General features: G+C 39.5%; 1 protein-coding gene across 4 annotated transcripts; it reads left to right on the top strand.

Annotated features, from left to right (window-relative positions):
• The first annotated feature begins 4,409 nt into the window (after window positions 1–4,409).
• Window positions 4,410–47,484, top strand: HYCC1 (hyccin PI4KA lipid kinase complex subunit 1). Of its 4 annotated transcripts, XM_063153096.1 has the most exons (12): window positions 4,427–4,490; window positions 23,848–23,927; window positions 24,819–24,920; window positions 28,597–28,776; window positions 31,412–31,492; window positions 32,027–32,142; window positions 32,466–32,561; window positions 34,198–34,314; window positions 35,039–35,126; window positions 35,618–35,777; window positions 41,960–42,174; window positions 43,119–43,271. In XM_063153096.1, the coding sequence occupies exons 2-12, from the start codon at window positions 23,877–23,879 to the stop codon at window positions 43,131–43,133; spliced, it is 1,221 nt and encodes a 406-aa protein (XP_063009166.1). In that variant the 5' UTR covers window positions 4,427–4,490; window positions 23,848–23,876; the 3' UTR covers window positions 43,134–43,271. The 4 variants fall into 4 exon arrangements, with proteins under 4 accessions (XP_063009147.1, XP_063009166.1, XP_063009136.1 ...); XM_063153077.1 differs by lacking the exon at window positions 41,960–42,174 and having other exon boundaries at window positions 4,410–4,447; window positions 43,119–47,484; XM_063153066.1 differs by lacking the exon at window positions 41,960–42,174 and having other exon boundaries at window positions 43,119–47,484.
• The last annotated feature ends 7,670 nt before the right edge of the window (window positions 47,485–55,154 follow it).

Here is a 55,154-nt window from a genome sequence, read left to right as displayed (position 1 = left end):
GTATAGTAAGAAAAAGATTTTTCTGTTATCAAATCCTTTTAGTATTTTCTTCTCAAAATTTAATAAAAATCAGAATCTATTATGTTGCATTTTCAGGTATTGAAAGTATATTCTCTTAGTGCAAAATATTGGTATGGAACATACTGTTTAGATAACTGACCTTCAACAGCAAGACAGATGCAGTTTTAAATTTGAGTTACGTGAATTTAAACTTTTGGAAAGCCTTTGCATAGTACAATAAATTACCTCTTTTGGTTTTGATTCTACTGTAGTGGTTTTGTGATAAATATTTATTTGCAATATTAGCAAATCAAGCCATAGTAGCGTTGTGCCTGTGCGTAAGCTTTGTCACGAAAAGTGAAGTAAGGAGAGCTCCAAGCTAGTAAGAAGTGTCAGATAAAAGCTATCTTTATTTAGAATGCATAAAACTTACCATAAATTATAAGTTCAGGACACTTCCTTATAGTTCTATGCTACTGTGTGATTTTTATTTTTAATTTGAAGTTCTAATAAAAGGACTTTATTCAAAAAATTGACCAACATAAAGGTTATAGAATCCTTCCTTCTCAAACAGTTTCCTTTAAAATGTTTTGTGATAATATGAGAAATCTGCGACTGTGAGATATTCAGTGTTTCAGAATCAAACAGATGTTAGCTAGTGATTTTTCACTTTCTGGAAAGATCTGGTAAAGAGCTTTCTGCTAGAGCAATTTTCTGTCAAAACATGGATTTGATAAAATGTAACATTTTGTAGGAAGATATTGATTTCTTTTATGCTTTCAAGAGAAAGCTATAGAAACATTTTATTTATGGTTGAAACAAGAGTATAAAGAAGAAAACCATAAGTCAAAACTGAACGTCTGACTTTGTGAAAATATCATAGCGAGTGGTTTCAGAGGCCCTAAAATAAAAATTTCAGAATTTGTGGGGATTTTTTACAAAAAGTGCTGCTATCCTATTTCTATTAGAAGGGGAAATTCAGAGTATCTGTTTTTGCTTCCTAGTTCAGCATGATTTTCTGACTTTTTTTCTCCCTGACTTTTTACATGCTTTGGTTACTGAAACTGTTTTCATGAAGAATGCCAGACCAGGAATCTCCAGAGCCTTCTGCATTTGATACAAAGCTCTTGGACCTCTGCTGATGTGAAGAATGACTTGATGCTTCCTTGTAGAACCCAATTAGGGGATTTAATCAAAGGCTCTGTAGGAATGCAGTGTGAGTTCTGGGCATCTTTGAAAATCTTAGCTGAATTTCTAATCAGGAGCGCTGACTGCTCTTAATTCTGCAGCGAGTGTTGCTCCATCCTAACCACAACGGAAGGGCTGCTCCACAGTGGTGCTCCCATCCATGGAGCAGCCTGTGCTGGTACTGTGGTCACAGCCAGCCTGGCCTAGGCTGCCACTGGGACACAGGACCAAGCAATTGTCCCTTCTGGAATTCTGCTTCTCTCCCTAAACATGCCCTTCTTGGTGTCCCATAGGCTACAGATCTGATCTGAGATCAGATGACTGGAAATCACTGATATTTTATTCCCAGGGTCCAGATGCATTATGCTTTAAAAATGGTCTCTGTGTTGAATTGAGCTTTAAGAACATGGTCATATGACAGAGATTAAGGTTGTTAAGTATTTATTTATCAAGGATTTCTATTTTTAAAGAAGCTTACAACTCCATTATATATCTAAATATAAGAACTTGTAATGAATAGGCAGAGATTGAAAATTATGAAGCAGGCAGAAGCTCTAGGTTCCAAATTATATTTCTGAGAAATGAGAATGTTTTATGAAATCTGAAGACATCTTTTTCCTGGAAATACTGTTTGTGAAAGAGCACGGAGCAGTCCTGACTTCTGTGAAAGTGGAACAAAACTTCTGATTCTACGTGGCCTTCCTCTGAGAGGGCAGTTGGAAATGGATTGCTAATGGCAAAAACTCTGCCCTAAACATCAGACCAAACTGCAGTAAGTGACGTGTACATCTCTGCACAAAAATCTAAACACATTAAAACCAAAATTTATTGCATAATTTTTGTGCATCCAGAATATTTAAGGCTAATGTGCTAAGAATGACTGAAACACTAAAATAATTTAGGAGTTAAAAAAAATAAAAACTGTGGAAGCAATATAAGCTGAACTATTTTCTTTTGCTAATGTGACCTAACCTTGAAAGACAGTTATCTAGTTATCTGCTGCATGAAAATAATTTGCCTGCCTTTTGTTTGCAGATGATTCATTAGTTTTGATAATCTTTAGTGGTATAACACATTAATAACAGTAAAATTAATAACTAATGATAGTGTGATCTCAGTTCTTCTGTTTGCAATTATCAGGGTCACTTGGTATGTCACAAGCCACATCAGTAGGCAGTCTCCCTCCTGACACTGGGTCTGGGCATGCAGGCTGATAAACTTCTCCTGCACTGCTGCATCTCTGCTTCCACTGCTTGTTCTTTGGTCCTCTCAGAACTGCAGGACCAGCAGTAAACTGATCAGGAGACAGAATTGTGTTTGAAAATACTTGGATTTTTCTACTTGGTTCTCTTCTCTTGGCCTTTTTTTGTAGCTATTGGGTCCCAAAATCCAGGAGGGTCTCAGGAATAGCTACAGGCAGCAGGTGGGAAAGGCACTGTGATGGAGGCTGTGTATGCCTGCAGTGCTGTTGGCAGAAAGATTGATGGGAGTGCAGAGAAAGTCAGTCAGGTAAAGAGCTTTTAAAAACCAAAACCCCCAAACTGTTAAGTATTCTGACTGTGCCACAGATGTGTATTATTTCAAAGGTAGAAGTTTATTATCTCCCTTTAAAAGTTCTATTTAGGTGTTCCTAAGATCATGGCATTTAACTGTCTCTCTTCATCCTAGTGAAATAATAAAGCTTTTATAAACCTTTGTTGGAATTAATATCTATCTTGTCAGGAAAACAGACCTATTTTATCCAGTGTCATAGAAACTGATGACAGAATGAATTTAGACCATAACACAGTGGGAGTATTCTAAAGACAAATGCCTTAGTAAGACATTTATATTCTAAAAGCAATTTGTATGTATTATGGTTTATATTATTCAAGGTCCTTGAAAATAACACATATTTTATTGTCAAAAAATTAGTGTAGTGTATACCTATGGAAATGAATGGTACAATAGCACAAGTCTACAAACAGCTCAGACAGAATGGTACTGATGTATGTCCCTATGCAGGATGGCCAAGAAAGAAGAAGTGCATTGAATCTGGTATTTTCTCAGGTTCAAGGCTCCAGAGAAGTCAATAAACTTGTGTGTGAACACATTATCTACCTCTACAGAGTAACCGAGGAAATTAACATGTGCCAGGCATAGAGGACCATGGCTTTTAAATGAGTATTCATATGGGACAGCACTTTGTGACAGTGTTGGTGGTATTAATTCAGGCTCTGCCATTATATGATATTTGACACAGATCAAATCACAGCCTCCTTGCCTTGATTTCACCACACAGCAATTAGACTACTGATTAACTTAATCTTTATTAATCCAGTGGTTTACCAGAAGTGCGTGCTTCTGAGGAACAAAACTTACATCCTGAAAGCATACTTAAAAAGAAACTCTGGTGGTAACAAAAAATGTAAAAATAAAAATTAGCTATTTGTGGGACATGCAGTTTTATTTCAAGATTGTTCTTCAGAACAGTCCAAGGGTGTCAGTAGAAAAAAAAAAGGGGGGGGGGGGGGGGAAGTACTTGTATTTGGAAAGGCCTTGGAGTGCTGTGGAATGAGAATTGCCCACAATTGCTTCACTTGGGGAAGGCTGGTAAGAATCCAGTATCTAAATAATGATTAAGACACGCCTGAGGAAAATTAAGAGGCATTCAGTTCCGCGTCATTCCCATGGGGGTGCCTGTAGGCATCTCCGGCCGAGGTACCTTTGTTGGGCTGGGGCACTGCCAGACCTGCCTGCCTCCGGGTCTGTCTTTATTTCCAAGTGACAGGCCGGGGGACGTGTGACTCGGGACAGCGGCAGAGCACTCGCAGCTCCGGTGCTGCTCTCTCGAGCCCGTCCCAAGCGCTGCCGCCCGTCTTGTCCCGAGCCCCGCTGCCACCCACGCTCGCAGGGCAGTTTCGGGAGCGGGCGCTGCCCCGAAGGGCGCATCTCCCCGCGGGGCACGACCCTGCCCGACGCTCCGGACTCCGCCTGAGCTTCCCCCAGGGCCAGACTCCCGCCCCGGCCGCGGCACGGAGCCCGCGACTGGTCCGGTTTCCGTGCCCGCCCCGGGACGCCCTCACGGCGCGCCCCCCGCTCCCGCCCGGCCTCGGAGCGGGCCGGCCCCGCCCCTCGGGGAGCGGGGCGCGCGCACGGCCCGCTCTGCCGCGCCATTGGCTGGCGTGACCGCGCTGCGCGCTCCGGTTGGCTGCGGCCGCCGCCAGGCAGCGGCGGGGCCGGGCGGGGTCCGCCCGCCGCTGCCGCTCCCGGCGGGAGGGTGAGTTTGAGTCGCGGCCGCGGCGGAGCCGCCGGGCGGGAGGGTGAGTCCGCTTCCCGGTCGCTCCCGCGGGGACAACTTTTTTTCCCGCGCGGGGCTGGCGCATCCCGATGGGGCGGCCGCGGCCGTCGGGCAACTCGCGGCCGCCCGAGCGGAGCCCCCCCAGGCTGCGGGTCCCGCGCCCCACCCTGGGGCAGCCGGCGGCGCGCGGCTGGGGCGGCCGTGGCTCGCCGGGGCGGCGGGGGGTGCAGGGCGCGGGGAGGAGGCCGGGAGGGGGCGGCGGAGTTGCCGGGGGCAGGGCCGGTGCCCGGGGCGATGGAGGGGCAGGGCGGCACCCTGCCCCCGGTGCGGGGCTGCGGGGCGGCGCTCCGGGCACCGGCTGCGGCTTCCCCCGGTCCCGCGGGTCCTCCCGGCGCCCCGCCGGCATCCCGGGCGCGCCTGGCCGCCCGCTCGCCGCGCACCGCCCGCACCCGGTCCGGCCGCGGCGGGGCACGGCGGGCATCGCCGGGGCGTCTGGGGGCCGGCGGGGCAGCGGCGCCTTGTGCCGCCGGGAGAAGGCGGCGGGGGCTGCGGGAGAGACAAAGGAGCTGCTCCCGCCGCGTCCCCGGAGCGGGGCGGGCAGCGCGGTGCCTGGTAGCGGGCTCGGTGCCGCCGCGGACCCTCGCGGGGAGGCTGGGGCAGAGTTGGGCGGCGTGCTGAGGAACAGCTCCGTGCTGCGGACCCGTCCCGGGCTGCGTTCGGCGGTGCCGCCGCTTGCGGTGTGCCCGCCGCGGGGATGCGGGAGGCGGCAGCAACAGTTCGAGCCGCGGAGTTGGAACCCGGGCGGGCAGCGCCGCGGCTGCAGGGCTGGTGCCTCCGCGGGCTTCGTGCTTCCATTGGAGCACGTTCGATTGAAGTGGCCTTCCGTGTGCTTGGTGTGTCAGAGGTAGGGGTGGAAGCAGAGATAGTGCCCCTGGATTTGTCTTGTCCCATGTAATCCCGACAGCCATCACGTTTGTTTCCCGTCCAATTGAATTCTAGCTCTCTGCCGAAAAAGCTCCCCAGCCTTAGGTTCGCAGGGAGCGGATTTGTGTACTTGAAGATTATCAAGTCCTGCTAGGATGGACCTTTCAGGAGTTTTAACATACACTGCCAGTGTGTGAGGAAATGACTGTAGATGAGCCAAATATTAAAACTTCTACTACGTGGTTGGTGTTAGGGTCCTTAGCTGCAAATTCGGATTTAGTGGCATTTTTTTAAGGCAAGCTGAGCAAATTGCGCTGCAAGGAGGCAAGAAGCAGTGTTATGAAGCAAAGCATAGAGTGACATTGGTGACTGCATTTTGTGTTATCTGAAAGGCTTTTCTGCAGTTTTCCCCTCCAATGACGGACTTACATGCTACAGTGGTTTTTCAGAAGTTTGTGTTTTCCACAATATCGTTGAAAGGTTGGGGTTAGAAGGGACCTTAAAGATCATATAGTTTCATGCCTCTAATGGCGTCTTGCTTTTGTTCTCTCCACCTTTCAGCATGTTCTTTTATGTTATAAAAACTAAGTAATGTTGTATAATGTGGTCAAATTAATTTGCAATCTATTGTAGTTTCATCACTGAAATAGTTTTGGTAAAAGTAGTATACTTTGAAGTTGAATTTTAGATCCTTCTGGCAGTGTTTTTGGATTTATTTTTTCCTCTAGAGTTGGAAAAATGTATAAACCCACTAATTTTGAAATACAAAACCCGTTCTGCTTCTCTTCTGTGATAATCTCTTTGTGAGGCAAGGCACTTGTAATAGGCCTTTTATCAGAGGGATGATAATTTTGAGGAAGTTTGGTACTACTTGGGATGATTTATTAACTGTAACAATTCACTTCCTTGCAGCAGTGAGCTATTTTAAAGGGACATGTTATGTTTAATCACAAAGCTTCTTCCAAGGAAAAAGGCTGTCAGGGGCAGGATCACGTTGGAATTCTGCTGGGTGGGTTTGCTTTCACTTGAGAGAGGCCATGGGAGACATGTTCCCAGGCATAGCTGGGTAGTTAAGTCACTTGGATTCTAATTTTGTGAGGACTTGTATCACAAGCATGTGTGTGAGATACTGTAGGGCTGGGCACTACGAGTGGTGTGTGTCATCTGTGTTTCACTTAGCACAGTGGGGCTGGCTCTAGGCTGGGAGACAAGCCCATTTCCTGATGCGTGTGACTGGGTCAAACCTAATAGTAAGTCACTGAGTTAAAGTCTCATTCATAGTACACATTCCTCTTAAACTCAGTATCTTGAACCTTCCTCATGTTCATGTCAGGAAATTGATTTTTCATTGAAGCCTACCTTAAGGTACATATTAGGTTGGCGTCTTAACCTGTCACTGACTTTAATGCATGCAATGTGAAAATCACCTTGTTCATTCTGGAGGTTTAAATTGTTAGTTATAAAGTGTTGGCTGATGTCTGAATATTTTAATTAGAAAATAAATGGTCTGATGTGACACTGAGTCTTTTTGAGGTTGTATGGAGAATGCATGGTTTGCAGAATGATTTCTTAGAGAAAAGTCCCAGGTTTCCCAATTCCCAGGTTTCCCTTTGGGACTAAGAGCTTGTGGAGCATCTGAGGCTTTAGGATGAAACTTTCATGAGGCATAAATGTTTATGTTGATGGGAACGTTAAAATGTGGTAGCTCTTGGGCTCTTAACAAAGATCACCTGTGCACTCAGCGAACATACAAAGCCTCCATGGGGAAGAGCTTAGGCTTAAATCCGTTAGGTGAATTGCCAGGTCAGGTTTCATTGCCAGCCCTTCCCTCTGACAGATGTGCTCTCTGCATAACCCAGCACGCTTGCTCTCTCACAAATGGAAGGCTGGGTGCAAAGCTGGTGTGTCCTTAGGTCTCCCGTAGGGCTGTGTGGGCAGTTCTGTTAGCAGAAGTGGAAGTTGCACCTGTGAATCACCGCACTCAGTGTGTTACGTCCAGTGTTACCAAGCAGTCAGTCTTCCCAGAGCAAGGTGCATGAAATTCAGGCAGGAGATCTGATCTTGCTGCGTAGGAAATGAGAAGCCTGACAGTCTGACCTTCCCTGCCTGCATACTCTTGTTTTCTTGTACACTTCAGAAAAACTGAAGCCTGCCCATCTGTAATTATATTCTGAGGTTAAATAGTTTGACTGGAGTGACCCTGTCTAATCTCTGAGACTTCCATGGGATTATGGAAATACAGCATGCTTAAAACCTGCAGTTTATATGCAGTGTCTTTCACTGTGTTGGCTTGTACTTGGTAGGATGTAGTTGAGAGAGGTTGTTGATTTACTGGAATCTTCCCTGCTTAGGAGAATTATAGCTTTTGTTTTGTTAATGCTGTTCTGTTTAATTATGCAAGTATATATATGTAAAAAAGACCTCTTAAATTAGAATTTTAGGCCTCAGATCTTTTCTTTAAATCTGTGTTTTCTTTCTGTTCCAGGAAAAAAATCCCTTTTGGCATTTGCTGTACTTAGTTGCTAGAATTGAAATGGTGACGTATGAAATGCACATTTGGAAGTGGAGAATGTGTTGGAATTAAAGTATTTTTTATTAGCATCAGTTATTTAGAAACTTAAATTGGATTAGTTTACTTGAAATGCTTTGTGAGATAATCTTGGAAGGCAGCAACAAGGTGTCAGAATAAGGACAGAAATCTGTGTCAGTGTTGTTGAAGACAAGGAGTACTAAAGTATGAAAATGTTTCTAATGTGTAGCAACTGCATATTACTGCTAGGCTGTGTTTAAAGCTGCTGCTCGAGCTCTGCATGCCATTAAAATGTTTATTCCTGCAATGGCCAGGCTCTTTCCTCTATAATGTGTAAGTGTATGCCCACACTTTTTAGATGAAGTACTTCTGCATGAACCTGAGATTTTCTCTAAACTGACACTTGAATTACTTAAAGTTATTTGAAAGCATTTAAAAAGTTTTGCACAAGGCTGACAGGTGAAATCCTTCTGCATTTGTTCTTTCTGGAAATCAGATTTCTATCAGAATTTGTGTTAGAACTTTTCTAGCATGAAAACTCAAATACTCTTGTATTAGATAGAAAGAAAAAAATCCGAAACACCAAAACAAACACCTGAAAGATCTAATAACTGTAATAGTTTTCAGCTGATAGCATTTCTAAATGGATATGAAGTATTTTCTTCTACTTGTGGTGAAACTGTTTTGAAGCCTTTGCCCTAATCAGGACCATGTTCAAGAGGAGCAGAATAAAAATAGCATCTTGGCCGAGTCTGTGAGGGCAGCTGTTATTTATGGCAATTTCTTTGGTCACATCCCCACATGAACTTGCATGCTTTGCTAACAACTGGAAAGACAGTGAGTGCAAGCAGTCTAACTTACAGCCAAGTGAGTCCTGAAATTGTCTGAATGTGACCCTGTTTTGTCTTGTAGTGCCAGAAAGGGGAGGATGTTGGTGTAGGTGTTTGTGTGATGTATTAAGGGTTCTAAGGCTTCAGTTTAACTTCTAAATGGTGTGCAAATGTAAAATAGATGGGTTCAATCAACTGTGGTTGTTGGTAGCATTATTTATTAGAACTGGAATTAATAAAGGACATGGAATTTGGACAGATATTTAATTATCATCACTCTTGTATGTGGAGAATGCCATGGAAAGTGAGGGTGTGCATGAAATGTTTCTTAATTTATAAATAACTGGCAATGCTGAAGAATCATCTGAGTGTTGAGATTAAGACTTAGAAATGGGTTATCTCTTCAAAACAGATGTATGTTTTTGTTTTTCCATCTCTGACCTCTGATGATATGAAATGCTGTGTAGCAACTGAAGCATAGCAAAGAAATGTAGGTGAAAGTAATACTAGCAAAACATGCTTATTGCTGATGCAAAAGTTGCTAAGTATCTGTATTCCATCCTGATTGGCACAAGAGCTCTCATTCTAAACTTTGTGACAAAAAATGTATACTTGGGGCACTTTTGATAGCTATTTAAGACAGCTTTCTTAGGCTATCTTATCTCATACCTTTACTTTTGTCTATTTGGAATCTAACCTTTATTTAAAAATAGCATAGCATGCTCTGAAGCTGCACTGGGTACTAATTAATACACTTCAGTGCTTAAAGCCATGCTGTCTCCTAAGGTTTCCTGCTGTTTGCACTGGATAAATATTTATGCTTCAGCAAGGCATTAATTTCAACCTGACGAACAGTGCATACAACTTTAATATTTTGCTAATGCTAAACACCATGATTCACTCCTTTTGCTATATTTTATTGTGGTTCTTTTTTTATTTAGGAAAGGAGGAAAAAAATCCCATTACACTTTAAATATGTGGTAGAGAATTATATCTAATACTCAACAATTAACCTATCTAGTAGTCTGAGTATTGTACAATAGCTAGTGCTGGATAATATAAGGTCTCCATGAGCACCTGGTTAATGGACTAGACTGTACTATGTAGTAATTTGTAAAAGTAATTGTTTTCTATTAATTTTTTTCAATCCTTTAATACTATTTACTGTATTAAAGGAGTCGACTGGAAAATATGTAAAAGCATTAAGTTGACCTAGTAAATTTTTAAAAATTACATTTGACAAGTTTTTAACACCAGCTACCTTCTCTGTCAGGATACTGTGAATATTTTCAGTGTACTGTGTAAACCATGTCAGGTGTGCTACAGTCACATCTCTACCTGAGGAAGCAGACTAAAGGATCTTCAGGTATAAAAATGATTCTTTATTTTCCCATTTTTTTACTCCTTTGCAGTATTTGCTGGCTGAAGGAAATTGTGTTTCTTCCAGATTGGAAATAGGTAGACTGCAGCATCGTGTATTTGGTGTTAGGCTGATGAAGGGGAGAACAGTGTGATCAAAGTAGGGGAAGGAGCAGGGTTGAGGAGTTCCTTAACTCTTGGTACTTAGTGCTAAAGCAACAATTTTATGTTCCTTACAGCTAATTTAGACTCATTTTGCCAGTGAAATGCTGAGTATTATCCTACAGTTTGTGGTTAATAGCACATCTGGTTAAACCAATTACTATACACTCAGTTAAAAGAATATATTTCTTATTGACTTCCTTTAGGCTGTGCCAAAATACCTGCCTGCTTCATGTCTGTCACATGCTGCGGCTGTGCTACTGTTTTTACTCAGTTACAGCTTTTAGGCTCAATAAGCTGCAGTCTTTCCACTCACATCTCTTATGTTCCTAATTGTATTGACTCCGTATGTCAGGTGTAGAAAGACTAATAGGCTCTTGCATTTTTTTCCCTGCTTTGAACTAAATTCCCAGTGCAGCAGCCAGAGGAGCAGCTGAGAGGCTTGTGACAGTAATTCTGCACATCTGCTTACACGTGCATCTGCTGCTTTGTGAGTGCTGGTATAATATTTACCAATTTCTGCCTGTCTTAAGAGAGCGTGATTTATATTTAATTGTAAAGCTGAGCAGAAATTTTTGAGTTTCTTTACCCCTCTCCCTGTTTTCTCAGCAGCATTATGTATTGGCACTCTAAATAAGGGGCATTTTCACAGCAGTCTTGTTGTGATGAGACACTTCAGACAATCAAATTTGTTCTGTTACTCAGTGAAACACAAAAAAGGAAACATCTGTTTTGCTTAGTCTGTAATGATACAGCTTGGAGTAACAGGATTCTGTTGTCTCAGCTGGAATTGGTTGAAGTTTTGTTGACTTTTCAGTGATATGTACAAATATAGCAGAACTACTCTTCCAGCACTTCTGCACCATGCTGGGGATTGGCTGAGTAAATTTGCAGTCTCTGCCACTTTTAATTCTTTTCCTGCCTTGCTTTAGTTTGGTATATGTATTTTCAATATCATTCTCTTTCTTCTTAGACTGAAATTTAAGAGTATCTGAAGCATATGCATTTGCATTGGTTACCAAGGGTTTTAACTGGAATGGAATGGTTATTTGTGCAGTGATATTTTCTCCCAGACTGTTACTGGCAAACTGTAGCTGCACAGGGAAGAATGATAATGATTTTCCACCTAAAACAACATAATCAGAGGAGATCTCTAAACTGTGCCATTCCCTTGTATACATAGTGCACACATTCATTCATTCATTCATTCATTCCTTAAGGAAGTAATGGAAATCTTTGGTTCGTTGCTATTTTAGTGGTATTCAGAAGTGGCTTAGGTTTTGTCCTGTTTTGGTAAAGAAGTGGATGCTAATTCACCTGTGCTCACAAAGCTGCTCCAGTCCTGTGAAACAGTGGCAGGAATTGCCTTAACCATTTACAGCTGCTTCTTGGTGTGGTAGAATAAAAGTCCTGTATAAATTCAGTAGGTGGAGCAGGATGTGGACACATTGGGTGTCAAGGGGAGAAGGAGCACCTAGATGAAGGTCCTGCTTGTACAGTAAATAGAGGAACTGACAAAAGTGGAATTAGAAAGTTAACTGAGTGATGAAACAGGAACCAAACGATGCCACACCCTTGAAGAAGTTCCTTAAATGTGTCTATAGATGTTAAATCAGACGTGTATGATCTTTTTGTTTTGTGTGATTAACTCTCAAATGTCATATCATTTGAAAAGTGCCCATTCACTTCGATTATATTTGGGTTTTTTTAATCCAGTGTGATGGAGGTTGTTTTGCTCTGGGTTCACTGCAACACTTCTTTCGTGTGCTTATGACAGTTTTTACAAGCAGAACATTTTGTGTCCAAGGGTTGTTAGGCTGTATTGATGTCCTTTGGCTCTGGTTCATCCAGTCCACTACGCCCCAAGTACATGTGCAATCAATGACCAATTTCCATGTATTGTCACAACTGTGCCTGCCACTCAAGTGGCTTCTCAGACATGCTTGTAAGCACAGTACACTAAAACAAGCTCTCAAGTTCACAGACCTGAGATTATTATAGAAATAAATTTTGACCACTTTGTAATTAAGCTACAGAAATATTTGCCTGGCTCTAAATCATCAAATCTGTGCTCTAAGCCAGTACTCTGAATTAATGACTGATTATAGAAGCACCACTCACTTCTTCTAGGACTACTAGATATGTAGGATATGTAATAATGCCCTTAAAAGTCAGGCCTGTCTTGAGCAGAAGACATTGTGTGATTTAATGAGAATGCAAGTAGTAGAAAGAGAAAAAGAAAATGAATGTATGCTATGTTATTTTAAGTCATAAACTGTTTTCTGCTACTAAAGTGGTAACAGTAAATTCTGTAGAAGCTTTCTGTTGTTGTGACTTTGGAATAATGGCAGATAACTTGATAATACCAATTAAATTGGAAATCTGAACTCAAATAAAGAGTCCTTCCAGAACCTGTATAATTTGAGTTTTATTAGCTTTCTATTTCTTAGAGTAATTAATATTCTGACCTTTAGGTGCTTTCATGAAATGGGAACTTTTATTTTAAAAGCTTTTTCATCTAACTTGAATTCAATCTAAATTAATACATCTCTTAACATAAGAGAATTATTATCCTTTTCTGCTTTGACAGTATTATGCTTTTGGGATTTGACTTTAAAAAAAATTACAATGCAGAGCAAGACATACAGGGTAGTAAATTCTCTTGAGACTTTGAGTTGCATATATTTTGTCTGTACTACAGCATTTATATGTGACAGTAGAGCATTTAATGTATTGGATGTATCTTCTGAATGAGACAGAAGCGTGGGTCCTGCCTCTAAAAATTTTAGTGGAAGAAGTCATGTTCTTCTGTAGCTTGTAAAGTATGTAAAAACCCACAAAATTGTTCTTAGTTGCTCTGAAATGTTTTTCAGATGAATGTGTCTAGTCTTGTGAGTGTATGTGGATGGGCTGTTGTGGGGGTGGGAGAATGTGGAGGGATGAGGAAGAATGAGAGAACTGTCATGAAGAGATAAAGCATGTTTCTCCTGAAACTGTTTAACACAGCTAAATACATGCATTGCATACATATATTGATAATTTTAATTCTGTAATTTAACAGGGAGCGGTTATTGATCACTGAAACTAAGTCCTAAGGTTATCTGCAGTATTGATGCACCCCTCTTCTGGAAAATGTACCTTTGTATAGTTTTTTGGGGTTTTTCCCCCTGTGAAAGTGAGCTACTAGAACTCCTGTCGGTAGACTATCATAGATCTCTTTTTGCTATAAAACCTGGGGTGTATTCCTGATAGCAAGGTTCCTGCTTTTCTTTCATGATCTTTAGGATATGGTAGAATGGTACACTGGAGATAATATTTTGCAGATGGAAAGCCATCAGGAATGCTGATGCTGCTGCATTGGTAGGGGTAGGGTGATGGCATGTATCATAGCACTTATTTCAGATAAAGGTTCTGGAGTGAAAATGAAACCTTTCCATTGCAGTTGTATTTGCTCATGTCTGATATTATGCTATATTGTAGATCTGCCCCGGGTAGCCCAGTGTGGTGACACAGCTGATGTGGAGAGCCAGTGGGAGCCCCGGGGAGAGTTCCCTTTCCTTTGTGAAGGGCTGGGTGCCCTGGAATGGGTTTGGCCTGAAAGATAAGACTGTCCTGGCACAGGAATAGTGTTCCCCAATTTAATGTTCCCACTGAAACCTTCCAAACCACAACTACTCACTCAGTCTCCTTTTCCCCCCTCCCCTGCAGTAGGGATGGAGAAGAAAATTAGGGGCACAAAAAGTAAAGATTACAGGTTGAGGTAAGAACAATTTACTGGAAACAGAAATTAAATAAGAAAGTGAACAGTAACAGCTACACTATCAATAACAAACTGTACAAAATAGGCAAATAATTCACACATGATTGCTCACCATGCAGAACTGGCTACCCAGAGTGCTTCCCCTGGCAATGATGAGAGAATAGCATCTGGATTCTCACTATGCCCTTCCTAGCTACTGCAAAAATTAACCCTGTCCTGGCCTGATGCTATCATAATTCACCTGGGACTTTTGCAGCCCAATTCTCAGTTTGTGAGCTCCTTACATTTTATGGAGGCAGAAGGATGATGGAGTTGAAATGAAGTCCCAAGAGCTGCTACAAAATTTCTTCCTCATGTGGCTTGTGAAGTATGTTCTGAAGTTAGTGTCTGGCTTGCAGGTTGTCATGGTTTTAGAGGTAGACATCTCTGTTTTCCAAATTGAATGATGTGAAGATACCTAGAGTAGGGTTGGAAATAGGCAGTCTCCTAAAATCTCATTCTTAGCCAGCAGAATTGGGAAGTTTTGGTCAAAAGTCTTGCATTCTAAATGTTGCTGCTAAAAAGTAGGTGTAGAGTCTCTCAAACCTCTGTCCTGCTTTGTGAACTGCATCTTTTTCCTTCTGGTAGGTCACTGCTAAACTACTTGCCAGATGAATGCTTCTGGATTTGTACTGCCTGAAACTATGTGCTGTAATGGTAGAAGGTGTTAAAATTGTGTCTTTTACAGTCAATGCTCAGAGATGAGGCACAGGCCCTGCTCAGTTCTCCACATGCTTTTTAGTCATACTCAAGCTATTGTGCAGCATCTGCCTGTGCATGCTTTACACTGAGAGCTTTTCAGCAGCTGGATTACCCAACACCTTTCTTTTCATATGGCTCAATGTACTGAACAAACTCTAACATGAGATGACTTGCAATTTTCACTTAGAAAACAAAACTTGGTTTTTAAAATTAGCTTGCAGCAAGTTGACTTCACAAATAGATTAAGTGTATAACTGCCTGTGAAGATAATACTGTGGTAGCATTGAAGGTTGAGGAGGCAATGAACTGCATGTCACAGCATTGCTACCAAAATAATGCTTGTGAGAAGACCACTGATAAGTTCAAGGCTTAAATGCAATACTAATATCAAAACTGCAACACAATTATTCTCTCTATAGTTTATTATATTTCACTGTTTTAAATTTGCCTTTGGGTGACTTCATAAGGATGTAGTGTACTTTGGGCGTAGGGAACTAAGGTGTAAAAGAACAGTATGTTTGGGGTTCTGTACAGAGTGTTTCTTGTATGGGGTGAACTTGTGCAGCACTGCTTTCTCTTGCAGAAGTGATAAGAGCGCTGTATCATGGACTGTGGAATTAATTGCCAGTTCACTGATGTTCTCAACACGAGTTATGGAAGTCTTGACACACAGAAAGCAGACAAGATTTCTAAAGCTTTCTAATTCATTTATTTGGTTAAGCTTATGCTTGTACTCATTTTAATGTGACTTAATTTGAATTCTATTTCTGTATGATGCATATAGTTATTATCTTGATTTTTCTTTGTATGTGTTGGAACAGTTGACTATATTAATCCAGAAAACGTAAGGACAATTAGGACAAGATTTTTCAATTATGTGTGTTTTATTCTGTCTAAGATTATGCTGTTTATATATCTGTTCTTTCTTAAAGACTCAATAAGATGTAAACAGTAATGTTTGCATGAAATAAAAATGGAAGCAAGTATATTTTATCTGCTAAAAAATGCTTTGAAAGTAATAAATCTTACTTTATTTCCCTATAATGAAACTATTGATGAATTACAGATGATAGCAAAGCTAATGTTTGAGGATATACTCCATATGAAATAGCTCAAAAGAGTAGGGATTCTGCATGCCAGAGAATGGGGTGTACCTGGAGTAAGTGGACTTTCAGGTGGTCGGTTTTGGCTGACTGTGGTTTTCAGCATGGCAGATGTACTTAGAGTGTGCATTTGTGCAGTAGGCTACAGGGAAGAAATAGTAAAGCAGGATTTAAAAACGTAGCAAGGAAGAAGTAGAAGAGGACAATGAGAAAATAAAATTCAAGCTGTGGAAGTTATTTCCTCTTACTTCATTTTGACACTGTACTGTTAGGGCTGCTTTTGTCCTGCTCAAACAATATAGATCTGATTTACTATGGCTTGTATAAATTGAAGTGAATATATCAGTGCTTGTAGTCTCTTATCTCTGTCCTGGTGACTTGTTTGACTGGCATGAGTAATTTGGTTGTTTTGGAAGACAATTCCCCTTGGTAGTAAAGGGTGAATACAAGGTTAGTTGAGTACAAATGTGGTTTGTAATTGATTGCTAATCTGAAATTGAGCAAATAAATTTGCCAGGAGTCAAAGATAGGGATTAAAATCTTCAAAAGCCTGTGCTATTAGGAGTCTTACCTTCTGCTTGAGACTTTTTAGAAATCTTTAATTGCGAATGTTTTGGGTCATGTGTGCCTATGTGACTGTTTACCAGCAATGTAAATGGCCTTGTGGTTTCATGACCTCAACCACAGGTTTGTTGGTTTTTGTTTGGTTTTTTTCCCCTCTTGACAGAATTGAAAAAGACTGAGGTACAGTGTGATACATCGAGTATTTGATGCTTTACAGCCCAGAAACCTCCAAACAGTGTTCTGTGGTACTGGATACTTTGCACAAGAAACAACTGCATTTAAGATGGTTACTTACTGTTTCTGTATGGTCTAGCTGAGGTATGGTTGCTTTCTGTAGACTGTTTTTTCGTTAATTGCTGGCACCAAAACTGAATTGAGGTCTGTCATCTGTGGCTGAATGTAAATTTTTAAAAATTGTAATGGGTATCATTCAGGAGGACTTTTCCATTTGGTGGGCAAATATCTATCACTTTGTCATATTCCAAGTGTTAAATTGTTGGAGAAGCATATGTGCACAGGATCTGGAAGTCTTTTTCAAATCCATGTAATGGAAGAACCCACTGACTCCTGACTCTTTAAGGCTGATGTTCCACATTGTGATAAAAGTGTAAGCTCTGGATAAGAGTGTCTGTCTATGGTTGCTTCTATTGTTGACAGAGGGGAGGGGAAAACTGAATAATGCCTTTGGCAAGATAAAATTAAAATTGACTGCAGTTTCACTTCCTAAGGTTCAGTAATCTTTACAAACCACTGGAAACAAGTGTTCAGAACAGTTATTTTTGTGTGTCAACTACTTTATTGTGCAGAAGACTACAGAATGACCATAGTGAACCAGATGGGAATTTCTGAAACCTTATTGCCTAGCAGTGGCTGTTAATAGAGGCCATGAAAGGAACTGAGAGAAAACTAGAAGAGTGTGCTGGGGGAGCAATCTTTGACTCCAGCTTTCTGAACTAGAAGTGTTTATATATTTAGTGGCTCTGGGTAGATTTTTCCATGCATATGTCCCAGTGGGGTTTTTTTTCTGTGCATTTATGTAACGTTCATGTACCTGGACCTCAATGCATTCTTCCTTCCTACATTGTTTTTGGTAATTCTTGTTTGTTTTGAGCCTTCCACTTCTAGTGTCACCTACAACTTGTTATTTCTCTTGTTAGAAGATGCTGAATAACCATCTGTCATTTTAGGAATTTGCCTGAGCCTAAGTCAGTGATGCTTGGTGCACCATAGCTATTTTAAGCTGAAGATGGCAATTATCAGAGAATATTTGATACAGAGCCTTTGAGCACTGTTTGCAGTTGTATATTTGAATAGAACATGTGACTATTTCAGACTTAGCACAATGGGGTATGTGTTTCTTTGTGAAAGTTTGAAAAAATCAAGAAGTCAGACCTGACTTTTGTGGTTTCTGAAACCTGTTAGAGTGGCTTTTGGAGTCCACAGTGGCATCTGTTTCTTTTCTCAAGAGACTTCAAGTGTTTTGCTGCCCATTATTGCACTTACAAGTATCTGAACAGAACAGCTTGGCCATATTCAAAATTGTATAGGAGATGAACAGATCACTGTTTCACTAAAATGGGTTGTGCATTAGCATCACGAAAGTACATTCTGTTCTTTGGCAATTGAATCAAGAATACACTTGCCTGAGTGTTGCTTACTGTTCTGTGGCTTACCAAGGATTGTGTCTTTGTCTCTGAAGTGAGGGAGAAGAAAGGGTTCAGCAATGTGAATTTTACATGTAGACTGTAGTCTTTTAAATGAGCTTGATGAATCAAGTGAGAGCTGACTAAGAGGTTTTTAATATTTCTTCAAAATTCAAAAGGGAAGAAAAGTCCTAATTGGCCCATCCCTATTTGTGTGTGCAAACTACTATAGAACAGAAGATGAACATTTCCTAGGGGCTTGATCTCTTATGGGCCTGATGCATCCTAATGGAATGCTCACAAGTTTACTTTGTTCCAATTTTGGGCTGAGTTGACAGATTTGGCTGATGGTTCATAAACAGCTTAACTTTCTGCTCCATGTTTCCCTTTTAAGCTTTATTTTATTTTATTTTTTTTAGCAAATAATACAGACTTCCAAGCAGATACTTTACAGATTAGGTAAAGATGAAGTATATGCTTATTCTCCTCTTCCAGCAATTCCCAGAGGATGAGGCTTGAGCAGTTTTTGGCTCCTGTTTTTGTTTTTTCCAGCTCTGACTTTCCCTAGCAAATATCTAATACTGTGGTTTCAGAAGGTCAGTTCTGCAGAACTCAAGCATTCGTTCTTTATCCAAGTCCACCCTCCTTGTACTTAATCCAAATTGCATTTACACACGTGCATTCTGTGGATGAATTCCACCAATGCTGGGTAGCTGTAAAGAGCAAGAAAGCCACCTATTGGGATAATTTCTTTTTAAAGAAAAACCTGTGCATGTGTTGTCTGTGATTTCATTCAAAAACATAATTTGGTATTATTATATTAAAGTCTTGTGTGACAAGTATGGAAATCCAAAGCCATTTAAGTACATGGATGCATTAGTAAGTTTGCCAGAGAATATGTCTTAATTTGTCTTGGCTGGCCCTCCACCAACTCAGTGCATGTAACTTTTTCTCCCTCCTCTATTAAAAACAGGAAATTCAGTAAGTTCCTGATGTATTTGTGCTGTAAAGGGTGAGGAAGGGAAAATTACCTATTTAGGGACTTTGTAGAAGTCTATTCTAAATGAGACTTGGTTTTGTCCGATAAACTTCTTTGGTATCTTATTCAAGTTACACTACTCACCTGAAACAAAAGAAAAATTGGTATTTCCAAAGGAAGGAGACTTACATTATTGCATTAGAATAGAGGAAGACCAATTAACAGCTGTCAGAGGCTGCTTAGGATTTGGGAACTTGTTAATTATTATTTATTATAAATCCTGTCTTTGGCTGCTAAGCCAAATTGAGAATCTTGTGGAAAATACTCCAAAGTGCTTTTAACTCCCAAGGCATGAGAATACAGGTTATATTAGCCATATCAATATAGACAATTAGCCATGTGTTAGCTAGACTGCATAACCTATGCCTGCTTTCATGTGGCAAATGTGAAGATAAGACCTGCAATGCAAGAATATTACCTAAAGTGGATTTACTTCATGTGTCAGATAAACAAAGATTACATATATTGTCTGATAAAAATTCAACAGTCCTGAGCCACCTGGCTGTTACTGAGCTCCATCACAAGTAGCTTTGTATTATTTAAATAATAATTTAAATAATAATTCCCTTTCCTATAAAAATCTTCATCAGGACATCTGGATGAACAAGGACCATGGGGACATTTGAAGCTGCTTTTCACATTTAATCAAAGTATTGTTTGGTTTGTGGTGACAAAAGTTGTTTTCAAAGAAATTCTCTAACTCCACTCATTTGAAGTCTTTGCAGGGAGTTAGTAGGAAGAGACCAAGAAAAATAATAATTTAAAGAGAATTACAGGCTGATGTACCTTAAAACAAGACTTTTTTGGGAAAAATGCTTTGTAGTGTTTGTTGTATTATTTGAACTTCCATTACAGTTTTGGTATTTATAAAGTACATTCTTAATGCAATTTTACACTTTTTTTCCCCTCCTTTTTTTTAATTCTCAGAGTAGCAGGTATTTATCTACTTTATGACTTTGTTGCTTTAATTCTGTAGTGGCTGGGACTTCTCTTGCTTCCAGTGCCCTATATCTTGCAGTTGTATCCTCTGAAACAAAGCTGTAATTAAGGCATGCTTTTTTAATCCTCTGGGTCTTTTTTTTTTTTTTTTCTGTAAAAGTTTAACAGATGGTACAAATTAAGCCTTATTTTGGTGCACTTAGTGTTAAAAATCCCATTTTAGAGTTACCTTTTAAAAACTTCATGTGGGCTTCAGGAAAAAATTGTGTTGTTAACTGAAACCTGTTAATCCTTCTTTTGGAACAGTCTTGGGTTTTCCAACTCTGTCCAAATATTGTGCCAGTCCAACTTGATCCGTTGTGTAACTGGAACAAAATGAGGCAATCCTCAGTAAAGCAGTAGGTTGTCTGCCTGTTTAAATAGATCCCACACAGCTGATATATGGAATATAAGCTTGTTTTTTCCTTCTGGGGGACATCAATTGAACACATAATCCATGTCTTCAAGGAAAATAATTGTAAAGTTAAGAGTTCTTATTTGTGATACTCAAATGTGTATTGTTGTGGTTTAAGCAGATATATATTAATTTTTTAAAGTATAAGGTAAAATAAGGACATTCTATCCCCTGTTTCTACTGCCTTAACTCTGAGTGAAATGTCTCTGCTACTTTAAAAATAAATATAATAGATCTGATCAGCAAAAACTTTGTCCTATTTCTTTTCTACAAATGTCATTTCAAAAGTTCATGCTGTTGCAAAAAAAAAAAAAAAAAAAGAGTCATCTTTAAATACTGAGTCATAAAATTAGTCATAAAAACTTAAAGTATTTTTCCAATGGCTAATGCCAGCCAAAGATGCTCTTACTTTTTTTTACTGGTCAAATGAAACCTCTGTTCTCTGGGAACCTTTAATCTGAAAATAATGCTTGATGGATCCCTAGAGAAGGGTGAGAAAAAATTGAATCTTTTGGATATGTGTGTCAACTATGGACTTGGTGTATGCAGGACTCCTTGGCTCTCTTAAATAATGAACTTTTGCTCTGAGCAATATTAGGACAGGTATTTGTGCTATTAGTGGGGCTCAGTAGGGGATGGTTACTGTTGTCAGCAGTGCTGAAGCATTGGACTCTGCAAAAGCCTTTGTCCACCTTCATAGGAATGAAAGTAGGGCCGGGAGGTTGTGGAATTCTGTAGGAACTGGCAAGGTGGTTGCTTCAGTAATTGTAGTGGAACTAGTCTTTGTTTTGTTAGCACATGGTGTTACCCTTCAAAGCCTCACTTCACAGCAGGGTCTCACACACAACCTATGCTGAGCAGTCAGGGGCTGCTCCTTCTCTATTTTCATTGTTACATCTTCAGGGACTGTCAGTGCTCATCAGAAAGACTTGGTATTTAGCTATAAATTAATATACATGGCAGTCCTTCCCATTTCTTTGTTGATACAGGATGAAAGAATGGATGAGGTTTAAATGGATCTGTGGTGATCATGAAGTCCAGCCTCCTTTGCTCAAAGTAGTGAAAATTGGAACAGGTGTCTGTCTGGCTGCTCAAGGTCTTATCAGACTGTTTTCACTGTCTCTGATTGGAGACTCTTCAAGCACTCTGGCACTTGAGGCAATTTTCTGTGCTCTGACATCCAGGGTTCCTGGGGGATGCTCTTGCTGGTAACAGCAGAAGTGAAGGTGACAGTGAGTACCTTGGCCTTTCCTGTGTCTTCTCTCAGCAGATCCCCTGCTGATTCAGTCATGGATCCCTAGCTTTCCTGTTGCTATTTTTGCAAAAGCCCAGGAACCATTCTAGAACATTCTTGATCCTCCTTCTTGCTTTGATCCTTCTTACTGGGATCCTGTGATCTACTTTGTCACGGTCTCTGCAGCTGTGTCTGCCCTGACCTTGACCCCACTAGCCACTTTTTCCATGTTTGTAGTTTCCCATGTTTAGCGGAGGGCCTGCCTTTGGCTCCTCAGTCCTCTGTTTCAGGAGGTAATAATCAATGCACTTGTTCCCTCTTCTGTTTCCCCTCCAAGAGATAAGAGGGTAGTTCATGTTCCAAGTGAGGACCAGGTGCCTGTAATGTGAGGCTTCTTCTGCTGTGTATAAAGAGGAATTCCTGTGTTTTGTCTTGCTCAGGTGATGAGTAGCGAACACCTACAGTAGTGTCACCCATGTTGTTCTGCCCTCTCGTATGTGACCCAGCTCCCAGCTGTCCCATTGTCCACAGCAGGGCCAAGCTCCATGTGTCCCTGCTGCTCTCCCAACAAAGGGCAGCTTTCTTCCCCCACAGGCCTTAAGGAGCCCATATCCAGCCATGGCAGTGGAATGGTCTCCAAAAATTAAATCTTCCTTGGCCCTTCCCTGTTGTCCTTTCATCCTCCAAAGGCAGTGTTTTGTAAGCTTTGTGCAGACTTGTGTGCCTTTATAGGGTTGGGAGAGGACATTGCCACAGCTGCTGCCCTGGGATTTCACCTGTCCCAGTCCATTATTTAATGGGCATGCAAGTGAGGAGAAGGGGCACAGAAGTCCCTGGTTGCCTTATGTTATTATTGTGTATTACAGTGAAATGAAATGAAAATGAAATTGCTGGACAGCCTGTTTTATTTTATTCCTTTTGCCATTCATGTCTGAACAGTGATTTCCTCGCAACCCTGTCTGGATCTTGGTCACTACTTAAAGCCTTATGTAACTTTCAGATTTCTCCATTCCCCCTGCTTTGGAGGGTTATAGTAAGATCTTGCTATTATCATGTCTGGTGCTTCTCCCTTGAGGCTTCTTAAAATATACCATATATAGTCTGTATATGCTCTAGTACAGTCTGGATTTCAGAATAAAATACCGTATTTGTGTTATAAAAGGCAATTCTTACCTCCGTCTTTTCCTTCCTTGTCTTTCCCGGACAAGCCCATACTTGGATATTAATACTTCAAAACTAATTTTAAACTGGCAAAGTAAAACTTGGTGGGATATCTCCCATGACTGAACATTTCAGTAATTTTTTCCTCAGATGAGTATTTAATTTTGTCACTGGTTGAAATCCATGGGCACAATTTGGATAAGCTAAGAGCATGGTCTTTTAACTTCTAGTACTTTTGTATCTTGATATATTGGTCTTTTGTGTCAGAATAAGCTACTCCAAGGGACAGTGGTTTTTAAGTGGTTTCTCAAAATTGAGGAGAAATCAGGAATTTATTTAGTAGCCATTCTGCATCTGTTGTGTTCAAGTCCTGTTGCTGATGACCTCTCTGTGTCTGGGACTGGGCAGAATGTTGGGCTGGGAAGTCTGTCTGAGGCTCCATGCAGAGGCAGCAGGCTCATTGTCCTGCAGTTGCCATGGTGGGGGAGGACTGAAAGGTTTTCCATCCACCTTTATTTCAGTGACCTTTTCCAAGCTGGGAATTGCAGTTGACTTGGAAAAACCTAAACAGTCATTTCTCTTCAGTGAATCCATACAGTTTCCTCTCGAGTCTTGTAAGCTGAAAAATAAATTGAATTGAGGAGGGTAATATTTTCTGTTTTCAGAATGCCATTTCTGAAAATCTTAGACTTGCTTCCCACGCAATACATAGTTGGAATTTATTAAACTGCTATATGTGAAGACTCCTGTGCTTAATGCTTCCAGCAGCATGCATAAGTGAGGTACAATAAAAGTTCAAAGTAATGTCAGCATGTAAAAATGTTAACAAGTAAAAGCATGATTAGATTCTTTAAATATTCACAGAGACCTAATTTTCATCATCTGCTTAATGTAGTGACTGGAGTATTCACAAACTGTGTTTGCTTATTCTTTCAGGCTGAAGGTTTTGAAGCAGATGTTGGAAGATGTTAGCTGTGGATACTGGGGTTGTGGAGGAGTGGTTATCAGAGTTCAAGGTAATACACTCTCCAGTATGTAGCCAGAAGCGTTGAATCACTGCTGGTGAAGTGTGCAGGATGTGCTTGCATCCTCTAGAAAAAGAAAGATAGTAACCTTGGGTTTTGCTGAGATTATGTGATAAATACAAATGTCTCCATGAAATGTCTCCATGTAGCCCCTTGCCTCTTTGGGGCTACATACTTCCTGGCAGAGAGCAGTGAAAATGTATATCATAGATGAATGATTGTATTGGTTTGAGTACCAGACGTGACTGTAGGTTTTTCTCCTGCTCTGCTTAGATACACTGGAAATATGTTTTCCTGTCTGTGGAGTGGAGTCCTTTCAAGGACTGGAGATAAGAATTACTGTAAGACTTGCACACATTTAAACATACATCTTCTAGAAGAGTTGTTAAAAACATTAGATTTTTACCTTCTTAAGTATTGGCAGAAAATATGTTTAGTGTTAGAGAAGAGTTGGAATTTGCATTTACTGGAATTTGAGCTTTTCCACAGTAATTCTGTATCTGGTAATAATGTTTACTACCTGTGTAGAGTTGGTCTTGAAAACTCCTTGAAGTATGGATCTGAAAACTGTAAAAGTTTCACAGGACTGACATCTCACAGTGAAATTTCAGTGGCTGTTGCATTTTTGTAACTTTTTAAAAATCAATTTCCTGTCTGCTATTGTTACCTTCCATATGAAATTGCAAAGTGACAGAGTGCAGTATATCTTCTGGCAGCACTCTGAAAATGTGAGGATTTCTTTGTGAAACAACGTTTAGTTTATAGTAAACTCTGATAAACAGTTTATAGTAAACTCTGATAAACAGTGACTTGTAATGGAAAATTGTTGAAACAGCTGTTATATTTAATGATAGAAATTGCTTATAATATTTTTTATTTCAGACACTGCCAGAAGCATCCATATCCAGCTATGCTACCAGCTTGAAAGACAAGACTGCTTTGATTTCATCTCTTTACAAAGTAATTCAGGAGCCACAGAGTGAAGTGAGTATTTTGGATCTCTCACCCAAAATGTCTGACATAACACTGGCAGAATGAAACCAAGACCTTGCATGCTAGGTAATTGATGAAGAGTCTCCTTCAAAAAGTTGTTCTTAGCCATGACATACTATCATGGAAAAAAAATTGTAAGTTTTGTAACCTACTGATCATAGTTAAGCTTGTAGGTCACATTCATGGGTTTCAGGACTTGGATGTAGAATTGAGAAATGCATTAAGAAATTGAGAAGATGTTTGTGTCTGATAGAATTCTTTCTGTAATTAAAACTTGAATGTGAATCTCTTGGTGTCAGAAACTTGTCTGTATAATGCAAGAGAACAAGTTAGGTTAGCCATCTTTTGTAAATTGTTGCTTAGGTTTTTTAAGGTTTTTTTGTTGTTTGAAATGCATATGATATAAAGACATGGATTTATACATGGAATGTACCCTTTACTGAAATGAGGGGAAAATGTGAAAAAAAAAATGTGGGAAAGGAGGGGCAGGTTTTCTCAGTACCTGTACTAAGAAGGTTCTGTATCCCATGACTGCCCTTCTTTCAAAATGTCCAGCTATGTTCAGAACACCCTGATCTGGGTTTAATTGTGTGTTGTTAACTGCCTTGTACCATCTGGAAATGCTTTTGTGCATTATTTTAATACTGCACCAAATCCTCAATTTTTCTGAAAAGACCCAGAAAATAAGGCAGCTTCCCAAAGTTTGAGATTATGGCAGTACTAAAGGTCAGAAGATAAAAAGCTTTTATATATATGCTTTTAGAGAGAATGCTGGTAGTGAAGCTCCCAGGTTGTCCAGCAAAGAACAAATGTACTTTTAATTTGCTGCTCAGAAAGGCATTGTGAGTCATTCCAACTACTGAGTCAAGCCTGTCTGGTCTTCAGAATTCGTATCAAAATGTAAATTAATCTGATGAGTCGCCCTGTTGATAGCCTAATTAATACTTTCATAAGTTCTTTGATTTCTTACTACTTCTGACAATCACTAGGTTTCTCAGGGGCCTTAGTAGCAGGGTGCTGCTGCAACTTCTGCTTGAAAAGGTTGTTGGGATAATTCCAGGGGCAAGGTATTGATGATTTCCCTGTTACTGAGATTTTGAATTGAAATGAAAAGCTAGTGCTGACACTGAGTGTTGTGCTGCCTCGACAAAAAGTACTAAAATCTCTTTTGGACTGTTCTCCAAGTAGCCATTGCTTTGTGGGAGAGGCCACTTGGAGCTCTCCACATTGTGAAAATAGTTGCAAGCCAGCAGTTAGAAAGAAAAGTAATATCTGCCAACTGCTGTTTGAGATCTGTTGGCTGCATTGTGTAATGCCACTTGCTGCACTGTGGAGGGTATGTGCTGTCCTCTCTTATCTCAAGGGGGTCATGCAAAGGGGAAGCATTAATGCATGAACACTACAAATACTGCGCACTTTGAAAATGGACAAACAACCCCATCTGTACACCTTTGAATGTATGCACTTCTAATAGTTATGAGTACCATAAAATTGTGATTAATCTTATTTTGCAGGATGGATGAGGGTTTTTTTTGAGCATTTGAAAAGTAATCATGGGTATGGGCATCTGTAACTGCATTTTCCTGCTGGTTCATGTTTGCTTTTTATATGGGTTGTTTTGGTTTTTTTTTCCAAAAAATTTAGTAGCCATTTGTAAGATAAAGGGACTACTTGTTTAACATCCACTTCATAGTAGCTGTGTTAGTAAAGACTTTGTTAGTAACTTTTGAGATTCGTGAGCCACTTGCTAGGTGAAAAATGTAGTTCCATGAAAGAGGAGTCCAGAAGATGTGTAGATTTAAAGGACTTAAAATTCACTAAAGACTTTCAGTGGTCAAAAATAATTAAATGAATATGTGATGGTTTTTTTTTTAAAGATTGAAGTTCTTTTGCTTTTTACTTAAAACACTCTTGCTGTCTTTTTAGATAGGAGCCAAACAGGCATTTGCATTAGGAAATAGCAAGTGTTTGGAGTGTGTAACACACTTGGGTGCAGCTTAAAAGGAACAGGGATGAAATTGCTTGGACATTGTTCTGTTCCAGCATTAAGAAACATCTCAGTCTAGTTCTTTTAGAACTGCTTAGTTCAAAATGATATCTTGAAACAGCAACAGTCATTAGTGCGTTTTGATATTAGGTTGTAGCATCTGGTGGCATTTTGAGGAAGAAAATCTGTTTTGTACTGATTATGCATCTCAGTGTGCTGATACAAAGCTGTCTGAAGTGAGATAACGATGTAAACATGGATACCTGTCACAGCTATTTATGGGCCTTTTAAAGTTCAAACACATCATTCAGAACTGGTACTTCATTATGGGAAGGATGCGAATTGTGTAAAAAATATAAGCTGAATATGGAGCACAGTTCTGCTGGTAAGGTTTTCTAGAAGGATCTTTGCTGTACTGCTCTTAAAACTGATGACTAGTTTAGCTTGGCATGGCTTTTTTGCCTTTACTGTAGAATTTTCAGGGATGATATTTCCAGAGTGAAGCTATATCTCTCAGAAGCTAAAAGTTCCTCTTTTTTAGAATGGATCAGATTGTCCCAGATTACTTCTTAAAAAAGAACTCAAATCTGCTAAAATCTTTCAGTTTCAGAAGTAGCTTTGGCAGGTAAGAAATGTTGACTTGACTTTTTTTCCATGTTCAGGAGGAAAAGCTTAGGAAAGCAAGCAGGTATTTTTCTAGCGTGGTCTCCCTGGTGATTTTGCCTTCTTTGCTTCAGTAAAGGGAAGAATATAGAATTGCCTTTCTTATTTTTCTGAAAATTTACTAAAACTAAAGTTGTGATCTAGACTAAATAGCAGGACTGAATTTAGTAGTTCAGCTTGCTTTGGAAGTGCCTACTGTTTTTGACAATATTTTCTAATTGGAGAAAATTAGGAAATCTCCTAATTTCCATACATTGACAAGTGGTGCTTAGCAGTGTTTCATCCTTATATCAGAGGTAGGTGGTAGCAAAAGAAGGCACATTAAATCCAGGAACACAGGCAGGCTGATAACTTCATTGTTTTAAAATCTTTTTTTAACTTGATCTAGCTCAGTGTATTACTTCCAGTTCAGTGTTTTACATCCATTTGTATCAGCTTAACAAATTTAATTCTAAAATTACTCCTGAGGCTTCCAATTTCTGTCTTAAGTGTATAAATACATTGAAGCTTCTAGAAGCTTATGAGAGTGAGGAAATAAACTTATTCTATTGTGTACTAAGTTTTTGTAATACTTGGAATATAAGTGTCATACAGCTCTTCTCACTAGGTGGGTAAAGCTTCTAGCTTCATTTTGTGTATGCTTTTGGAGTTGTAGAATAACAAGACCTTTGTTCAGGTACTTTGCCTGTATATTAGAGAGACTGAGAAGTATGAGGGATGTGATAACTATCCTCTATTTTTTGCCTTTGAGGCTGGAGGAAATGAGCCAAAACCAAGGCAAAGCAGCCATTGGAATTTTTTATTCATGTAGGATGAATGACTCTACTTTCATCATACAAAAGTATGTTATAGGCATGAAAGTGTGTAAGGTGACTTGAGCAGTTACTGTATCAGTCATGCCCTGATAACTAAAATGCCATTTTTATCAGTTTACAGTTTTGGCTAAAGGGTTGTTCCAGACAAAGTTGCAGATTTTTGTAATGTTTTATTCATTCATGATTGTGCCTTGTATTTCAGCTTCTGGAGCCAGTTTGCCACCAGCTCTTTGAGTTCTACCGCAGCGGTGAGGAGCAATTGCTGCGCTTTACGCTGCAGTTCCTGCCAGAATTGATGTGGTGCTATCTTGCTGTCTCAGCCAGCAGGGATTTGCAGAGCAGTGGATGCATAGAGGCTCTTCTCCTAGGAGTTTATAACTTGGTTTGTATTTCAACATTTTGTTTTGGAATTAAAATGAAGTGATTATTTCAGTCCCAACTCATCAAATCGGTGTCTGTCAGAAATTACAACATGAACTTTCATTCTTTGGTCAATATTTTCTCTACTCTTTCTGTGGTTCTTGAATTTTTTGTTACTTATTTCTTGTGATTGAACTCACATTCTGCTTGAGGACTTTTCAAGGCACTGCTTTGGAAATTGTTGCCTGTATTTTGACTATCTGGACTAAAACCACAAAAAAAATTACTTTCACAGTTGCTCTATCTGTGCTTTGAAGAACATAATAATTAAGGAACCCTTAAAAACATCGTATTTTAGTCTTTTCATGGCTATTTTGAAATACTTAGTGGTTTTTAATATCTGTTGGGATTCTTGTCTGTGTAGTTTGTTCTGGTTGTTTTAGGAAGGCTTTTTATGAAGCAAAATAGTGATGTCAAGTCTCTTCATCTGAAAATCTGGAGAAGGCAGCTGGTATCCATTTCCTAGAAATAATCATAGGTGTCTTCACCAAGCAAATGGAAATATCTTTTTCACCCAGGAGTCTAATTTAAGAGACCCGAGCCCTTATGTTCCACTCCTCCTGAGGCAGGGTACAAGCTTCCTGCCTTTTCTGTATGCTTAGTTGTATCTGACAAGAACATTCCTGAAAAGCATTTGCTCTTATCTTCTGCCTTAAGGAAATTCACTCCTTTCTATCCATGATGAAGTAATTTAGGGTGGTTCATGGATGTGGCTGTAATCACTTGTTTTTCTCCCAGAAGAGATTACATTTAAGTTAAGCTTGAAACCAGTCTGGTAACATCCTCTCTTAGCTGTGAAGAGTTTCTTTCTCAATTAGTAACTTGGCTTTCCATCTCCAGCTGCCTGGGGTCATAAGAATTTCACAGCAAGCTTCTCTAGGGAGCTGTAGATCAGCATGACTTGGGGAACTTTATTCCCTGTTTTGCTTCAAGACATCAGGAATGCTTATGGTAAAGCAGCGCTTTGTACTCATGCTGACTTCTTCCCTGCTGTTGCATAAAATTTATAACTGGAACAAGCAAGATAGTATTGTTCTTTAATGTACAGGTTAAAAAGGTAGTAGGTGACCTGCTTAGATACTTACTTTCTCTTTAACCAACAACTTTATGTATTCAAAACCAAGAGGAAATATGAAGCCTAATATAAAAGTAATTCCAATGTAAATAGGTAGAGTGGACTCTTGGAAACTTAACATGTTCAGTAGGAGTCCTGCAGTTTCTTACTGAAGGAAAATGAAAAATGAAAAATTTTGCTCAGAATAATTTTAAATTGGCTGCATTATGAGGGGTGTGGAATTATTGTGGCTTGAGACATGAGATCATGAACTGGATTGTTCTACATTCAGCTTAGGATGTACAGTGGTAGTGCATGCAGTTGAAATCTTTTGCTTTCCTAGCTGTAGTTATCAGAGTGGTTTTTTAATACACTTCATATACTTTAATACACATCATACACTACAAATACATCTTGAAATCTACTCCTGAAACTTAATTAAAAATCTGATTATAATGAAGAATACAAATATTAATATTTTTAGAATTTAGAAGTTTGGATGTAGCCATTTTCTTTCCCTTTCTCCTAAATATTGAGGAACATGTTTTCCACATTTATCCAGGAGCAATATTAAAAATTAAAGTATCAGTGGTTTATGTGGAGAGTGGAGAATCTGTGCAGCTTTTCAGAAGGAGCAGCTCTGTGTGCCCTTTTGATCCTTTTCAGTCTTCCTTTACTGCTTGGTCTTTTATTTTAAGACAGGAGTTTTAATAATTACTATGTGAAGTTAGACCTTCAGCCTTCCAACACGTGGGTGTTAGGAGACACTGAAACTTGTCTCTAATTATTACTTCTGGGTATATGAAATCAGCTGCTGAAATTTAGAAAAGAGGGAAGTAAAATCTAGTGTGTGGTGTTTGTTTTGGTCAAGTCTGCTTTGGATTTTTAACATTTTTTTATTGGAAATACTCCAGTGCTCTTCTGTGGTACAAAACCACATCTTGTTTTGCCTTACTCATTAGTCTTCTGTTAGCTTACAGGAGCAAGAAGTCTGCCAGCTACTGCTGTGGTGGTATCTTTTGGGAAGGTAGCTTCTCTAAAGCTTTGCATCCATGCTTCTTTTAATTCCTTAGAGTCAATTATCAGACTTGGGCTTTTGCAAGTGCTGTGGTCTGCTGCTGTCAAACCTTATGAGGCTGCAGTCATTCCAGAGCTGTAATGTTTCCAAAACAAATTACTTGTTGAGTGCTTACTTGATGGTTAATAGTTTTCAGAACAGAATTATTGATTGTTAACCTTCACAATTAGCAAACAGTATATAATTAAAAAAATATAATGTTGTTTTAAACATGATGTTTCCTCTTAGTGTTTTTAATGTGGGTTTTGTATGCAAATGGATGTGCCCTCGGCTAAGTTATTTGAAGAGTTTTCATAAACAAACAAAATGTGCTGTGGTAGAAAGCAAATAGAGAGATAATTTCTAGCTTGCAGCTTGGATTGTTATAGTATCCTTATCAGTCCCTATAATAAATAGTTTTTAACACTTTAGGATGTCTGTTTTCTTTAGTACAGTGTAACCATTTGTATCTTCTGTCTTTTTCAGGAGATAGTTGACAAAGAGGGACATAACAAAGTGCTGAGTTTCACAATTCCATCTTTGTCCAAACCTTCTGTCTATCATGAAGTAAGTGACAGCTACAAAGTGAAGTTCCTGATGGATAAGGGCAGTGTTACCATGATTGTCAGGGGTCTTTGCCAGTCAAATATCTCCCAAGGCTGCAGGCATCTCAGTGGCCAGAACCTGGAGAGCATGGAGTTCAAACCAATGAGAGCATGCAGACTGGGACTTTCAAATGCCCAAATGCTTTGGGGGCCTGTTTGTTAAGAACAAAAGTGGAAAGCAGTTTTAACATGTTGTATGATGACATAGGAACATACTTCTGAGATTTCTGAGTGCTGCTAACTGGTATCTGAGGCCTTTAAAAGGTGGAATAGTCATAATTGCATCCATGCAGCAACTATGTATTTTTTTTTTCTTTTCTGAAGCCATGTGCCTTATTTGGTGTAAAATGAACAGATAACATCTAAACAGTCAGATAACATTAGGCCTGTTGAAAATTCATACATAAATATGGTGATGCTTATTGTTGTCTATTTCCACTTGCATTATAGAAGGATTTGAGGTGGACATGCTCTGAATGACCCTTTTTTCCTTCAGCCTTCCAGCATTGGCTCCATGGCTCTCACTGAAGGAGCTTTGTCACAGCACGGTTTGTCCAGGGTTGTGTACAGTGGACCTCATCCTCAGAGGGAGATGCTGACAGCCCAGAACAGGTGAAATTGTACCATGGGATTTTGCTTGAGAGTCCCTAATAGATCTGAGCTTCTAATTTTTAGTGTAGTTGCTGACTGAAGGAGGATAGGTGTATGTTGTGTTTTGTCATGTGGTTTTTTCTTTTAAACACGTGTAAATGCAGATGCAGAAAGATCATCAGGGCGTATTACTACATGGAGGGGAAAAGCTTACTCAGCTGTTGATTAAATTGAAATACAATGCCAAATCTGTTCAAATAATTCTTAAAAATTTCCCTGTACATTTGTTTTCTTTTAAAAAACAAAGTTGGTAATGGAATTGCAATGTTTCTTTCAAATCCCAGGTTTGAAGTGCTGACTTTCCTTCTGCTCTGTTACAATGCTGCCTTAAGCTACATGCCTGCAATGTCTCTTCAGTCATTGTGTCAAATTTCTTCAAGGTAATTTCTGTAGGTTGTTTACTGTTGAAATGCCATTACTAAATTGAAGTGCAGTCAGTATGGACTTTTTACTCAAAAACAAGCTTTGAGTTCCCAAAGGTCGCTTTTAAACTTGACTTCTTCTCGTAGCTGTTTACAGCTTCAATATTTGCTTTTAATTTATCTTTTATATAACTTTGGGTTGAGATCTCAAAATGGGAAACAATAACCTGGCTTATATGCAGGTTAAGCTTCTCTTTTAAGAGGAGAAGTCAAAGGGAACTGTTTGTTTTTAACAACAGTAACTGTAGTTGTGTTAACTAAAGAAAAACAAGAAGTGTCTTTTAGAAGTGTGGTGTATTTTGCATTGCAGGTTTAAATAAATTCGAGCTGTGAAGGTTTAAACTTGTAATTATAGTAGGTTGAAACTAGGCATACATTCATTTTTATGGATACATTGAGCATTTCCAAAACCAGCTGTTGCTTCAAAAAACCAAAATAACAATGCCAACATGCCCCTCCTGACCTCAAAACAAAACCTACCTCAGCTTTAATTAGTGTCTATTTTTTTTATCAATATCATTTTTCAAAGAAGAGAAATGGATAGTAAACATGTTTGTCTCTGGATTTTCAAAAGTGGACTGTATGTTAAGGGAAAAATTAGAATGCTTTCCTTAACCCAGGAAACTCAAGAGACCAAGAAGTCACCCTCAGCAGCTTTTTTCTAGCCTAGTTCCTAGGCTTCCCTCATAACTAAAGCATGATAATGGATGCTGTAAGATTTCCTCTTCAAAGGAGGCAGGAGACTTCGGAGTTTGAAGCACTTGGCAATATTTACCAGAGTAATTACAAGATCTGTGTTAGATAAACTGCTTTAATGTATGAGGTAAAAATACTTAGAAGCTAAGGATTGTGGAAAGGAGACTGATGTTGCTTATTCTGCTTGATTGGGTTCTGATTGTATGTGGAATAAATAATTTTTAAAGCATCCAAAAAAACCCCAAGCAAGTTACCAGTAGGTACAAACAAGTCTTTCTACTTCAAAATGTTCAGTGTCTGGATCCTGAATTATTTAATGCTATACAATTTAACTTCTTCATTTTTCTTCATTCCTGACTGGTTTTGTCATTCATCTGCTTACTGAAAATCTTACCCTGACAGCAATTTAGAATAGACAGCATGTTAGAGTACTGGGAATATTTGTCAGAAGCCCTGAATATCTTTCAGTGTCCTGTTTGGATGTGGTGGAATCTATATTCTGCTATTTGGATATATAGAATAACTCCTTTAATTGGTTTGAGCAATGGAGAATTTAGGGGGTTTTCTTTAGGCTCTACAATAAATGTGTTTACTTCTAGTAAGTCTAATTCAATTTTTATCACTTTCTTAAATTACAAATATGATTGTAAATATGAAAATTACAGCACAAAATATTTTGTGTTGATCTCAAGTTGTAAATCCAGATTTTTTGCATCTGGGCAGTTACTAAGTCTCTCTTCATAAGCATGTTACCTTACTCAGATGTCATTCTTGCATTTTTAGAAGAAGTAACTCAAGGCTTCTAAAAACTGATCAGTACTGGTGAAGTATTGCAAGTCTATAACCTACAAGGGTGGTTCCCCATTATTTACCAATGACAAATGTATGATTTCTTCAGAATTTGTGTCTGTGGATATCCTCGCCAACAAGTGAGAAAGTACAAGGGAGTCAACAGTAGGATTCCAGTTTCATCTGAATTCATGGTCCAAATGCTAACAGGGATCTATTATGCCTTGTAAGTTGTTTTTTTTCTAATATGCAAACAAAATGCCAGCCTAATTTGTGTACTTGTTCAGACACACTACCTTGGAGGCATTTCATTTTCTATGAGCACATGTTGTGTGAAGCAATAAGGGGTCCTTGGGAAGAGACAGTTCTCCAAGCAGTTGATGAAGTTACCTGTGCCATAGTGGGGAAAGAGGACTGGAGCAGGACTTGATAGGTGTAACTGCTGATGGGAAGAAAATACTGTAAAAACTCTTTTCCAGCCATTGTCTGCTGTTCACATTTTTGCATGGTTAGTTTTGACATCAGTCTAGTTAAGAAAAAGAGGTTATATTTTTTGTCTGAAATGCTGGTGTCATCTACCATTATAAAGTCATGTTAATGTGTGAAGCTTAGTAACTGAAATAATTGGAGACTAGTAATACAGGAATGCTCCAAAGATGGAGTAATGTTAAAAAAATCTTGATTGTATTTCAGAATGTTTTGTGAGTAGCTGATCAAGAGCTAATGATACAATTTTTAAACTGCTTGTGGTGGCCAATGAAAATAAAACTTTGTCTCCATAGATGCTACTTCAAAGTTCTCTAATTAGCAGTCTTACTGCTAACAAACAAAAATAGATCCAATTTTCTAAACTGAATCTCAAGGAACACCAGAGCTGTGAAGGTTAGGTGACCAAGAAGGTTCATCTTTTGACATGATGCTTATTATTCCATATACTTTTACCTTTACAGTTATAATGGAGAATGGGATCTGGCTCGAAAAGCAATGGATGATGTTTTGTATAGAGCACAGCTTGAGCTGTATCCAGAACCTCTGCTGGTAGGTATTTAATTTTCTACTCAATACTTTGTTGAGTAGAATTTTTAGCCTGGGAAATCCTTGCTGTGAGCATGCATGATACAAGATGATAGCAGGAGCCTGAAGCTGAGTGTGTGCTTGTGCAAACAGCTCAGTCTGTAGGTGCACACACTACACAGGGCTTTCACTGCCCTCAGTCGTGGTGTCACTCTTCCTTGTGACCAAGCTGTTTTCAGCAGAACACTTCTGAGTCTTCAGAACTAAGCTAATGGTGCAGCAGAAGGAATAGCCACATCTTGAAACTGGAAACTTAAAGAAAGTGGCAAGTAGAAGTTCTGAGAGCTAATTGCAGCCAGCATTCTTTATAGGCCATGCAAAAAGGTGGTGTGCTTTTTGACCAGAAATTGGAATTGTACACAGTATTCTTCTTGAAATAGGAAGAATCCCTGACAGAATTCTTCTAAAATTTATATCTTTGTGATAAGAACTTAAGTGCATCTCTTCTGTTCTAGGTTGCTAATGCAATAAAAGCTTCATTGCCTCAGGGTGCCATGAAATCTAGTAAAGAAGGTACAAGATGCATTCAAGTTGAGATAACACCTACTTCATCCAGAATATCAAGGAATGCTGTGACTAGCATGTCTATAAGAGGGCATAGATGGAAAAGGCGTGGTAAGAAACACATTTTGCAATGAATTCTTAGCTTTTTCCATGTTTTAAAAATAATATTGAAAATTTTATTATTTCATATATTTATTGCTTATAGGCAAGCAGCAATTTGGAGGTTATTATTTTCTTGAGTGATGAATGAGAATCTCAACGCAGTTCAGATGAAGTATATTATTTATTTCCTTAACCATGTTTTTAAAAAAACGCACCACACACAAACCCTTTTTTTTAAAGGGAGGTGTACACAGTTAGTGCTTCCTCTGAAAATTATGTTCCTGCTTTCTTCTGAAAACTAATTTCTACTACCTGAAGCAAAAGAAATATTTAAGGACTTTACCACAGAACCTCATCTGTCCTAAAGTACTTAAATAAAAATTGGATTTAAGGATAGAGGGGTAAACTGCTATGTTTTGGTGTTCTGGTTTAAGCCCACACAATAAGTAAGCCCCATACAGCTGCTTACACACTCCCTACAGTGGGATGGAGGAGAGAACTGGAAGAGTAAAAATGAGAAATCTTGTTGAAATAAAGCCAGTTAATGAGATACAGCAAAAGCTGTGCCTGCAAGCAAAGCAAAGCAGGGAATTCATTCAGCACTTCCCATGGGCAGGCAGGAGTTCAGCCATGCCCAGGAAAGCAGAGCTCCGTCATATGTAACAGTTATTTGGGAGGGCAAACAGCAAATAACTCCCCCTGTTCCTTCTTCTTGTCCCGGCTGTGTGTACTGAGTGTGGTGTTACATGGTCTGGGATAGCCCCTGTCCCAGCTGTGTCCCCTCCCAGCTCTTTGTGCACCCCCAGCCTGCTCGCTGGTGGGGTGGGCTGAGGAGCAGAAAAGGCCTTGGCTCTGTGCAAGCAGTGCTCAGCAGTAACAAAAATACCCCTGTATCTACAAAATACCAACATCATTTCCACCCCAAATCCAAAACATAGCCCCATGCCAGCTGCTGTGAAGAAAATTGTCTCTGTTCCAGCCAAAGCCTGTAGATTTGGGCAGACTAGTTTAAGGGTTTCCACAAAGCAGAACACAAGTCTGGGATGAAAAGTAGGAAAAATTGATGCCAAATGTACTGCAGAAGTAGCAGTACCAGCAAGAGATTCTGTGAGTCTAAATGTTATATTCCTTCACCTTTGCCATGTTCAGATGAGGGAAGAGCCACTGGACCAGCAATCAGAATTGGCAATTTTTCTGTTGGGATTGTAATCTTGGCTGTAAACAGGCTAAGAGCAGGAGTGTAGGGTAGAGTGCTTTTCTAATAGGTTCACTGAAGATTTTGTAGTACCATTAAAATTTCTGTAGGATGTTACTAAGTGAGTTTTTGTAGTACATGGACAGTTAGAAAAATTTTGCTAAGTTACTTGTCATAAATTGGCCAAGAGGTAATTCAGGTAAGTGTTGAGAAACACTTGATGGTAGAACACATTTGTGGTTCTAGTACCAATAGTGAGCTGCCAGAGAGGGTGAAGGACAGAGAAGAAAGGTGAAACAACCAAATTTCATTTCAGTTGATTAAAAACTACTTAAAACCATCAGACAAACCCGAGGAGCAAAACATTAGTGTCTTTAGTGAAATGGAGTAGCAAGTCATTACTGACATCTTAAGGCTGCTTTCTTTCTTCAGCCTTAAAGTTATTAAGCATGGATTATTGACCAGATGCAAGAAAACTGTATTATATCTTAGCTTTTAAGTGTACAAAAACCCTCTGAAGCCTGGCAATGTTGTTAGCTATTATTTTTGAGTGGTTTTGATGCTTGTTCAAATGAGATGGTGGAGAGTAATACAGATCAAGGATACTTAGTGCTAGGTCATCTAGAGAAATTGAAAGTGTGTTAAAATAAACATTCCCTTTGTGTTTACAGGACACTACAAGCGTCCAAAATGAGTATTGGATATATCCGTATAAGAATGCAAAGTTTTCAGCAAATACAGAAATAGAGAAGTTTCTACAGTTATTGCCTTCTTGCAGGGAGTCTGGCTTGGTGAAGTTCAAGGAAAAAAGTGTGTGACAGGTGTGCCCTGCAGCAGATAACAGTAAGGTGAAAGGGAAATGAAAATACCAGTTGAACTCAGAAGTGGAGTGGAATGCTATGTTTTATGAGGGTTTTATAAAGTAGGACAAATTGAGAGAAACAGCAATAATCTAGTGAGTGCAATCCAAGCAAGGAGTGAGTAGTCAGTATTCAGAGATAAAGACTGAAAAATTAAGGACTTTTTCAAAACAGCTCATGCCAACATTTTGTTTGGGTTTCTGTGAAAATGTTGGATTTGTCTCAACAGTACAGGATTTAATGAAGAGGAAGAAAATCACACAGTGTAAGGTGGGTTGGAGTGGAATACATGGCAGGTTGTGGGAGTAATTGTAAATTTGAAGGCTATGCAAAGACTAGGCTGATTAAGAGTCCAAAGCTGAACCTGTGGTATCTAGCTAAGTGACTGCCAGTTGTGTTATTTTAAATGGCAAATATTCCGTACATAAATCACTTTGGCTAATCTCCTCAAAATTCTCATTATAAAACCCTAACAAACCTTTTGTATGTGACTTGGACAGCCTTTTTAAAGCAGGAGTGGATGGTCTCCCATTTTCAAAATTCTTACTAAACTAATTCAGTGTCACACAGTTCCTGAGGACAGAAAGATATGAAATACCTCTTCACAATTGGCATGCAGAAAGAATAACAAGTTTTGTGCTTAGACATGCTTGTTCAAATTAAAATGAATATTGGAATTGGTAGAAATTAGATGATAAACCTCATACGTCTTGACCATTATTCTCTCTCTCTCTCTCTCACATAGTGTAAGAGGAAAAATAGTATTTGGGGGGTTATTTTTATTTTCATTATAATAAAAATTAGTGTAAATGGATATGGAAGTCAGAGGAGACAGCTGAGAGGTATTTGATGTTATACATTACATAGACTGATGAAGCAAATTATCTCTTGGGGAAGTAAGGGCAGCAATTTTCAGTCACTACTTATGCGTGTAAAATAAAATAGAAGAACCCCAGTGAATCACATATCCAGCTGAGAAGCATGGGCTTTATTTTCTTTATGTTTGAAACAATTCATTTTACTATAGAAGTTTTCAGACATTAGATCTTGCTAGCCTTTGCTCGAACTCTAGATTTAAGTCAGTTTTGAATAAAGGTTGACTTAACATTGAATCTTCTTCTAATTTGTTCATTAGGAGCAGTTACTTAGAAGGACTTTTAAAATTCAATTAGTAATTCAGTTAGTAAATTAAATTAGTAATCTGTGAATTTGGACTTCACAGATAGGTACTTTAGAGGTTCTAAATATGAGGTTGGTTTGCAAAACAGATCCATCTAATCACAAATTGGTATTGTTTATTGAGTGAGCTGATACTAGCTACTACTTAGCAATAAATTATTTAGTGCTGTTGGATTAGATTGCCTGCATATTATCACACCTGGAGGGGAGCATTAGCTCATGTATGTAGAGGTGTGTGTAATCAGAAATACTCTGATGTAACAGACTGAGAAGAGCTGACCAGATGTTGGTAAGACACGTAACACAAGAAAAAAGACATCAACTAGCAAGGAGGGACAGAAAGTTACTTTTTTCTTTGCTGCAAAAATTGCCTTTTATGTAGTACACAAGGTTTAGAAGTACTAGTCTTTGCATTTTCTTACTCTTTTAACAGTATTAATTCCTGAAATAATTGTAACTTACAAGAATCTGAAGTTAATGCTAATCTTAGAGTATAAGCCTGGTCCTTTTATGACAAATTAAATATGCTAACACAGTTGTGCAGGACATGCAGCTTGAGCTTGTGGGAGTTAAAATTGAATTGCATTTTGAATGGTCAGTTTGCCTGTGCAGTCTGAGGTAAATTATCTAGGCAACTGTAATAAGGTAGATTATAATTTTGAATTAAGTTTTAGCAATTAGTAAACATGAAATGCATTTATCAGAGTTGGTTGTGCTACTCAAAGCATTCAGAAATGTGACACCAAATACATTTTCCTTCAGCTGCTGTGGGTATGTCTATGTTAACAATCAAACTGATGTAATTATTCATTTTCATCAGTTCTACACTGCTCAGCAGTGTCCTTGGTTTTCTCTTTTGTTACATTACCTGGTGCACTGGGCGTTAATAGCTCTCTCTCAAAGGCTAGATCCCCAGAGCTGTCCAGCTTGAAAGCAGTATTATCTTCACCACCAAGCACCATGAAGCTGAAGGTTTGGGGGTCCTTAAAAGCTGTAAAATAAGGAGGGTGTGCTGCTATGGAGGGTGTGGATTGTGTACTCTTATCCCTGCCCCAAGCCTGTAGCTGCTATGGTAGGCAGTGCTAATGGGAGTTGAGAGACTCCATATCCCATTTTTTCCATTAGTTTCCTCCTGTAGTCAGTTAAATTCAGAGATAGGTATGTTTCCTTTAGACATAATTATAATGAGTAAAGCTCTTAACTTTTTGGGGGTTTTTTTCCACTGTTCATTGTAGTAATGGTTACTTAGCTGTGGGAATACAGCAGTATTGGGTGAAGTGCTGATATCACAGCTGGGTGTTACATTTAGAAGTGCACACCACCAAATAACCACAACTGGGTAATGCTTTTATACAGAACCTTTTACCCCCCCCAAAAAAAATCTTCCCCTGTTTTTCTGATTCCTGCTCTGTACTTTGAGTCTTCTTTCTTTGCAGTTGGATATTTAGGGCTTTCTGGCAGTTAAGCTCTGTTCTGTCCTTTTCTCTCTCTGGGGCAGCAGGAGGGACTTTCAGATTGCCATTGGAGAGGCCCAAGTTCCTCAGTCCAGTGAAATTAGAGCACTGAGGCCAGTCAGAGCATTGGTCTTCTTTCTGTTTCTGTGTTTTTAGGAAAAAAAAGGGCTATACTTGGTGGTGCTTTCATTATCACAATTGTTTATTTATTGTTATTACTATTGCAGCTCTTGGAGCTTTTTGCCACTTTTGCTGCTGGAAGTAGAAGAATTTTGCAGAAAGTGCTGTTATAAGTCAATGGTTCTAGTTTTGTCCAAATATCAGGAATTCAGTGAGGAATAGCATCAGTTATTAATGCCATTTCCTTTGTGTGGTGCAGCTTGTTAAATAGATACTTTGTTTGATCATTGATTAGTTAGAAAGACTTAGGATGATTAGATAGAATTTTCAGGTAAAATAAGGGATAGCTCTTACACCAGGAGACACTGATGTCCATCCCTGCCAGAATAACCATCTGGATCAGCTGTGATCAGTGCAGACAGCACAAATGGTAGTGAAAAGCTCAGTGCTGGAGCCACCTGACCTAGAAGTGCACAGTGCCTGCATGAGAGCCTTCATGGAGGGGACAGGAGAAAAAGGGGATCCTCTTGAATTAAAGAGCATTAGAGCTGCCACTGTGAGAAATCATCTCATTGTAAATTCCTCTGGTTTTGGACTTCATACTGTCAGTTCAGAGTGCTGCCAGCTCTGTCATGTGCAGCAGCAGACTGGCAGTATGGTCTGAGTGGTCCTTACTTAATCCTCTGGTCTGGAAGAGCTGCAATACAAATAAAATAGGGACTCACTTGAGATTCATTCTGAGCTGTGCTTTTAGTGCATTTTTAGTCTTGTCAAGTTTCTGTGCCACAGTGCTCTTCTCCACTAGTTTTTCTGGGGTATCCAGAAATACCTTTCCAGTTGAAAACAGTTTTTTGAAATGAAGGAAGAGAATGGATATCAAAGTGTGCTTGAGTTGACTTTGTTGTTTCACTCTTAGCTTTCAGGCTGACCAAGGTGCAGCATCATGACATTGTATGTGAAGATTTCCTAGTCTTGAATGATAATATATGAAGTTGATATGCCATTTCATTGTAAAAGGAACTTCCACTGTAGCATGGTGATATAGAGAATACAGTTGTAAAAAGGAATTATGAACTGTTCTTTTGTTTCTGATAATGTGTTTCATGATCCTCAGAAATTTCAGTTTTGAAAGATCAAGCATGGGCCTTTCCAGTATGTGACTCAGGCCAATAACTGGAAGATTGAAGATTGCCATTTTAGCATTAAAGCAAAATTCCATACCTGCTAATGTTGCTAATTAACAAGAGGTTAATATGTGTACATCTGCTTTAATTTATAATGCTTAAGTCATCTGTATCTATTGGCTTTTGTTTCATGTTTTGTTTCAGACATTTTTTGTTTTTGTTTTTGTTTTTTTTTTTTCTTATCCATCTTTAATTCTAGAACAACCAGAGAATGGTAGTGATGCTACTGAATTGGGCAACTTTATCATACCTGAGATTAGTGTCACAAGTGTGGCTGGAGAGAGGACCGGGAATGGGGAAAAGAGCAGAGCTCTAGCAGAGAATGATGTTCAGCATTTACAGGGTGTACAGGAAACAGCTACAGAACCTAAAACTGACAGCAAAGGCCTGCCAGAAATCAGGAGGCAAAAATCTGTAAGAAAAATGATGGAGGATGGAATAAACTCATCTGGCAGAGTGCAGTTTTAGCAGAGCACTTGTAGCTGCACTGTAAGGTACCGCTGATGATTGAAAGGGTCACTGCTGCATGTTTCAAGAATTAAAGTATGCAGTTAATATATTTGCATGTGTAATAACACAGTTGCATGTATTGCACACAGCTTTGTCTGTGCCCACATACAATGATGACATACTTACAAGTAGATCTGGAGATCTGCTAGTTAATCTGGAGAAAATACACCGAGACTCAACATACCTTTGAGTTCATTAAGCATATTTATGAGAGCTTACAAAATCCAGTGATCAATGGTATGAAAAATCCATCAAAATGGATGTTAAAAGTATCTTGCTCTGGAACTCAGACTTCCCAAATTCTGCCTTTCATGGTATATCGCATATCTCATGTTGTGCTTGAGTTTCCAACTCTTACCACCAGACCTGTGATGCAGAACGTGACCTTTCAGTCCTAAAGCATTCTTGGGTTGCTAAACATGCAGGTGCCATAGGGTGTCCTGGGGCATTGATCACATACCTCTGTAATTGACAAGCTTTGCCAAATCCTGTAGTAGATCACTTGCTCAAAATAAGATTTACACTTCTGTTTTGTTCTGTATGGTACTTTCTAATCTCTAAGTTTCTAATTTCTTGCATGAATTAACAAGACTGCATTTTTTTTCCTTCAAAATCACAACAAAATGAGATTGGGGGCATGCCTTTTGATGTAATGTGACATTACTTGCTGTAACTCTATGTCCTAATGAACCTTAATTCCAAAATGTCATGGAATAGGTAAGCATTGTCTTCTCTGTTCTACGGCTTTGTGGCTTCATGCTTATAAATATCAAAATTAAACAGTATGTAGAATCAATGAATGTGAGACAGTCAATTGCTAATTTTTTATTTCTGTTTCTATCATGCAGATAATTCTGACTTAGCAATTGAAGAAGAACTGATAGAAGTATCTGAAACCGATGAAGGGTTTTACTCTAGGGCTACTTCTGGAACAAGTCAGTCTGCCCTGTCTAACAGCAGCACCATGAGCAGCAAGAGCCTCTTAGGGAAGAGCCTACGAAGGTCTGGAGGAAGCAAATCTGGAGGAAAAGAAAAAGAAGGAGAAACCTGCAGAGAGCATTTGTCACGGAAACAAACTCAGAGAGCCATGAGTGAGAATCTAGAGCTTGTCTCTCTGAAGAGACTGACACTGACAACCAGTCAGTCCCTGCCTAAGCCTGGCAGCCATAGCCTGGCCAGAACGACCACCACTGTGTTTAGTAAATCCTTTGAACAGGTCAGTGGTGTCCCAGTTCCAAATAATCGTGGTGGTGTCTCTGGTACAGAGGCAAACAGGTATTCAGCTTGCAGTCTTCAGGAGGAAAAATTGATATATGGAACAGAAAGAACAGATCTTCCTATTTTAAGCAAACAACCTAATCAGCAGCGACCTCCCAGTATTAGCATAACTTTGTCAACAGATTGACATTAAATTGGCCAGTATAAAAATTAAATTACTGAGACTATATCCTGATATTGGTACATTAAGCTCTTAATATGCCATACATTACTTCCTTAAGTCTCAAATCCAAGTAAATTCTTACTTGGCTCATGTTTGACAGTAATAGTGAATAGAAAACAGTTATAATTATTTTGAGTCAGCCTCTGATATCTTTACAGCTTCGTGGAAAGTTTATACCTTCGCCAGCTGAACAAGTGTTAATTGGTTGGGTGTCACTTGCCAAGGTGTGTGGATTCTTACAGATGTACAATGTGGGAACAAATAGAGTGTCTCTCCCAGATTCTGCTTTTTGTCTTCCACTTGGCATAGGCAAAACTACAAGTACTTAGGGTTTTTTTAGAAGGAGTCTTGCAGTATTGTCATGCAATTTTGGAAGAGCATTGTAAGAACAGACATTGTCTTACATGTGAGCTGTGCTTACATGTAAATATAAACTAGAAGCATCACTTCATTGTTTGGTGTTGTGGTGGCTTTTGTATTGGTAGTTAGTACATGTAGCAATGTTCATACTTCTTTATGCCTGTATAAGTCCAATTTTAGATGCGTTTTGGTTTATCTGTATGTCTTGAAACTGGGCCTAAAGTAATACAGTAGCAGAGCTTGTGGCTGGGAATTATTATCAATTGCTGTAGTAGTCACTCCTAAAAATTATGTGACAGACTCTTTCTTTAGGATTCTTAAATATCAGTTCCAAAACTACTCACTGAAAAGCCAGTCATCAGTATTTTTATTGTCTGTGGGGAAGAGATGTGCTTGTGTACCAATGTTATGTAGAAATATGAGCCCTTTGCACTGATGCAAGCAAATCAGGAGTGTGAATGTGCTTAACAGGAATCTCGTGCTTGAGAATAAGAGAATACTACCAAAGGATGTGTACTTCCAGTAACTTGCAAGCACAAATGGGAACTATAATGTAAATATTAGTAGCACTGTAATTCCTAAGGTTTTTTATGGCTATTATTTTTCTAGTTCGAAATTCTAAACCAGCAACCTATTCAAGGTTTTACCTAACCTTTAGCCTTCAGTGAGTTTGACAACAACTTTTATAATGTTAAGATTTTAATTAAAAATGGATATTAAAACTTCTTTTGCAGAAATCTGAAGTAGCAGTTGCTGACAAAGCCACTCCAGTAGCAGTTATTAGCTGATGAACAGACAATTTATTATTATGAGTGGAGAATTAGGATGAAGATCTAAGGCATAGTTGCTCCCAACTGTCCAGATTTCTGCAGCTCTTAATCCATTATTGTCAAGAACATTGTAAAACAACAAACACTAAAATTCTGGTAGACTTACCCATTTGCTTGGAGATAAGTATAGTTCTTGACTTAAACTGAAGCACAAGTAACTTTTAAACAGCTGATGTTATTCAGGTTTATAGCAATTAATAAGTTTATTAATTAATGAAAAGAGTAAGTTTTATAATTGTACTAATAAGATAACAGACTGGATTTGTACATTCCTGAGAATGCACCAAAGTATGCAGAATAGCCCCATCAGTCTGTAGGTGTTCATATGTACCCAAGAGCCTGAATTTAAAGGAGTATGCCACAATTTCTCATTCTGCATTTTGTTTTGTGACACCATTCTATTCTAGTAATGCAGTTCTTCACCTTTTTACAGTGAAGTGTTTTCCTAATTTTACATGAAAACTTATATTCCTAATGGATCAACTACAAATTTGCCCTGTTTATTTTTTAATACTGACCAATGAGAAAAACTGGTTCTTTGAGGTTGTTTTTGTAAATACTTTCTACAGCAGAAAATTTAGCCTCTTTTTTATAGGCTTTTCTGCAATACATATTCGGACATTTGTTACACACTGACTAATGCATGTGGCTGCTGGACCTAATGCATAACCACCTGCAGCAGCAGGGTGTTAGCAGCTGATAGTTGGCATTGGTTGTCTCTACACAAAGTGAATGCAGAGCTCTTCCTTCCCTTCAGATTTGATCTAGATATTGCAAAGAAATAACCTGCAAAACTTACAGCAGTTTCCTAATCCACTTTTGCAGTGTAGGATCTAAAGAACACAGTAGTGCAGTAATTTAAATTGACATAAAACTAGAATAGATAAAATTGCAGTGGACAAATATTTGCTGTTACGGTATTAGTTGCGAGGTAATGTTGAGGGGCTAGAATTTTTGAGAATTCTGCTGGTTTTGCTTTGTTTCATTTAATTAAAAATTGTTTGTTACCTCCATGGTAGACACTCTTTCAAGCTGGGTGTTGGTATAAAAGGTATTTATTATACTGGGAAGATTTAGCTCTAAATAATTGGGATTTCAAATTAGGATCTAAAATGCCATAAAGTGTAGATATGTAACCAAATGTTTCCTGTACTCTTGGCTACAAACCAAATGATGTTGAAATAAAGTTTGTTTTTCCTTTTATTTTATCCAGCTGGTCTGGCTTGAACCCAAGACCTAGGCTCTTATTGGTACAACTGAAATAACATGAATCTTCATACTTTTTTGAGACAATGATAAAAGGAAAGGTTCTGGTACTAAAGACTGTTCTGTCCATAGATATGTAGCTTCTTACAAACACGTTTGTATTGGTCTCTGGAGTCACCCACCCAGTGAGGAGTGTGTTTTTGTGAGCTGACATCTCACCTTCATACTGATTGAGTCTAAAGAATTTCTTTCCTGAGTACCAAAACTTTGAGTTGTGCTTATTTATTTTCTTAAAAATTGAAAGGTTAAAAAAAAAAAAGCACAAGGGAGAGTGAGGCAGAATTATTTGTTGACCAAATATCCATGGTGCAGGATTAGGAGAGGGGTGGGAAGAGTGATGAGGGAAGTAGGGCAGGAAGCAGATATTTCTAAAATTGTCAAACTCTGGGGGTTTGAGCATTATCCAGTCACTTCAGACTGTCAGATGGAAAATCTTTGTTAAAGTAGATGTCTTTAGCAGTGTAAAGGAAACCCATTAAGACACCACATATTACAATCTGCCCAGGAGTGGGTAGTTCTGATGAATACCTTCCAAACATGCACAGCTGCACCATTCTGCAGGGAAAATGTTATGTAGGAGTGAATCATCTCACATTGTAAAAGAGAAGTTGTTTCACTGCTGACGTTTATAACTGACCTTACTGTTCCAAATCAGAGGCCACTGTTTCCAAGGATGGCTTTGAACAGCAACACTTGCAGAACTCATTGAAGCTGAGAAGAATTATTTTTGTTGTGAGAATATGTACCATTTGTGCAAGAAGTGTATAGCCTCTAACCACTTGCTGTAGAGCTGCAGTGACTTTTTTGAATGGATTTCAATGTCTTGAATTGCCTTGATTACCTAACAAATTTGAAAGGTACAGAAATAGAGCTATTTTAGCCACACTTCTCTCTAAGGAGGTTTCCTATGAGAAATTCTATAAATTTCTAATGTAATTGTCCAGTACCTTTTGTTGGTCTTTGAGACTTACTGTGCTGTATATAGATGTATAATATATTGCCTTTTGTATTTGTATAATTCTACTTCTAAGACTAGATGTGCACATTTGATATTCCCTGAAGTCTGTGGAACGTCTGCATCAGTCTATGGATGTATGTCTTTCACATGAGAACCTGAATTTAAGCAACTGCCACACTTTCATTCACTTTCTTCAGCTCATTATGTGACACTGTTTTAGAAACAGTTTTTCACCTTTTTTGCAGTGAAGTGTTCTCTTGATTGTACATGAAGACTTACATTCCTAATGTATAGGCTACAAGATTGTCTTTTTAGTGTTTAATAATTTTGGCAGTAAAATAAATTTGGGTTTTTTTGAAGTTGTATGTTTTTGTATTTGTACAGTAGAAAATTTTGCCTCTTTACAGACTTTGTTGAAATACACATTACATAGCTACATATTTGATCAGTTTTCATTCTGCACATCCAGAAGTCATAGTAAGGTTGACTGCATTACTTTAAATATGCTGAATACCTATTTTATACAACATAGGGTCTGCAAATGCAGCCCTGTCAGGAGGGACACCATGGCTGAGAAACGCTGATGGGTGAAGGGCGAGTCCAGGCAGAGTTGCAAATTGGCAGAAGCAGATGGTGATCCTGTCAGTGAAGCAGCATTACCTGGGCAGATTGGTGCTTTTGGTAGTGTGAATATTAACAGTGCTTTGATACACAGCCATTATCTGCACTGTGCCCGGGGTAGCTCTGGGGGCTGTTGTTGCTGGTAACAGCAGAAGCAAAGGTGGCAGTCAGTACCTTGGCATTTTTTGTCAGCAGCTCCTCTGCCCCACTCAGCTGCAGTGCCTTTTTTTCCCCTAGTCTTTCTGTTGCTGATGATCTCTCTGCTAAATCTTTTTTTTCCCTTGCCTTCCACCTTCCATATTCCACTTCATTTGGGCTTTGTCTTTCCTGACCCCACCTGTGCATGCTTGGATGGTGCATCTCCCCAGGTTGCCTGCTCTTGCTTCCATCTCTTGTATGCTGCTTTTTCATGTCCAGTCAGGAGCTCCTGCTTCATGCTTCCATGCCACCTCTGCTTGCTTTCTGTGTGTAGCCATAGACCATTCATTAACCTGGAAGAGATGGTTCTTGAAAATCCTTCAGCTCTCCTGGGCCTGCCTCTCCAGGATGGTCTCCCATGGCCATCTGCAGAGAAATTCCTGTGCAAGGCAAGCTCCTTTCTGTAGCTCCAGGGTTGTGATCCTACATTTAGTTCAGGCTTTTTTCCTTTGCCCCTACAAATGCAATCTCTAGTGCAATGCTGTAGAGAAATGTGGATGAAGGAAAGAGCTGTAGTGGAGGGCAGCAGTGGGAGATCTCACCGCATGGTTTCCTATTTTTTGGATGTCAGTGTTTAACCGTGTCTTTTGAAAGGACAACACTCGATTTCCCATCCTTTAAATGGGTGAGAAGGGAAATCTGATTCCAAGCATTGGAGTAGGTGAAAGTTTTCCTTTGCAAAAGGTAGAAATTAGACTTGGTGCTGTGATTGTCCTGTAAGTGTGTAGGATTTGCAATTTCAGTTACAGTGAGTGAAAGGCAGTGCTTAAAATGGGCTCTTATGTCGTTTCAGGGTCGAATAGCTATTGATTAGTGAAAAACAATATGAATTTCAACACCTTTTCTCTTCCCAAAATGTGATACTCCAAAATACTGCCTGAATTTGCATGATGAGAACATAGCTGAGAGCCTGCTGGACAATTCACAGGGAAAGGGGTTTATGAAGGTATTACAGGCAATTAGTAACAAGTTACAGAAGTTATATTTGTTCCTACAGACTTCACAGCTGGTTGCCTGCACTGAGCTTGTAATAGTTGTTTTTCATGTTTTATGTTAATCAGGCTCTGTATGAAAGATGACTTCGGTATGGGGGTTTTCTCCCAGCCCACAGCTGCCAGGTAATAAATACACCTGCTAATTCCAGGTAGTGGGAAGAATGTCACTGTGAAACTCCAGCAGCCTTTGTGAAACAAGCCCTCACATCACAGAGTGCTCGCTTGCTTAGCTCGATTCCCAAAATAAGGTGGTGTTGAGTCATCTGTTACTCTGCATGTGCAGGGACAATGCAGAAATGTAGCGGTGCGGAAGGACTCTGGAAGTCGCTCTGAGTCACACAGCGCTTCTGACAAGCTGCCTGCTTGTTGTTCTCATCACTAGTGCTGACTAATGCTGGCAGTCCCCCACACAGACTTGCTTGGTCTGGAGTCTGAGGGTAGGCTTTGTGCTGTGAGAGGGCACGTTTCAGAGGGGATAAGAAATGTCAGCTTCTGCCTCCACAGCACACAACAAAGCAAATGAAGGTGTGTCACGTATTGGTGTAAGGAGTCCTTGGTGTGGATAGCACTTCTGCAATACAAATTGTCAACCAGAATAATGAATGTTCAGTGCTTTCTCTGCAAAGACACTTTATTCGTGCATGAAATAATGGAATCACAAATTGGTTTGGGTTGGAAAGAACCTTAAAGATCATCTGGTTTCAGTTCCCTTGCCATGGCCAGGGATGCCACTCATGAGACCAGGTTGCTCAGAGCTCCATCTAACCTGGCCTTGAACACTTCCAGGGATGAGGCATCCACAGCTTCTTGGGGCAACTTGTTCCAGTTCCTCACCACTCTCACAGTAAAGAATTTTTTCCTAATGTAAACTTACTCTCAGTTTGAATCCATTACCCCTTGTCATGTCACTACAGTCTCTTGTACATCATCTTTGATTCCAGTGAATCACTAATTTAAAAATTACATATAAAACGTGTGTGTGTGTGTGTGTGTGTCTGTATTTTACACATATTGTTTTCCTCTTCAGCTATCAAGGTGTGGCGATTGTAGTACTGCCATGGAGACTGCTGGAGGTGGCAAAACCTTGGACCAGCACTGATGTCAGTGATGTAGGATACCACCTAAAGCAGATGTAGCTGGGTAGTGAAAGGTTGTATTGTCACTCAGTTATTTTCCTTGTGGTTTTATCTGCCAGCGGTAAATTGATTTGAGTATAAATTGTAAAGGCTCTTGAAGTTACTCCTTAAAGATGCTTTCTTTTTTTAAGAATCACAATACTCCTATTTTTTTCCTTTTGCTTTTTTAGTTGGTAAAATGCATTGTGTTTTCATTATTGTTAACAACCTGCATTTCAGACTTCATTAATAATTGGGAGAGAATCAGGATAGTATTATATATGGTAACATTTTGTGAACCAACTGTCATACCAAATGTCATATTTCAGCAGACTGTCTTGCCCCTCTAATGCTGGTGTGTAAGAAATGTGTTACAATAAATCAGTAGAACTGCTTTCACAAAGTAACATTGATATTTAGTTTACTCATTTACTTGTCAGTTCGTTGGGATTTATATTCCTCATTTCAGCCATTAGAAAATACCAATCCAACAGCTCTTTAGCAAAACTACTGATTTCATCTCTCCCTGTATTGACTTGAGAAAGATACAGGCACTGTCAAACCAATTCAGGACATCCTGAGCTAGGAAAATCCTTTCTGACACCCACAAGGTGTTTATCCCATATCTTCCTCCCTTTTCACCCTGAACAACTGGCTTAGCATTGCTGCTTTCCTTCTGATTCTGACTGAATTGAATCCCTACATTCCCTTTCTTGCTGAATTAAGCCTAAAGAAGCTTTAGCACTGGATCAGTGGCTTCAGCAGAGCTCTGAATGTCAGCAGCTGTCCCCTTAGCTAAAGGCCTCACAAGCAGGCAGATGTCTAGGAAGAATAGATCTGCTTTGGTTGTTCTCTGGCCACACTGTAAAGATCAGCTTGAAATAATGTGGACAGGTGCTGGGATTTAAGATTCAAACTGCATCTGTTCAGATTATATGACTAATCACGAAGCAGTTGCATTTTCTACCATTTTCAAATGTCTAAAGTAGCGAAGGAGGAAAGAAATAGAGCACAAATCTCTATCATTCTCATTTCTTTATTTCATTCTCATTTCTCATAAAGCTATTGCTTTATGATCTCACTTAGAAGTATGCAATACCTTTACCAGTTTTGAATTTTAAGGTGGAATAGCAGCAAGGCTGTTAAAGCTTCCTTGTAAGTGGATGATACATGTTCAGCTCTAGCTGAGTCCTCTGACAAATCTTCATTCTAAACTCTTTCAGTTGGGAAAGAGTTCCTTGACTGTCTTGCACAGTGTATCAAATTCATATCTTTAAGCTTCCTTGGTTATCTGTGAGAAGTTGCTTTTTCCTGCTGCCAGCATAGGAGATCATGCTACAAAAACACTGAACAATTCCTGCTAGTTCCCTGCTTTGGCATCATTGCACAAAATAAGAAGTGCTTATGGACGAATAAGGAATTGCTGAGCAATGGATTTCTCCAAGATCCAGGCTGTATGAGCTACCTTTTTTATAAAGCCTGGCATGTGTGATACAGACTGCAGCACAACATGTGTGCCCCATTCCCCGTGAGTGACAGGGTGTTAGTGTACCTGAGGAATCATACTAGATGAGAAATGGTGATGCTGGGGAGCACAAAGGGTTTTGATGCACTCTGGTAATGGTGAGATGAGTAACTTCTTAAATACACCAACAAAATTAGTTACTAGGTAGATCTACTTATAAGGTACTCGATGCTGTAATTCAATTTCAGGCAGAAAAGCAGCCCCTTGGACGAATCTTGATTTGCTCTTGAGATACTGAACAGTTTTAACATGCCTTGACATTCAGTACCACGTTCATAATCCCTGTAATTATTCCTTCCTACTCCAACAAGAGTAGGCAGTGTACAGCACAGGGGCTGAGGGACAGTTCTGTTTCATGCTCGAAAGGAGGAACGTGTCATACAAAGCACACTTTGTACTGAGCTGTGGGAAAAGAGGTGAATGGGAGGCGAAACCAGAAGCTTTAAGAGCAGCTCAAAATGTCACTTCCTCTCTGTCTGTTTCTGGGGCCACTTTTGTATGAATGAAGAAACTGCACAAAATGAGACACACATAAATCTGAGAGCTCTTGGAAGAAATCTCCCCTGGCTCCCAGCTGACTGCAAGGGCAGGCATCTTCCCATGAGGCAGAACTTGTGCCATGGCATTCTGCCCCTTCCCTGCCTCTGCTTCCTTCTTGGAGAGGGAACAAAGTGCTGGAACTACCACAGCAACAAATACAGGGAATTTACTCCTGAAACAACCTACCACGGGACCAGAACACGTGTGGGCAGCAGTGGTGGCTGCACTCTTCTACATAAGTTTAAGTGCTGCTGATTTTCTTGCCATACTTTGCTGTCGAGAAATGCTGGTACCTTTTGAAAAGTACAAAATGAAATGCTCAAAGAAGGTTTAGCCAAAGGATAGAGTCTCTGGCATTTGCCACCTTAAGAATGAGAGGGAAATTATGTGGAAAGTTGGCATTTAACATAAAATTAACTTAAGAAATATACTTGAGCACCTGCAAGGAACTGAATGAAGAAGGAGCAGAAGAGAATGTTCAGCCTAGTGGGATCAGAAAGTCTTTGTGGTGAACTATTGCTAGAAGAAAAAGCAGAATTCAGCTTCTGCAAGGAAATGAAAATTTAAGTAGAGCTTCCTTCACTATTAAAAGAGAACAAGGGAAAAAACAAAGGGGGAGAAGCAGGAAGCAAGTGCAAGAAAGTATTTTCCAGAAGATTGACATTGCCACCCCATGGCCAGTCAGTACAAGGACAGAGTGATGCACATCTAGAGGCAAAGGTGTTCTGTGGTTTGTGTCGCTCACACTGCTCCTCCTGCTGGGGATGCCAGGGGGAGGTTGGGCACCCAGGGCAGCACCCAGCCTGAGCTGGGCATCATTCCCTGGTCAGACCATTGGGCACCCTGTGCAGGCACAGCCTGAGCTGAGCATCATTCCCTGGTGAGACCATTGGGCACCCTGTGCAGGCACAGCCTGAGCTGAGCACCATTCCCTGGTGACCCCACAGCTGCCCTTGTGTGGCACCCTCTGAACAGAGGGGACTTGTAATGCCAGCAGGAACAACCCGGTGACTCACAAGGTCAGTGCCTGATCTGCTCTCAGTTATCACAGCAGATCACATTTCCTTGAGGACCGTGGGACTGTGCTATACAAAGTACTGGCATTAAGCTTTTTCTTTGTGCCTTTCTTTGCCTGAATGGATGACATGAAGCTCAGCAGGGTAGCAGTCCTGAAGGCACTTTGTGGGTCCTTTTGTCAGAAGTGTGATCTGGCCTGACAACTTTTGCTTGAATTTCTCAATATCTGCTCAGTGGGCAGGTTATTAGCCAGCATAAACTCCTCTCAGTCTTGCCAGTCATTTCTTCTAACCTCTACACTATTCTGACAGGCAAATCAAAATGTCAAGTCAAATAAAACATCAAGATCCTATTAGGGAATACGAGCAGGCCACCATATGGAAAACAGAAGAATGTAAAAAAGGAGGTTTGGGGTGCCTTGGCAGCTTTTCCCTATGGACTAATATATAGTCCAAAGGAAAGGAAACAGCATGAAAGAAAATACCAACTCATTTAACAGCAAATGTGAGACACCTGGATCATTTTTCACACAGATACACAGATGTACCTCTTTGTAGATGTGCATGTGACTGTCATCAACTGATGACAACAATCATATCTCTTGGGAAAATTTTCTGTAGAGTTATCTAGAAGTTGACTGAATTATCTGAAAAACTACATGGAATTCTATGAGAGTTTGTGGTAGAAGAGATACTGGTTAGTTAATTAATAAAACAGATAAAACCTAACTTTTTCTAAGCTACTGCATTGTATAGATGAAATGAGAGTTTTGCTGTCATACGTGATCTGTGCTAATTACTGCAATTATAATACTTGCAGAGAAGGAAATTTGCAAAAAGTATATTAAATGTTCAGCACTCAGCTGCTTGTCAGCTGAAAGGAAGGCAAGTTAATTGAATGTAACAGTCAATCCTCTTTCTGTTGTTAATCAGTGGTTAATTATAATGTGCAGCTACATGGCCATATGTCACTTGCTGTGGCATAAGAGTAATGTGTCACTGCTATTGATCGCTGCACTGGAGGAGCTGGAGCTGCTATACCCCTGTGCTAAATGCCTTACAGAGAGCTGACTGCTTTCAGTGTTGCATAAAATTAATCTTCATTCAAATTGTAGGAATTAAAATTAGGCTACATATCCAACCAGACTCTAACACATGTATGGTACATCGTATTAGTCTGATTTTTGATTGGTGAATAGATGTAAAAAAGTCAAAGAATCATTGAGGTTAGAAAGAATCTTTCAGATCATTGAATCCAAACTCTAACCTAACACTGCCAAGCCCACCACCAAACCACATTCCCAGGTGCCACATCTATATATCTTTTAAGTAATTCCAGGGATAGTGACTCCACCACTTCCCTGTGCAGCCTGTTCCAATGCTTGACAGCCCTTTCAGGGAAGAATTTTTTTTCTAATACCCTATCCACACCTCCCCTGACACAGCCTGAGGCCATTTCCTCTTGTCCTGTCACTTGTCACCTGGGAGAAGGGACTGGCCCCCACCTTCACTCTGGAGAGCTATAAGGTCCCCTCTGAGTTTCATTTTCTCCAGGGTAAAAAAACCCCATCTCCCTCAGCTGCTCCTTGTGAGATTTGTGTCCTAGAACTCTTACCAGCTTCACTGCCCTTCTCTGGACCGAAAACCAAAATAAAATAGATGAAGTGGCAGAAGGATCTCCTAGGACCAGGCACAGAATTACTGAGAAGGGTGCTATTGCCAAGAGCAATTTTTCTGTAGACTCCTTGAAACTAAACAAAGCTGCCCAAAACTGATTTAAGGTTCCTGGGTATCTGGAAATTGACTACTTTTAATCTATAACAGCTTTGGTTGTCCACTAAAAACCAGAGAGTTGTCTAAAGGACTGTTTTTCTCAAAAGTTTATTGTCCATTTGATAGTTTACTTGTGCCTGCTCTAAAACACTGCTTAGAAACCAAGCATGGTTTTCAAATTAGTGTCCCATAGAAATTGATCCTCTGTCTCTCCTGTCCTGATGGATTTTCAGGCTTGAGGATTGG

This window comes from Melospiza melodia, chromosome 1 (assembly GCF_035770615.1).
Source record: "Melospiza melodia melodia isolate bMelMel2 chromosome 1, bMelMel2.pri, whole genome shotgun sequence".
Taxonomy (NCBI): domain Eukaryota; kingdom Metazoa; phylum Chordata; class Aves; order Passeriformes; family Passerellidae; genus Melospiza; species Melospiza melodia.
This window is presented reverse-complemented; position numbering and strand designations above follow the sequence as displayed.

Coding starts and splice junctions, on each gene's coding strand:
- HYCC1 (XM_063153077.1), top strand. CDS start 23,877: ATGTTAGCTGTGGATACTGGGGTTGTGGAGGAGTGGTTATCAGAGTTC. Junction 28,777..31,411: donor TCCTAGGAGTTTATAACTTG/GTTTGTATTTCA, acceptor TGTCTTTTTCAG/GAGATAGTTGACAAAGAGGG. Junction 34,315..35,038: donor ACAGGGATCTATTATGCCTT/GTAAGTTGTTTT, acceptor TTACCTTTACAG/TTATAATGGAGAATGGGATC.